Source organism: Eutrema salsugineum, unplaced genomic scaffold (genome assembly GCF_000478725.1).
Source record: "Eutrema salsugineum unplaced genomic scaffold, Eutsalg1_0 scaffold_12, whole genome shotgun sequence".
NCBI lineage: Eukaryota > Viridiplantae > Streptophyta > Magnoliopsida > Brassicales > Brassicaceae > Eutrema > Eutrema salsugineum.
In genome coordinates this window covers 7,513,705-7,585,793 of record NW_006256895.1, presented here as the reverse complement: position 1 = coordinate 7,585,793, position 72,089 = coordinate 7,513,705, and the positions used below count along the sequence as shown (strand labels likewise).

Sequence of the window (72,089 nt, the reverse complement as noted above, 5' to 3'; positions counted from 1 at the left end):
GTAACGAATTCCAAAACGAAATAGATCTTAATTTTGCTGGCCAACACCTGAAGGAAGAAAGAATCGGTAACTACATACAAAGATACCAAAAGAATACAGAATAATATATTATATATATACAAAAATTAAGTTTTAGATTCTAAACATGCAAGCAACGAGTAAAAGGAAGAAGACTTTCTCATAAATTTCTCTTTATCAATGACTTTAAGGAAAAGAGGAGACGAAGATGAGAAGAGAGAGACCAGAGAGGAACAACAGAGAGAGCGGCATCAGACGGTGAGAGATGAAAAACATTAGATCTGGTGGAGCTAACAGTTTCCGGATAGTTTGACCAGAGCAGGAGTTCGCCGGTGGTTGAAATAAGGAAGAATTTTGGTGGTTGGTCGGAAGTCACCGGCGGCTGAAGGTCATTCTCACGTTAGATCGCGGCTGCCTCGTAAACTGTGTCTGGGAGAAAATTATGTTAGGGCGAACTCCCAAACTTTGTTATGGAAAAAATTAGGGTTATTAACTTTATATATGAATCTAAAATTTTGGTTTAATTTGGGTTAAAATCTTGGTTTAGATAATTTATTCGGTTTAGTAGACCTTAAATACAAATCTACTAAATATAAACCCTAAATCAAATATTATATTGTTCTTAATTTGAAACCATAAATTTAAGCTTATGAATATGAAACAATAATTTATATACATTAGGATTACCAATATCTAATTTATGATTGCAAATTTGAAACCAAAATTATTTTTTATTAATTTTAAATTTAAAATTTATGATATAATTACATAGTAGACTTCTAACAGTCTTTAATAGACTTCTTCAGGGTTTAAATCGTAATAAAGACATCCGTTTTTTGTTTGGTCATATAGGATTATATTGTCTTTTCACTATCCATTTGAGTTATTTTTGTCAAATATTTCATCAGGGGTCTATTTTTGTATTCAAAATCAATTTTTAGGTCATTTTTAGCAAAAAACCCTAATTACAAATTAATAAATAAATCTACATTAGAATAGTTATCTAATTTATGGGTAATAGTATTCGAATATTCGTTTGTTTTTAAAATTTCCTAATATAACATGCATTGGTCTATCAACCGATAGAATATTTCGAAACCACGCAGTTCTTCAATGCAGAATAAATCAAATCAAATTGTAAGAATATCTGCTTGAAATAACTTTGACAGAAGAATCTAATTATTTATAATCTTTGGCAAATTCAACTCGCATAATTATAGCGTCTGAAAAGTAACACTATGATATAAAACTTTAAGAATTAAACATTATTCTGGTATATGCACTATTTATAATTATATAATTATTCGTTCATACACTAATAATTTGATTTATCTGTATGTAGTTTTTCTTTCTACGTAGTTTGTAACCACATAATTACAACGTTGGTATCAACGTATCTGGTGATTTCTTTTTTACAGTTAAGCACAAAACTTATTAATGTCATAGCCAATACTGAACTATTATCTATGTTTTATTAATAACTAAACACCGGAAAATGAGAAAAATTTATAAAAACAATAGTCCATAATACGAAAACCAAATTAAAAAAAACAATACTTTTATATCTATCACATTACACATATGTCTATATTTTTTTCCTCTCATCAATAAGACGCCTTAGCTCGTGCACTTCAGGATATAATGGATCCAGCTGAAGCTTACTGCATTTTGAATATGTCACAATTGTCCAAACATCATTCACTTGAATAACCCTCACAAACTGCAAAACACATATGATTACGTCCGGAGAACAACTGCTCAAAGAGTTCGGAGTAGTCACCAATTAAATGAACGGGCACTCGAACACCTCTATAAAGTTCATGAAGAGCATAAATAACATGTGTTGGACACTTCTACAATTAACTAAAATTATATAAACTTAGTGAAAAGATTAAGCTTTGATTAGCCATCTCCAAATAGACCTGACCACAACGCCTACTACGTTTTAAGCGACCACTCTCCATCATAGTTCCGACATTAACCACTTGTCCAATTACATCTACAAAATTGCACTTTATAAGAATAGTAATATTTGCTTTAGTTATAAAAAAATAACAAAAGATACAAATATGAATCAACATACCAATACAAACCGTCGAATCCACTAAACCACTTTGAATTAATTCAAAATCAACAAAAGAAAAAAACTGGCTGCAATTGATGGGGACAAACTCCTTGAATGTGGTAGTTGATTTCCACAGAATTTTGAATGGATGATGGGTAAACTTGAATGAATCAAACACAGGTATAAGATTAAAATCAGATAAAATCACCCATTCACCCTCGGAAACTTGGGAACAGAAGTCGTCAACAGCTCATCGCTTACAGAAGCATGAATCTTATCACCCTTCGTTAAAATACGTCATTCAGAAATTATTATTCAGAATTCGAAAGGAATAAAATTAATTAAAAAACTCTTTACCTTATGATCTACCAGAATTAGGTCGAGTGTCTCATCAAACCCATTTGAATGAAAAAAAAATGCGTAAGACCTTCAAACGTACTACCCACTTTTGTTTAGTAGGATCAAGATCTGAAACCGTGGCCAAAAAAGGATTGTAAGAATTATGAATTAACTTTGAAAGATGCGAAGACATGTCTTTTTCTAAAGCTTGCTTGACCGCAGAGTATGGACAAAAAATTATAATTGTATTAGCCGATATATATATATATACATATTGTTTACTAACTTAAATTTTATTATACATAAATTATGACATTTGGAAGATATTACCAAACCGTTCATAAATTACCATTTTAATAATGAGAATTTTATATATTCAAATCTAATAATTATCAGTAAGAAGGTAACCACGTATTTTTTCAAAAATAGCCTTTTTAAACAATGGCAATCTTCCTCTATTTTTATTAATATGATTTTATTAACATATACTATATATGTTTGTAAAGCATATTTTCAAAAAATATATTATAACTATATTAACAGTCTTTAAAATATACATAATAATATTTTTTATAATTTTAATATATATATTTTTGAATGTATAGATATAATTATCAATAGTCTAAATACATGATGATTTATCTAACGATAATCTGAATTAGATATTCTCTATGAACCATGTTTTAGTAAATAATGTTGGTACTTTAGAATAAGAATATAGATAACTCAATAAACGGTAAGATTATGTTCACAAAGATTATTGATTATAGAAGAAGCTATACTGTATAAGTGAAATAAATCGACGATTTTAATATTAGATAATAAATAACAAAAAATATATTTTTCTGATTAACTAATGGGAATATCTCGTATTCTAATCAAACATAACCAAAAACCTTCGAAAACATAGTAATAATTTAAACCAAACAGCAGACTTGTTTTAAGACATAGATAAACATAAGAACTCGTGATTCGGAAGACTTGCAGCTGGGTAATCCTGAACAATTTCGCCACGATCCAAGGAGCATGCCCCATCATAAGGTAGCCTACAGGGAAAAATCATAATAAACTAATAAATATCTATATATTTATAAATAATGTTAATAATAGTATAACTAAATAAGTTATATACCTTTTTCTGAGAAAAACAACAGAAGAGAAACCCTGATTAAAATAGAACTTAGATGCAGGAGTAACTGACAATGTAACAACACCATCAATAACGTTGCCCAGCACACTTGTAGTGACCAATACAAAATTAGTATTATTGCAGATCTTATACTTTTCTTCAAAATTTTCTGCTTCTTCTCCCACAACACCATTTAAGTCTCTATTCCAGCACCATTTAGATAACTAAACCACAAAAACAAATAGAGGGTCGTGTTTGTATTAGAAAATACCTCTATGTAATTTAATATAAATGATTCAATTTGAAAAAAAAACATACCATTCCATTAACAGTGCTAGTACAAGCCTCCTAACAACAACTTGACCTTCGATTCGAGCATCTGTTTTGCTCACATGCTTAATGTAAGCAATGTTATCTAATTAAACCAAATAATAATTAGATTCTTACTATTATTACGTAAAGCAAGTGGTAATTAATTTAATAAAACATACGTACCATATAGTCTACACACCAAATTGTCCGACCTTGACAAATAACCATAATCTACAAAGAGAAATTTCTCTCGAGGTATTTTTTAAACTCCATGTGCTAAAGGTGAAACCCTTGTCCGCTCAGTTAACACAATTATGAATTTGTTATTAGTAATCCGGTAACTCATATCATTTTCACGTACATTGAAATTAAACATCTCAATGAGGTTGTCTTCAAATAAGTGATCACCATAAACACGTAGAATAGAGGAATGAACTGAAGCTTGAATCGTATTTTCCTATTCATAATACAATCACAAGAAAGTAACATCAATTATGATAGTTAAATCGGCACATAAGAACACGATAAATATAACAACGTTAACCTGAGTATCGATTAATAGGAAATTATTTCCCCAGAAACTATTTTAATCACCGTATATGGATTTCCACTTTCTAATAACGCGTGATATAGTATAACGAGACGAGCGTTTTGTAGTGAGCATGTCGAAAGTCATGTAGTTCATGGTGATAGCAATCTAGAAAGAATGGTTTTTCACTTTGGAAATGATTAAAAATATAACAGAATAAATAACAAAGACTTAATTCGGAATTAACGTGATAAAAAATATATCTTACATTAAGATATGGGTGACTGCGAAGAGAACCTAACGACAAAAGTAGATGACGAATAAAATCTAGGGATATAAATAGGTAGTTGAAGAAGTTAGGGTTTTTATTTTTTATTTTTTTTGTTTTGAGTATAAAGTAAGTAAATATAACAAATTTCTAGAACCAATATCCAGTAAATATAATATTATTAGATATCCCGGAGGTAAGATATCAGAAAGTACTTCAAGAATATGAGATATTTACATATTATAATTCCTTATGTTAATGTCTAAAATAATATAATAATACGGCATATGTAATTACTTTTATTTAATTTTGTTGACAAATATATAAAAGATAAACATATACTTTAAAATTACCATTTCATTATGCTGAATAAAATAAGTTCATAATGATATAGTAGAAAATGAAAGGAAATACTACAAAGTCCGTAATCATATAGTAGAAAGACACAACTTTAACAGAACATGAGTTCTAATTTTCCTTTATCTTGGACATAACATATTTTATCGCTTTCCTTTCTTTGCCGAGGACGAACCTGCTTCATCATCATCAGTTCCCAGATTAATAACCACTTTTGGTTTCTCTTCTTTGTTCCAAAACCTGTAAACAGTTATCGATCATTACTGGTATTTGTTATATATACAATATCAATAATAATTGTTGACATCATTGTAATTACCTTCGAGCAAAGGTTTTAGCTTGTGGGAATTTAGGATTAAGTTCAATCCTAGATATTCCTCCCTTAGACATTAGATAGATACCAGCTAAAAAGAAAATTTTGACATGTATGGTTAAAACATATTTATAAGTACTATTATTATAAACTTTAAGATTATATTAGAATATAAGCAAACCTCGTTCATTTTTAACAGCCCAGTCTGTTAGAAAACAAGTAACTGGTAGCTGTTCATCAGTCCAAATTTTATCATTGAATTCGATAGCAAGCTGTCCTAATGCCGTACAGTTCAGAAACAAACCCCTACACAACAAAAACAGATCATTGTTGTTTTTTATTGTTTCTATATACGGGTTATAAAGAGAACAAACTTACTTGTGGTCTTTAATAGTAAATGTAAGACTTGCTGTTTTTTTTCCTTCCATTTGATGTAAGCACTATTGTCTCTCACAGTTACCAGCTCGCCAATGGAAACAACAACTCCCAAAATATCTTCAAATTTTATGAATAAAAATAATACATAAATTTTTAGCCGTGAAATATATAAAACACACTTAATATATACTAAGTGAAGGATAAAATCTACCAACAGGTTGACTGGGTTCTGTTTTCTCTCCAAGTACGTCAGCAAAAGTGTAAGACCCTACTGAATCATCATTAGGTATTGGATTCGTGTTGACGATAATAGTGTTCATACTTTTTTTGATAGAAACGCCAATTAGCGTGTTTGGTTCTTCGAATGAGTCATCAAAGATGATAACTTCTGATATGCTTTTGTAGTCACCTTCTTCAATTGTCTTCTCATAATGTTTACACAAATCTTCATTATACACATAGGCTTGAATACGTTCACCCTACATATGAAAAATTATTACAGCGAAAGTAAATGACAATTTTTACTGAACTATATGTAGAATATGTAATAGTTAGATAGTATGAAACACAAACCTCTTCATCCATCAACAGAAATTGTAAAGAATCGACTCCTGATCCAGATTTTTCAACCCATTTTTTCAAAACCTTGACTCTAATATTCCAGTTTGTCTTGTCATCATGTAGGTCAGAAATGAGATTGTATGAATCCATATTGTTAAACAGAGTATGAGAATTATATACTCAAGAACGGCTTCCCTGAAAATCAACAAAAAGATACAATATTGTTAGACAATAAGTCACAATAGAAGATTCAATTGATAATCATAACTAATATCCAACTCATAAGAACGAATGCAGATTATAGAATTCCCAAAATCATGTGTACTTTCGAATGTGGAAACCAATTTAAGATACTCTTGGAAGATTTATCTAACCAAAATTAGCCCGAGCGTAGACAAAGGTTCAGAATCGGAAAGAAACCCTAATAAATGAATTGAACCTCAGAAACGAAAGTTACAATAACACAGGAAAAAAAACAACATATGTACAATCATAGTATAAGGGAGGCGCATACCTTGAACACAAAGTGACGCAAAATACAAAATAGACAGATCTGGTAATCGTGTACGTTTTTTTTTTGAAAAAAAAATTGTAATCTTGAACAAACTTAGGAAATGACGGAGGAACAGTATTGAGTAAAAGATATTATATGAAACCACAAATTAGTGCTGTTAATAGGTTATCCATTGGCCCATATATTTGGGCCTAACCCATTTACCAAAATATATAAGAAGATTTCCGAAAGAGGGTGGGTAGTACATTATTTATTTACCCATAACCTAGAGATGCACACATTTATCAAAATGCTTATATTGCATAGCCTGTTTTAAATGAAGTTTCTAATCACAAAATGATCATTACCAGACTTAAACTCATCTGTTGATTTTGCTTTTCTAAAATTATCGAAGCTCTGACATGAGAACGTATAAGATCTAACTTATTATTTTATTAAAAGTAATAGATTTTCAACCATAAAGAGCATAAAAATTCCAAATTGTGTTAATTTGTTATATTAACTATTACTTGAGTAATTCAAACCTACTTCATAAAGATTGTCACGTTCTGACTTACCAATATCATACAAGGAAAACAATAAAATTCATATGATGTTATGTTAAATAATCAAATATTTTTGGTTAAACCTATATATTTTTAAAAGTCGAAATATTATGACCCCCACATAAACTAACGTATTGTCTTACACGTCATACATAAAATTTTTAAAAATAGAAAAATACATAACAACGAAGATAGTCATCTTAAAAGGAACTAAAATAACAGATGATAACATAATAGGATGTAAAGCAACTCGATAACTAACAAACCAAAACAGTTCACATGTACTTTTTTCTGTTTGAACTGTTTGCTTCATCATCATTCTTCATTTTGTTTTCACTGGCCAAGAATCTGTAAATAAATTCTAATATTAACTGGGAATATATAACATAATCTATAAATTAAATGAGAATTCGAAATACCTCGCAGCAAAGGTTGTGGCTTTATGAAAATTAGGACTAATCTCTATCCTTGAAATACCTCATCTCGTATCCATATGCTTGCTTCCTTATTTGGATTTAATGAGAGAGAGATAATTTATTTGTTCATTGTTTGTTTTTTTAACATAAACAGTAAAGTGACACTCTTCATAATTTATTTTTATATAATGTAGGAGGAAACGAACCTTCTTCATCAATAACCGACCAATCTGATAGAAAGCAAAGAAATGGGATCTGGTCGTCAGTTTTAATTTGCTTATTGAAATTGATAGCTTCTTGCCCTAGAGCCATGCATTTTAGTTTTGAGCCACTTTATAGGCAAAAAAGTATAAGTTAGAGATAGTTGAACGATAAAGCGAATCACGAGTCAATCAAACGTCATACAACTTTTCACATTTTAAACTTTGTTCCTACATATCGTAAATAAGTCTCCGAATGTATTCATGATATGGACATGCATTGGCTATATTTTTTAGTTTTTTAGAAATAAGTCAGAACTAACATTTAAGAAACTTAACAAAACAGTCTACATGCATTGAATGTGCAACTGGTGTTCTTTCTTTCAATATAAGTTTATTTTTTGATTCATTAGTGTTTTTATAGCCTTGATCATGCCACATTTACGTGCTCCTTTTGTTTCTGACACTCTAAATATTGCAATTCATAAAACACCTTTTCAAAAAAAGATTTTATTTAATATAAAACGTAGTAATAAACAAACATACATTAAAAACAAGCTAAATAAACATAGTCCGATACAAGTTAACAATACAACACAGCAGGAGATGTCCTCTAAACAGTAAAAAAGAAACATAAGTAGATAGACTAATTCTTGATAATATCCGGCAAGTAAAACTTGGCGATTTGATGATCTGTGAGAAGACCCTTTTAGCGACGATCACCATGTTGTAGCCTATTTATTTGAAATTATCCATCACTAATCAGCAACACAAATAAAACTAATATGTTAAAAGAAAATCAAACGGCAATCATACTTACAGGAATTTGAAGTATTCCAACTCTTTGTCAACCGGATTGAGAAAAAGCTCAGAGCACGAAAGATAAGAACGAAGCACTACACAACCTTCGTCATCACCTAACACAACAAAACTCATAATTATTCGAAATCCTTATAAGAAACCGATTAATGTAAAAGAAGGGTAAGATGAACAATACCATGACCAGTCGATAATTGCCAAAACCTAAGAGCACATATAACTGGTTCTTCTACGATGGTCATATATTCATCGTTAAACTTTTTTGCGAGTTGACCACGTTTAATACACGGAAGGAAACCATCACGACTACATTAATCGGAAACAAACTAAGTATACTAAAGTAAGTTTAGAAATATCCATTATCCATGGTCCAAAATACTTTGCATGAAACTCCAAGGTATGTTTTAAAAAGATCCATTTCAAAACCTAAATTACTTTGCATGCACAAAACACTTAAAATTCACCTTGCATTCACCAATACAAAAGGATATAGAACATATCTTCATCATATGCCTTGCTGCTAACAACACTTAACTCTCCAGCACTTTGTATAACACCCCTTGCATCTGATTTCAAAATACACCAATAGTTAGACGAAATTACAAACAGATTTTTATAAAGTTGTAATAGTTACCAATCAAGTATTCAGGTTCCAAGGATCGGGTAATTATATCAAAGAAATTGGATGGCTGGAGAAAAAGGCTATGCGATCTCGGTCTTGTAGAAGTCAGAATAGTATAGCTGAGAAACTCGATCCTATATGGATGCGAAGTTGGACGAAGAGGTCCTGTTGCCTCTTTAACATTAAAACCCCATAGTATGAACCAACACCCCTGGACCAAGTCTTTTCCAAACTTCTTGGTCTCATTTGGCATAACTGTTGCAGCAATTCGAAATCCCTGCTAAGAAGTTAAATTGTGTATCATAATTCACAAACCAAATATATTGTAATGAGCAAATATAAAATATTAGAATATATGACCAATTAGTACAAATAAATAAATAATTACTTGTTCATCGCACAAAACCATCTCTACTGTTTCACCGAAGAAGCAAGTCTGCTCCCAACGTCGAAGTATTTTCACACAGATTCTCCATCCGGATACAGAAGGTTCAAGTTGACATAAACGATGCAAAGTAGGCATTTTTTAGTTTAATCGAAGTTGATCTCTATGTGAAATGGAAGTAGTAGTATGCATTGATATATATACACAAATCAATGAGATAATATTTTATTTGTATTAAATATAACTTGTATTATTTATAAAACATAACTTATATCGTGGAATAAGTAAAACATGCAACAAATACAAGTAAACCAAAAAGAAAAAAACTGATGATCTACTGAATCAAATAATGTCATATCGTATGTTTTAAAAAGTGTGTAAAAACTTCAAACACCCAAAGCATCTTTGCAGACGAAAGGTTATGTAAATGAGACAACTCGTATTCCTTTTTAAATAAAGTTGTGGCCTATATTAATATGGGTAATAATGATATGAACATGTAGTCCAAACCATGATGAATACAAAAAGTGAACATGGTGAACGTCTAAAAGATTTAAATCAATTTCATATCATAGATAGATGAACTAAAGCAATCATTACAACTAAAGAAGAAAAATCCAGAGACATAAATAACTAATAAAACCATAATACCGAATAAAAAATTTGATGAATGAATATCATAAAAAAACAACTAAAACATAATTATCAATATAACATACAATAGATAATCAACAATCGGCAAAGGAGAAGATCAAGTGCTTGATGCAGTTCCAAACATGCACAGGATTCACAAATGCCTTTGCACTGAGAAGAAACCTATACAAATCACGCAAAACATGCGAAGAGGTCCACTCACTCGCTGCATGAATTTCAGCAATAAACTGATCATCATTTTCGGAAACAATTCCTATAGTGTAGCAAACACCTTTAAATGTTGAATATCGAACATTGCTCACAGTCCTTAGATCCGCAAAACAACATACTCCTTTTCTCACCTTCAACAAAAGTCTTAAATAGTAAAGTTCACCAGATGTTAAGGGACAACTCTGCAACAGAAAGACTCGTGAATTCCGAGTTAAACGCCATCTCCAACGTGTTCGCTCGATATCCCAAACCCATTCCTTAGGAAATTGAGGATACGTCAACTCCCGTGCTTCAGGATGAAAATGATTACATACCATCCAAGCTTCCAATTTGCTCTTCTTATCAGAGCTATACGTTCCATCATCTTCTGATGATACACACGGCGAAGATGAGAGGTGCACAAGTAGGAATCCAACACCTATAGAGATTAAGCATAAATGATTCAATAATCTGGTTAATCAAAACACATAAACTTATGCTAAACACATAAACGTATGCTTGTTAAAGGTAAATCACTAATACCTCTTAGAGACATATCTCAGTAGGTGTATATAACATAACACCAAAAAAGTGAGGCCTGAAAATATTTAGAAAAATATTTATGCAATCAATATGAGGAAAAACATCATAGATATATTATACTGAAACATATAATACTAAAGTATATAATACTAAAGTATATAATACTAAAGTATATAATACTAAAGTATATAATACTAAAGTATATAATACAAAAGCACTTTAAAAGAGACAACTACCAAAAATAAAAATACAGTCAAAGAAATACTAATACTGAAAAATACTGAAACCCCCAAAGTCATAGAATTATGATACAAAGCAAGATAATGACACGATGATAATCTTCTTAACTCAACATGGATTTAGTTTAAACCAAACGACAGTAAATAAAAAAAGGGTAAATAAACAACATATAGAATGCGTCTAAAAACTAATTACACGAAACCTATAAGCTGGATATAAGGAAAAATGCGTTTACAACTATAGTATCCTCTTCAAAAGAACATAATACAATATAAAAGCAACAACAACATAAAAACACACAAAAATAATAGAGAATGAAAATGACGCAAAGAAAGCAGGAATAAAACAATATAGATCACAAAGAGAACAAAGAAAATATTGCATATTCGAAAGTTTAACCTAATTTTTTTTCCTCGATCAATATGAAATAATGAATATAGGGGACATATTTATATAGTTTTTCAATAATAGGGTTTCCACTGCTAGGGTTTCAGTTAGGTTGGATAAATTTATTCCCATTTGGGTTGAAGTCCACGTGTTTTTTTTTATATAAAATCTTGTTTAATGATTTCCGGAATGATCTAATTACCTAAAAACAATGAGAACAGTCCATTGCTTATTCGTCATAAACCCTCGATACTTACAAAGATCATCTTGAATATCAGTTGTATTAAAAATATCAATTATTTACAAACCAACAATTAGATCGTAGACTAAGTAAAACATACAATCAATAAAAATAAATCAAATAATGTCATATCGACTGTTTCAAAAAAATATGTTAAAATTGTAAACACACAAAGCATCTTTGCAGACCTATTGCAATGTGGATGAGACAACTCGTTTTTACCTTTAAAAAAATAAAATTGTGAATAACACTCGTATGGATAATGGTGTGAACATGTACACCAAATCATGAATATATAGAATGAACATGATGAGCACGTGATCCGCATTACATATAAAAGATACGATAGTACACAATAACACATCTATAAAAGATCCAAAATATGCTAATAATCTAATTCATAGTATATAGCCAAAACGGAGGAGAAAATTCAAAAGAAAATTAAAAGCAATCATTACAAATCTTGAAGAAAATCGAGAAATATAAATAATTTATAAATCAATAATAGCGAGCATAAGGTTTTGATGAATAACATGAAAGGCAAATCTAAACACATAAACAACTGACCAATCCATAACACCGAATAGAAGGTTCTGATGAATATATTAAAAAGGTATCTAAAACATAATCAGAAATAGAACATATAATGGATATTCAAGAATCGGGAGAGGGAAAGATCAAGTGTTTGATGCAGTTCCAAACATGCGCAGGATTCACCAATGCCTTTGCCCTGAGAAGAATCCTAAACAACACACGCAAAGCATGCGAAGAGGACCATTTACTCGCTTCATAAACCCCAGCAATAAACTCATCATCGTCTTCAGATACCAATCCTATAGCGTAACATGCATCTTTGAATGTTGAATATGGAACACCGTTGACGGTCCTAAGATCAGAAAAACAAAACGCCCCTCTTCTCACCTTCAACAAAAGTCTCAGGTAATAAAGCTCGCCAGATGATAATGGACAACATTGTAAGAGAAAGACTTGTGAAGTTTGAGATAAACGGCGTCTCCATTGTGCTTGCTCACGATCCCAAACCCACTCCATAGGGAATTGAGGATACGTCAACTCCCTTGCTTCAGGATGAAGATGATTACATTCCATCCAAGCTTCCAGTTTACTCTTCCTGATAAGTAATCAATACCAGTCGAAGACATATTCCAGCACGAATATATGATGAAACACTGACTAAGAGTGTCCTGAAAAACATACGGAGTCACGGGATAAGCAAGAACAATATAGCACATAATACAAAAGTGTATATTTAAAAGAATTAAGTAGATGAAAGCACATTATAAGAGTCAACTAACAAAGAATTACAAGAAACATTAAAAGTACATATAAAGAAAGAACTTTAAAATTACAGTAAAAGGATCATAATAGAAACGATTAGCTTAAGAGAGAAGTAAGAATACTTACAAGAGTTCAGAATTCGTATCAGCAGGCCAACCTAAAATACAAAAAAAAACAGTAGACAGACCAAAAGCGCTAAGCAAGTGCTTAAAGTAGTTACCAAATCGATACGTTATACAAAGCAAAACTAAATATCGTGATTATCTTCTGATTTCAACATAGTTTTAGTTTAAACCTAGCGACTGTAAATCAAAAAGGGTTACGAAACAACATAAAAAGTTTGTATAAATACACTTACACGAAACCGAGACGATGAATGAAAAGGAAGGATGTGTAGTTGTGTACACAACTTCAATATCCTTTCCAGCAGATCAACCTACAATAGGAAACCAACAACACCAAAAGAAAAACGAAAAGCAAACATAGAAAAAGTAAGAATCATAACGGAGTAGACTTTAACCAAAACCAAAAGATTTTGGCGCATGTCTGATTCCTACCTAGGTTTAGGTTAAATAAAAAGTTTGGAAATCAAAAAGCTAAACGAAATAATCTAAAACATGCGGCTAACAAAACTTACACGAGACCGATAAGCTGATTGAAGAGGAAGAATAAAATTGCACTTCAATATCCTTCTCGAAAGATCAGCCTGCGTTCACAGCTTCAGTATCATTCTTAAAAGATCAGCCTACAATAGAAAGCAACAACAACATCAAAATAAATCCAAAGTAAAAAGAAAGCAATCTATAAACAGAAATCAAAACGGCGTAGAACATAAACAAAACAAAGAAAATATTGCATATGCGAAGTTTAATCTAGGGTTTTTCAAAAATGATATGGAAGAATGAACTTATGAGACGTATTTATATAGGTGTTTAAGCATCGGGTTTAGATCGCTAGGGTTTCATTTAGGTGACGTAAAGTAGTTAATATGGGCTGACAATATTTATATGGGCCGATGTAATTGATCTCATCGAGTTTAATTAAAAAATTTTGGTTAATATTTTCGAAATTAATTATTCTCATTAAGAGGTAAGAGGTAGTTAACCAGCTGAAACTCAATGAGAGGCCTCCATTGCTTATTTTGAACTCGCTTTTAATATATATGATATGTTTCCAAAATCAAGAACATAGACTTCATTGGCATTACACAACATAAATACATTAAAAAAAACAATATTTACTTGATGCATAACAGTTGATGATGAAAAAAGGAAAATGAATTCAGGAAACCAATTTCAGAACCAATCCATCGCTGTGATACTGGGAAATTTAACAACTTCAAGCTTGCAGCACATTTCTAACATTTAATCAATTATATTTTCACACACAAAGCTAATTCAACTACTAAACCATTGATTATATAAATTAAGACAACCAAAATGATGATAAGTAAAAAGGGAAAATCCAGAATAAATTCCAAACAAAAGGTCTCGAGTCTCTTGACCACACAAAACATGATCCACATTTATTCTAGAACTATAAGAAAAAAACTAGACTATAAAATCGATAATAAAACATAGACACTTAATCAACGGAAATAACAATGTGAAGGCAATTAAAAAAATATACTCTTTTTCTTCCATTGTTGAGAATTGCATATTTCTGCCTCGCCTCGACCTCTCTTTTTCCCAACTGAACCATGTTTCTTACCAAGAATAATGTTAACTTGCTCAAGTTGATGAACAATTGTAGCACCTGTCAACTTCAATGGTGGAGATCGGGTTTCTATTTTTCCATCAAAACTTGTTTTATTTTGACGAAAATCATGATCTGGAGGAAGAAAATGACGATGACCCATAAAACAATTTTTCTTTCCATGGCGTAAACGTTGTCCACATGAATCAAAATTACAGTTTGGACAAGCTAATGCTGTATACGTATTCCAACCAAATAAATTTCCAAGACCAGGAAAATCACTAATTGTCCACATGATGGCTGCTCGCATGTCAAATGTTTGTTTTGTAGAAACATCTAGCGTTTTGACACCTTCAGACCATAATTCCTTTAATTCTTTGATAAGAGGCTGCAAATAGACATCAATATCATTACCAGGCATGTGCTTTCCAGGGATAACTATAAAGAGAATTATCGATGTCTGATTCATTGACATCCACGGTGGAGAATTATAAGGAAATAAAACCACTGGCCAAATGCTGTACTAGAAATCATCGTACCGAATGGATTAAAACCATCAGTAGCCAAACCGATTCTAACATTTCTTGGATTAACTGCAAACTTAGGATATTTTTGATCAAATGCCTTTCAAGCACCTCCGTCTCTTGGATGTCGAAGTTAATCATCATTACTACTAGCAGTTGCATGCCATCTCATGTGGCTAGCAGTTTTTGGTGACATAAATAAACGTTTTTTCCTAGTCTCTGATCCAGGCATCAAATTTTTTGTTGTATTTATTTTCCATTGAGAAGCTTCACAAACTTTGCAAGTTTGTCTTTCTGCATCATCCTCCCAATTTAACATGCAATCATTAGGACATGCATGAATTGACTCATATGGTAAACCCAGCTTACGAATAACTTTTTTCATTTCATTGAATGAATCCGGCAATTTAGCTTGAGTAAATGCTTCTTTTAGCAAACTGAGCACCATGGATATTCATTTTTCACTAATCTCACACATGCATTTGATATGATATAACTTCAACAGAAATGACAGTTTTGTAAACTTAGTGCATCCTGTATATAATTTCTGATTAAAGACAACTCATCAAAACCTTCTCCTTTTCCATAATTTCCACTCGAAGTTGATGGTCCATCTGTGTCCATAGGTTGTTCCGATCCATTTCCATCAGATGTATTAATATTAGGAAAAAGATCATCCAAAAGATTCATAGTTTATTCTAATTCACTCTGAGCAATATTAATACCAGGAGATGTTTCTATTGTATTTCATACAACACCAACATCCTCTTCATGAAGTATCCAACTTGTGTAGGAATTTAAAAAGCCAAAACACATTAAATCACCTTCGACATCTTCTCTGGATCTAGATTTGGATAGAGAACAACGGTTACACGGACATTTTATCATGTTTGCATCTGATTTGGCGAAAGAAAAATCCAAGAATTTTTTCACCCCGGTTATATAGTTTTGAGATAAACGTGGTTTGTTTATCCATGAATTATCCATTATAACCTAAATAAAAAAATACACATAATCATACAGTAACATTAAGTGAAAAGCAAATTATCTTTCTGTAGCCGTATATGGATTCAACGTTTTTAACATAATGCAATGAACAATTCTTCAGAGTAAACAAGCTGATAGCGATTGGTAAATTTGGTTTATTATCTACAATCCAAGCCTTTGACTAACTCAATTTAACAGTCCCCACCTTAAAAACACCACAAAGACGCGTCTGAAGAATAAGAGTTGGTATCCAAGCCTGGTAATACACATAACACAAAACTAGGGTTTCAGATTTGCAAGTCCAGGTTGTTTCTTGGCCGAGAAGATACAGCGATAAATTTTACGATTTACCTCTGAAACTGAATCTTAAAATTGATCTGGAAAGAGGGATCCGAGATCTACAGATCGGTATGTTGATCGCTATCTGAGTCCTTCTGGATCGATGGCAAAGCCTCTTACAATTTGACTCTGCAAAACTGGAAAAGTCAGATTTTGTAGAAAAAATGATTTTTTGGCCAACTTCCAGCTCACATATTAAATGAAGCGTACCTTGGAATTATGATATGTAAACTGCTATGGATTCCTTGCAGCGAGATCTTTCCTTAGGTATGAAGATCGACACTTAGCTCGATATGGGTTGGTGGCAAACGCGACAGCAAAACCCTCACTCAGACAAATAGTAACTGATGTTGCAGAGGTTTTTCTAGAGTTTCACTGCGTTAACTCTTTGTTTCTCTCAGAAGAATGAGTCTGCCCTTTATATAGAGAGGGGGGGATGAGCTTGCTAGGTATAAGGAATAGAAGAATTGACAAAAATACCTTTATTCATATTTAAAGCTTTTTTTTACTCTTGGGCTTTAAGGAAATAATACACTATATTATCAGCATCAGTTTTTTTTTTGTGATGTAAGTTTTGAATCATTTTTGTAAGTGATATCAACAAAAATAATAGTTACATCGATTATTTTAAATGTAACATATATTTTATATCATTTGTATGAAAGTGATGCAAATTATTAGAGATTTGTATCAGTCTTATTTGAACTGATGTCAAAATAATTCTAAATAAAATCAATTATCGTAACTGATGTTAATTAACATATTTTCTATCATTTGTTAATAAGTAACTCAAAATAGAATCGTTTAATTTTGTGATGCAATTTAAATGATGTAAAATACACCTTTTAAGTGATGTAAAAGTGAATCATTTTTTAAAGTGATGCCAGAAAAAATTATAAACATATCGATTATATTAACTGATGTGAATATGTTTTTTTTAATCACTTTTATTCAAATGATGTAAAATGAAAGAGATTGTATCAATTGTGATGATATGATGTCCAATTAAATCAAATAAAATAACTAATGTATTATTATATCATTTGCTATAAATAATTCAAAACAAAATCATTTGATTTATGTGATACAAACGAAATGATGTAAAACACACAATTTTTTGTAGTGGTAATTTAATTAAATAATAATATAAAATGATAAATTAAATGGGAACTAATAAAATAATATAAATATTTTTGAATTTAGAAATTATAATTTAAATTTAAATTAAATTCTAAATAATTACAACAATATAGATTAGAAAATCTAATCGTTTTGGGAATTCCCGAGGTTAATATCGAAATTCTCAAAAAGCTCTGCGTCCATAGCGTTAACCAAATCCGTCCGCTCCTCACCGGTAGCATCCTGCGGAGCCAAAGTGGATGTGTTTCCTTGATCCTTTTGTCTCTGTCTCATTGTAGGCTCCAGTGTCGGTTTACTCGCCTCTATGATATCGAAAAGGGTGTTAAACCCTTGGATCTCTTTTTGTTGAGCAGATTCCTCTACCCGCAAGTTGGTGATCTTTAAGTTCGTGACATCTTGCTTCTTCCGCAGAATAACCGGAACCTCGTACGTCCGGTATCCAGAATCTGAGCCAATCATGCAATCTCAAATAGAGCGCATCCCAAAAATCCGGCCCTTTTTTTGAGGCAACCTACACATTTAAAAAAAAAATTTTAATAACTAAAAAACATTTAAATTATATAAATATCTATAAAATGTTTAAAGAAAAAATATTACCTCTTCAAATGTCTTATCTTGATAGATGATGGTCAAAGGATGGATTGAGTCGTACCGCCAGGTGATACCTGTTGGGAGAGCTGACTTTGACGTTCAGTGATCTTCTCGATCACATCATTGTAGACCTTCTCAGCTCGAGCATCCACAAAAGCTCTATTCTTCTTCTTCTGAGTATCTTCAAATACCGCATAGTCATTGAAGGAAGTTCTCCTCCGTTTTCCTAAAAAACTAATATTATTAATTAATTACAAAAATACATGTACCATCATAAAGCGTCTTCCCGCAAGAGATGTCTGGCCAGAAGTATGCGGTTTAACTGACTTCTGACCATCTGGACCGACTGAGTTACGAATGGCCTCACACTTTGCTGCTATGCCCTGTGCATGTAGATTGAGCCAGTATGCCTTCAACCCGTTCCAACATTCTGTAGACTTGGAACTGGGCTTCACATCGTCGCCATCAACCTTCCACTTTCTCTTCCAATCAGAAACGGTGTTGAAGAGCTGTTTCATCGCCTTATTTCTAAACTTTGCTTCACGATTTAATTAATTGCGATGTCCCAATTCTGATGCGGTTGTCGAGTATCCGTAACTGGAGACGGTAGAGGTGGTGGAGTGGTGGAGGTGGTGCAGATAGGTTCCCACAGATTCTGGAACCGTTTGCGTGTCACTAGAAGATGATGTTATCTGATCATTAGCGATGGCACGTCCTTGATCCAGATGTAGCACCATCACTCATGAAATGGATATAATGGGATTTGCATGACGATTCGTCTCAAAGCTATTGTAATTTTGCAACGGTATTAGGATGATTATTGTATTTTAACTTTTTTAATCTTAGTTATTAATTTATTTTCTTACTATAACATGTATTCAACTCATACACAAATGTATATGTATACTTAAGAACATTGATAACATGCATTATACATACTTTATTTTTTTGTTTTTAAATCAGAAATTGATATATACCTTAAGAGAAGTTATGTCATACAAGTTTAATGAAGGAAAACCACTCCTACACCACTAAAAATCATGTTTTTAAAAATCATGTTTTGTAGATACCATCTATTTTTTGATGATTGAGACCATTTGGTCGTAATATAAATGGAAATGTACGTCGATATTACAACGAATGATAACACCTGATTTTGACCACTTTCTGGATCAATTTCAGTATCTTATGCAGGTGTTTTCACTCAGTTTTAAAGGTTTTATAAGTGTTTTCCATGGTTTAGAGTTTTAAAAGGATTTTCAGGAAAATTGGGACTTTGGAATGCATTTTGGAGTAAACGTACATTTTTGGATAACCTCAGGCCTTCAGAAGTTTGGCAACCAATGAAGATCTTCTCACTGTCCGATCATCCCCAAATTTGGAGACATTATAGAGGAGACAACCAGCTTTCTAACACACTTGGAATCAAAGCAAACCAACGGTTAGATCTCACGATATCATCAATGCACTGAAGGCTGATCAACACAAACCCAGTCAAGCACAAGTGCTTTCACCCGCGGCCAACCTTCTTCCCACCGCGGCTCAGGATGTTTCACCCTCGGTAGACCTATGTCCGAACCTCAGGAGCCCAACTAAGGCCCAAGACACTTCCTGCACCCATTTTACAAGCCCTAGATGCCCAAGACTTGGAGAAACACTATAAATACTCATTTTTAGGTCTTTTGTAAGAGAGTCTCTTTCTTCTCTTTGAAAGAGAACTCATTGGTAGTTTTAGGTTTTATTTTTATGCATTTGTAGAAGCTCTCCATCGCCACTCTGTATTCAATAAGAGAAGTTTTTCTGCAACTTTGTTTCTTTTACTTTTCCTCTTCTTAATTCTAGACCGATGATGATGTCTACCTCAGCCATGTCTGAGTAGTCACCTAGTTGGGTGAAAGGGTAATCCAAAGGGACCCCATGTTCAAATGACATCTAGGTTTTTAGGAAAAAGGATTTCAATTTTTAACATGATTCTCCCATTCATCCAAATCTCAAAGCGGTGATTCTGGATTGATCACCCAGAATCCGATCCTAGATTTAATCCGAGCCATGAGAGTGTTGTATCTGGGTTGCCTGAAATGGATCTAATGGACGTCACCGTCGTAGGAGACGAAAGCTACATACGGAGGATACGTAAGACGAGATGGATTCCGATCTACAAAACATGATCTTGTTCTGGCAAGAGAGCGAGAGTTAATTGCCATGAACAAGTGATTAGATGATTAGGGTGACAAGAGTTGGCTAAGCTTACATGTGTCTATCCTAGTTTCAGAGTCATAGAAAATCCTTACTTAAATTCCTTGTGTTTTAGAAAATGAACCCTATAGATGAACCTTGAACCTAGCGCCGTTTTTCAAATAGTTTTTAACCGATTTTTATTTCCAGCTTTTTAATTCTCTGCATAATTAGATTTAGTGATAAACCAAAACCCTTTTTTATTAGATTAGGTTTACGATTGTTTTTAGCATCAGTTAGGAGTCCTCAACACACAGATCTTTGTGGATTCGATCCCTAAGTACTACTGCGTTTGCTGTGCACTTGCAGCTTGTCTAGGGTAAAACTTGTGTTGCCCACTGCACTCACATCAAGTTTTTGGCGCCGTTGCCGGGGATCTGTCGCTGTTGACTTGACTTCTTAATCTAATTTCAATCCTAAACCTCAAGATTTTTGAGTTCTGCTGGAGATTTTCTAACTCCACTTTTTATCTTTGCTTTCTTTTCTCACAGGTGCATGAAAACTAGGAGAAATCCTGACGAAATCGTATTGCCCTTAGACGAGATTGACAAACACGAAAGAGCACTTAGGAAACTCAGACGAAGAACGCTCAAGATGACTAATCCTAATGCCCATCGGGAAGATCTTTTAAACCGTGATCAGGAGGATCACATTGGAGATGATGACCGTGATTCAGTTCATGGTGATGACATAAATGCTGCCCATGAAGAAGATGGACAGCCACAACTCGATGAAGAGAGATACCGAGTCCCTCTAAATCCTGCTTAAGCCGCTGATAATCAAAGGAGACAAGACCAGGCCGATGCTGAAGGATGAAGGAATGATGAAAAAATTGTTCCACCAGTTGTTAGAGAAGCCAATTGACCAATACAGCTTGCTAATCCTGCGAGAAGACAGCCTCGGAATAGACTCATTGCCGATTTCGATGCACCTCACCAACACTTTCAAAATCGATCAGCTATTCAAATTCCTGTTCCAAGAGAAAATCATGAGATAAAACCTCAGATTGTCTCTTTGTTGAAGCAGATCCAATTCCATGGAATCTCTACTGAGCATCCAATGGACCACATTGATCTTTTTGAAGAAATCTCTGGAATGGTGAGAACAACTCCAGAAACTGTGAACTATGTGAAGTGTAAGCTCTTTCCTTTCTCTCTAAGTGATAAAGCTTTTAGATGGTTAAAATCTATGTCATCTGTTTCTATTACTTCATGGGAAGAATGCAAGTCAGCTTTCGTGAACCATTTCTACACCAAGTGAAGATCGAACCAGCTGAGAAATAAGATACAAAGTTTCCAACAAGGCCCAATAGAGTCCTTCTATAAAGCCTGGGAGCGATTCAAAGAGTATGAGAGAGACTGCCCTCATCATGGTTTCTCTGGAGCAAACCAGCTAAGCACCTTCTACAGAGGACTTCAGCAGAAGTATCAACTTTCTCTTGACACTGCCAGCAATGGAGATTTCAGTTCAAAAACTATACCACAAGGGAGAGCACTCAACGAAAATCCAGCTGTAGCTAACAGCAACAACAACCCTGAGTATGACAGATCAAAGAAGACTATTACTAGTCATGAATCAAGGGAGATTGCTGAGCTAAAAAGCATGGTAAGTCAACTTCTTAAGAATATACATGTTTGTGATAAGAATATAAGAATATACATGCTTGTGATACTGCTGTAGGAAATGAAGAAGATGGAAGATATGAAGAAGATGGCATGTACCAAGAGGAAGAAATCAATTTTATGGGAGCCCGGGCATATCATAATCGATTTAGTCCAGCTTTCAACAATAACTTCAGGAACTTTGGTGCCAACTTCAACAATCTCTCATACAGAAATCAAGGAGCCGAGAATCAGCCCTATCGGCAGCAGCAAAAGAGTTTTCAAAACAAGTTTCAAAGTGGAAACTATGGAGGAGGAAACTTCCAACAAAGACCAGCTTTTAATCCTCAACAAGCACAGACGAGCTCATTAGAAGCGACCCTTTCCCAGCTAAGTAACCAGGTAAAATCGCTTGAACAAACTATGATGCAGATACTGAAGGCAATGAGAAGTCATTCAGGGAAATGGGGGTGAAGATCGATTGTATTTACAATAACTTGAATGGGAAGTTTGAATCTCTTGCGACCCATGTCAAGAAGTTGGAACATCAGATAGGTCAAACTGCAGATTCAATGAAGAGACAACCAGGAGTTTTACCAAGAAGAGTGGAAGATAACCCAAAGAAGTTCTGCAATGCTATGACAGCAGTTTTGGAAGAAGAACCTGTCGCAGACTCTAAGGAAAGATCGACGCCTGAACCTCTCATAAAGGACTCGGAAACCGAGCATGAGAGAAGCCAAGTCATTTCGGTTAAGGTACCCAAACCCTTGCCTGACTAAAGACTCAAAAAGTCTAAGGATCCAGGGCGTTTTTCCTTCACTTGTTCAATCTTTGGAATTGAATTTTCAGATTGTTTATGTGATTCTGGTGCTAATGTGAATGTCATGTCAAAATCTGTTGCTGAGAAACTTGGTATAGGTACATTTGTCCCATCTCCAGTGAGGATAATCTTTGGTGATTCATCTCAAAAGAGAACAGAAGGAATGATCCAGGACTTGCCACTGATCATTGGAAACAAAACGATCCCAGCCGATTTTCAAGTTTTGGAGATGGACAAGGACAAAGACAGACCTTTGATATTTGGTCGCCCATTCTTAGCCACTGTAGGTGCTGTTATTGACCATGCAAATCACTGTTTAGTTTTCTTAAATGAGGACAAGAAAAAGTTCTACAAGACCACACCAGACCCAGCTCCAAATCAAAAAGACAAGAACAAGGAAAAGGTGTTGGAGGACAAAAAGAACTGAAAGCACTTGCATCTAGGCAATTTGAGAAGATCAAGATAGTGGTGCCACCAGATATCAGCAAGGAGAAGGAGAAAAATCTTGAAGGAATTGTTGAGAAGATAAAACATGTCCTCAAGGATGCAAAAATCTTTAAGAAAGGAAAAGAGATTGTGATTCAAGATGAAGGAAATCCAAAGTTCAGGCTAAGAAGGATCCCAAGAACTCTTAATTCAAGGGATCATGTCTCATCTTCTAAAGCCTAATCCTGCCAAGAGTCTAACTAAAAGATTTTAAACAAAAGCACTTAATGGGAGGCAACCCATTTGGTATGATTTTCTTTTATTTTTATTTTCTCTTTTCTTTTTATGCATTTCAGACTTTCATAAAACCTAGAAAAACCAAAAACATTAAAAAAACCAGAAAACACAAAAAGATAGGAGGAGGAAACTGGAAAACGGGAGTACCCGGAGCACTGTTCACCGCGGCCGCGATCAATCCAGCTGCGGCCAAGCCCTTCTCAGCCGAGGTCTACGTTCCTCGCCCGTGGCCAAGACCATCGCTTCTGCGGCCGCGCGCATCTCACCCGCGGCCGACCCCCGTTTGGTTCCCAGGCGAGTTTTCCCCGTTTCTCGTAGACCGGAATTTTAATTTCCCGTTTTATTCCGGGATAAAACTGGGAAGTTCCCGAAACATAATTTCCGTGTTAAACACGCCAGGTAAGTCTTCTAAACTTTTAAAAATAAAGTTTTCTTAGGAAAAACACTTTTTTCAAAGAAAAAGAGGATTTAAAAGATCAAAAAGGTATTTCTCTTCATATTTTCCAACAAGCTTGGAGATCTTGAGAAAAATACAGATTTCAAACTTGACAAATCCTTTCCAAATTTTCGAACATATCTCACTCTTTTTCCAAGGAGATTTCAAATCTATCATTACATAACACTTTCATTAAGGTATGAGCTCAAATTTCTCACTTTTTCTTAAGAACTCAGATTTAGGGTTTCCTTAGAATGAGTAGAAATTCACCTTAGGATGATTGGAGATTGTCTTTGGACTTAAGACTAGACTACTGGGTAGTTTAATTGCATGATTAAACACTTAGACCATAGAGATTTGAAATTTCGAAAATCTGAGATTTGAGACTTTGAGCAAATCAAAATTTGGAGATCTGTTTGGTTCAGCTTTGCAAATCTGGATTGTTTGTTTCTTGTTGATAGAAAACTAGATTAGATTACATGTGAGTGAGCATAAACAACATCCTGATTCAGAAATCTCATGTGTTGAACATCAAACTTGACCAGAAATTCTCAGATTTTGTAATGTTTGATGCATTTACAGCTTGTTTGTCATGATAATGTGTTTGTGATATCTCTATAAACACCTTGTTCATAAAAATCGATACCAAAGCAGCTTGATTTATCCTTTGTCTTGAGAATCTCGTTTTTCCAGGTCATGGATCTCTCTTAAGTTCGATTGATTCGAACCAAGACGAGCCCTCATGCGAAAAAGCCTCATTCGCTGGAGACATGATGCATTGAACGAGACACAACTTAGTGAAGATGAAGCTCTATCCACCTTCATTGCCGCGGAAAGAAGAATCTTTTCAGGAGAGATTGAGCGAACCTCCACTCAGCTATCTTTCCCTCGAAGAGTCAAGTCTTCCTCTAGGCCGAAAGTGAAGTTTGTTGGTAAAGCCATTGACCCATACATCAAATACTTGGCGCAGCTTGAGAAGCTGAAGATCAAGCCAACTCCAGCAATTGACTACTCAACTCTTGAGATGCTTGGAATCAGAGAAGATGTGATATGGTATCTTGATAGGCTTGGAATGAAATCATTCATGGAGCAGAACTTTCAGACCTATGAGAACCACACCAAAGAGTTCCTTGCATCAGCAACTTTGAGCTACAAGAAGAGAGCTACTCCTAGAGCTCTAGATGGCACACTCTCCTTCTCTATTGGAGGTCATCCTTACTCTCTTACCATCTTAGAGATATGTGATGCTTTGAAGTTGCCTTATTGTGATGAAATTGCATTGGAGAAGGATCCAGATGAGGATCTTTGGAAAGTGATGGGTTATGGGGTTTATGAAAAAGGAAGGTCCAAGGCATCATTACTCTCTCATCCTGCTGTTAGCTATGTGCATAAGCTATTAGCACACACTGTGTTTTCGCGAGCCAACCAAGCGAATGTCCTAAAGCCAGAGTTGGTGACACTACAGCTACCATTCGTAGATCACCCCAGGTTTCCTTGCTTTGCTTGTATCATTGCAAGGAACCTAGTAAAGGTTAAGCATGAGATGCTTACGTCTGATTGTCAGGACTACTCACCAGCTTTTGGGAGCATCATTACTTTGCTTATGATAGCAGTATGAGTTGATTTTTCAGCTGCGACACCTCTTAGAGAGGATTGGTTTGATCTTTCCTAGTTCTCTAGAGACAGGACTATCACTAGGGCCAACATGGACCCAATTGGATTTGCTTATAAGTTATCCACCAGTTCCACCGAGTACAGGGTCCTTCTACCATCGGATTCAATGCCCCGTCTCCGAGATGGTTCAGACCCAGGATGGAAATCAGAGACTAGCGACTTCCTACCATCTTTGCCACTCTTACGTCTGACCATGAAGCAATTTCTAGCTGCAAAAGCCAAGAGAGAGGTAGCTGCAAACAGCAAGAGACTTCAGCCTGCACCATCTTAATCCAGAGCCAGTTCTTCTCAGATCAGAGCATCCACTAGAAGTGATGCAGACTTTATAGCTTTGAAGAAGAAGCTTGACCAGCAAGAGAAGATCAACAGGCGCATGAAGAGGCTACTGAAGAACCGCCGGTTTGATGATGACTCTTCACCTACAGAGATAGATGACAGCCATGAGACATAGGCGCCTATCCATCACCACATCATACCCACAGTTCTATCACCATTTTCTTTTCTTTTATTTTAGACTCTTTTGTTTTTATTTCACCATCTTCTCACCAACTTTTTCACACTGGGGACAGTGTGATTTAAGTCCGGGGGAGGATGTTTATCCGTACTAATATATTTTTCTTTGTTTCTTATCTTTTTCTGCAATTTTTAATTTTTTCTATGCTTATTAAAAGACCTTGCGTATTTTTCAGAAATGTTTGACACAAAACTATGATGAGTAAGACACATGTGCTTCTAGACTTTATATGCTAGTTTCTTTTGTGGTTAGTACTAGACTAGGCGGTAGCTAGAGTACTTGCACTACGAACTCCCACCAGAGGATTTATATTCATGGAGACTTTTTCTGACATGATAGACTAGCTCATTTCACTTGAACATAATCTTGACATCTAATTTTCTCATCATTGGTTTTAGCAGGCATCATGATATACATCCAGGACATCTCTACATCATTATTACCATTTTTTGTTGTCCTAGATGGCCAGTTCATCTTTAGCTGGTACCACACCCTTTACCCAAACCTTTATGTTTAAACCTCATGCATTCTCTCTTTAGTTATATTGACAGATATGTGCCAAAACGCCGGAGAGAGAAGAGCAACATAGTTTTCAGTCACTCAAGAAGAAGACTGAAAGAATTTGGGAAAGTGGAGCATCAAGAATCTATCAAAGCTCAATGGTGCCTCAAAAAGCTTGAATTTAAAGGTAAATTTCGTGCTTCCTAAGACTCTACATCCAAAGGCGGTTTCCCCTTTCAAAAATAAAAATAAAAAATAATAATAATCGAAAAAAGAGAAAAAGAATGAAAGGAAAGGAAACTAAAGACCTAAAGAGTCTAGGATAGCCAAAATTATTTGAAGCAAAGGCTGCAAGTATTCATTTGTGAGCATTGCTTTTAAAACCTGGACAAAAATCTTAGTCTGGGGGAGTTGTGAGGAGAACCTGAAGAAGGGAGATCAAGAATCTTAAAGCAAGAAGAATATGACTGGAAACTGTGGATATCAACAGCTCCACCCTGATGCGGACATCAACCCATCAAGACGTCTCATGGTGATCTCAACACTTGGAAGAACTAGGTGCAACGGACATGAGAGTTTAGCCAAGGATAAAGGAGAGACGATCTCCCTTGTTGAACAAGTTAATGGCGAAGGGGAGACAACTGTCATTAATTTGTTCTCTCTAGACTCCTATCCCATCACCAAGAAGCCATTAGATCACTTAATCTTAACCGGACCAAACCAAATAGGAGGCAACCAATCTATTGAAGATCAATCCAAAAAGAGCCATGAGTCTTGTCCAGACCAGATGGAGTCCAAGAACACGTTTTCCAGCCCAGTTACCACTTGGATTACATTTCTTAGCTCAACCAAAGCATGCCTCGAAGTGGAATCAGTCCAATAAGAGTTCAGAGGAAGGAGATATTAAGTTTATAAGTCGGGTGATCCTCAACTTACCCGATTTAGACATATCCACCTTGATTGGAGAATTCCAACTAAACCAAGAGGAGTTAAGCTGTAAACCGACTTTTTCTGGAATCTTGACTCATCAGAGAATCACAAAGAATTGGAATCAGACCGAGATCGATTATGGTTTAGGAGATATTCAATCTCTAAACCAATGGTTCCTCCACTTGCCTTATTTGGAACCTTCCGGGTTTTGGAGACGTCAAACATATCAGTGGCAGACTCTGAGTTACTTCTAGAAGCCTTTCAAAACATCCTAAGGTGCACCAACACGCATTGGATCAGACGGATCCTCCCACACCTTCACTTTCCATATCCAGCGTCGAGCTTACCTTATTTGCCTTGTTTGGAGCCAAGGGAAATCAAACAACAACAGCTCTTTTCCTCATCACTTGTGCGCCTTCTGAAGACTTATTCAATGAACCTAGACGTCCCAAGACACCACCAATTCGCACCCAAGCTTTCAAGACTCAAGGCACCTCACAACTTGCCTTATTTGGACAGATTTTCCCTTCAATGTTTCAACGGCTCTTTTCATTTGTGCGATTTATTTTACTTTTCTAGCTTATTACCGTTGTCCTTGAGCCCCTATATAAGCTCAGTTCGTTCCTTATTGTAAATCACCATTCAATCTTAAAGTAATAAAGCATTTTTGTTTTTCTTCAAAGAGAGTTCTTTGCAAGAGTTATTTCTTTTGAATATTGTGTGTGATTCACATTGTTCATTAGAATTCTTGGATTAAACTATTTGTGTGATTCAAGTAGTTTGTTCGATCACTTGATAGAGAGAGTCTATCACAACAGATTGAGTGAGTCAATCATCCTATCATCGCGCCATCTCTACCATCTATTCCACCTTCCGCCAACAAAGCTTGTTGTCTTTGACAACCTTGTGAATTATAAGACTTGGTGTGATTCCAATCTTATATCACACCCTCTCTTGCTGTTTTGCATAATGTCTTGTCTCTCCAGAAAAGGTAGCCCTAAACACTAAAAGCCTCACCTTCTAAACAGCCATTTTGAATACCTATCCTTGATTGCCTTGCTAAAATCCTTATGATGAGAACCACTGGAACCTATAAATGAATGTTAAGAGCTAGTTGACTGGAGGATAGGTTTAAGTGTATAGATTTTCGCATGATGGATCAACGGACTAGTTATGCCTATGCTTTGGTGAGAATTTTCTAGATTCTACTTGATTTGAGCATAATGACTAACTCTGGTCTAGAAGCATTGTCTCTGAAATTTTGTTAGTTCCTGCGATTTTCAAACCTCTTTTCCAGGTTCAGATCTTTGGTTTTGTTTGAGGACAAACAAAGGTTTATGTCTGGGGGAGTTGATAACACCTGATTTTGACCACTTTTATGGATCACTTTCAGTATCTTATGCAGGTGTTTTCACTCAGTTTTAAAGGTTTTATAAGTGTTTTCCATGGTTTGGAGTTTTAAAAGGCTTTTCAGGAAAGTTGGGACTTTGGAGTGCATTTTGGAGTAAACGTACATTTTTGGATAACTTCAGGCCTTCAGAAGTTTGGCAACCAATGAAGATCTTCTCACTGTCCGATCATCCCCAAATTTGGAGACATTATAGAGGAGACAACCAGCTTTCCAACACACTTGGAATCAAAAGCAATCCAACGGTTAGATCTCAAGATATCATCAATGCACTGAAGGCCGATAAACACAAGTCCAGTCAAGCACAAGTGCTTTCACTCGCGGCCAGCCTTCTTCCCACCACGGCTCAGGAGGTTTTGATAACTAAGAGTTTTCACTCTTTAAAGAGGTTATCAATACCCCTGTCCTTGTAGTACAAGGGGTTATCAAACCAAACTCGTGATGGAGACACTAATCTATGTTACTTGTAATCTTAAGTCAAGATAGAATGATAAGGGTTTTAGCTAAACTAATTAACAAGTGAACGAGCATAAAAATGAAGCAAGAGATGAGATTTAAACAAAGTAAAGATGCAAATGACAAGCAAATGGTTCGATGATGATAATATATGATAAAGGCAGAAGCTTTAGACAGGATACTTGACTCGGGTGCTTCCAACCTAAACTAATGGGTTAATGAATCATTTTATCAAGCGGTTTCATTTAACTTTGAACTCAAGGCATGTTAATCTTCTCATGAAAGTATTAAACATCTAAACTGATCCTCTTTCATACCAAAATCCCTTTTGAGAAGCATGAATCAGTCAGCAATAAGATTCAGTTCAATATGCCATTTAAGAGAACAAACTATCACTCTCGCGATGAAAGACTCTTAAACCTTTAACCGAGTGGTTCAGACATTTCTACAAACACTTTTGATGCGAGATATGTCTCAGATCTGAACCTCATGTGATGTGCTTGGATCCAGCTTAGAGATCTCGTCGGTTAAAGAATGAAACATGCAAGACTAGACACCTAAACCCACTAATCTATCTTGAAAGCACCCTAATCTACCTATCTAAAGCCGCTTAAACGACTACTCACTGATCATAACGAGCTCACTAAGTCCTTTGCATGACGTGTAGCTAGTCATGATTAGGAGTTTGATGCTGGATGATAAAAGAAATAAAGAAAGAACAAGATTCTGATGCAAAAACGAGATATCGGATTAGATTAATCAAGTTTCACAAAAGAGGCAAGTTCTTAAAGCTAAAAGATGATAAGAGATAAGATGATTAGGTTTTTGGTCCTAAAATGTATTTATAGTAAAGGGAAAGTGTCGCGGGTCAGCCCGGAACAAACCGGGTACTGAGCCGCCTTCTCGGGTTGATGGGTGAGTGCCACGGTGTGTCGGAGAGTGAAGCCGAGGCCTTGATGTCGAGGAGTGCACGTGAGCAAAGATCCAAATAGAGATCTCGTGAAGAACACGTCAAGAACATGCATGAACCCTAGTCTTTGATCCATCTTCACGTGTGTGTTCTTGAGCCGTCTTGTTCTTGATTCTGGGGTTGTGACAAGGTACCTCGCCATAGAATGTCGCGGGGCTTGGTAGTCGAGGGGTTCGGGAGAACGGAGTCCGGCATGCACGCTGAGGTGCACTACACCGAGGTGCACGTTCAACACTTAGTCGTTTCCAGCTTCATTTCTTACGTGTGCATGCCTTGATCTCAACATGCCGAGGTATCAGCACGAGGTCTAGTCCAAAATACTCCCCAAGATATGAGCCCTGACTTGAGCAATGTCGAGGTAATGATGCCGAGGCCTGAGAAAAAACTTAGCGCGTATCGCAACTCATTTAGGCTCGTATCGACCAACTTGCCTTCCGGAAGCAGTAATTTTCAACACACGACTCCAATCGCTTTGATACCAGTTCCATAGTCAAGATGACTCAATAAGCTCGAACTTTGGTGAAGAAACCGTCGGAGCTTGGGAAGTGGAAGGTTTCCTGGATTTCACATCTTTGCACCGCATGGGAATCACCGGGAAATAAGCTTTTAGACCCATGTGAACTCCGGAGACTTTATCTTTCAAACCCTCGCTCCAAATTGAGCGATTCCAAGCGTTCTGAGAAGGTCTCTCACAGTTCTCAAACTTTGATGAAGGCCGGGCAGGCTGGTTCGGACCGGAAAGGCTCCGTCGCTTGTGATCTTTGAAGTCTGCTGTTCGGTTCTCGGGTGCGCGCAATACTGGTGCATACTCCGGAATCCATATCGTTCTCCGCGCGGGTCCGAATTGGGTGATTCCAACTATTCTGGGATCTTTGCTTGATTATCTCTAACTTTGATGAAGACCCCGACAACTGATTCGGACTGGAAGGTTCCCCGGATTGCTGGTCTTTGAAATGCGCGGGCAAGGACAAGTTTTAACCGAGAAAAGCTTCCCGCGGTAAGGAAAATGGCCGAGGGCTGTATACTGCGGTAAGCTTTTTAGCCGTAAAATCCTTCTCGCCTCGGGCTAAAATTTCACCCGAGGGAATTTTCACCCGATACTCGATTTTAACCGATTTTGGCCGTTCGGTAAGGATTTTGACCGAGGTTCCAGTCCAGCCGGTACGAGTTTTTGCCGAGAAATTTCTCCAAGCGGTTTTCACCATTTTTGACCCTTTTCTTCACGGTTTTCTTTCCTGCTCCTCTTCCTGAGCTCCATATGTCCTCCAAAGCACCTGATAAAGACTTCAAAACATGCAAAACTCTTTGGGACCTAATGCAAGCCCTAGATCCTATTTTTGATGCCTAAGGACTCAATTTACATGGGAAAACACATGATGAGGACTCTACAATGCAACTTAAATGATGCAAAATATAGACATATCAACTCCCCCACACTTGTCCTTTGCTTGTCCTCAAGCGAAAAGAACAAATGAGAGAAAGAGGTTGTAGTGCAAAATGGAACTCATATTTCCTTTTTAGAGAGAAGTGATCGCAATGAGAACTCGGATTCATGCTCAAATATGCAATGCAAAGCTATACTCAGATATTTACCAACTAAAACACGGAATCTCCACAAGTTCTCATCAAACTCAACTCTTTCACATTCATTAAGTTCGTAACCGGTGAATCAAATGATGCAATGTTCAAACAGGCTGGCCTGGCTAGGGTAAGGTCATGAGATAAAAATGATCTCATCAATATTCAAGCGGGTGTAATGCAGCAAGAGATCTCTCTATGAGCGACCAAACTTTGGCAGAATGTTAAAGGTAAAAAGCAACCTATGCATACAAGGGCAAGACTCATCACACCCCACACTCCACTCAAAGCTTTCTCACTTGCTCACCCTCTCAAGATCCTCACCCTCCTCAATCGTTTTCTTTTCAATGGGGGACTCACTCCTCGTTTTCATTCTCGGGTCTTGAAGTTCACTTATTCATACAGCTCTTTTCTTTCACAGCTTCTAGCCTCTTTTCTTTTCTTTTTAGAACACTTGAGCCTTTTGGCTTCTTTTCATTTCAGAGACTAAAATTTTTTTCTTTTAAAAACATCAGAGCTTGCTTCTTCAAATTCAAAATTCCAAGACTAAATTCTTTTTCTTTCTATCCCCTAGCTATTTCCACTTTCTCATGTCCACTCAACTCACCCTTTTCCACTCACCAACAAGTCTTTTCCCCCACACTTATTCCTCGCCAATACTCTAAGTTCCTTGATGTTGGAACATAGCACTCAATGAGACATGCCCTTGTCGCTCTAAACCTAACACTTTCTGCTAAGTTCGGTCCAAGGTGGCCTATCAATTCACATACAAACTTTGGCTCGAAAGAAGGATGGGTTCAAGGCGAGGGAACTGATCCATGATGCGGACTCAGCTACTTGAGCTAAGGAAAGAGAGTGGTAAAAGCAACGATTCTAGCTCAAGTATGTATGTCGGTATCCACAAGCCTATTCAAGCAATGCATCAAAAGATATTTTCAATTCAAGTTCAGGGTTATCACTTATTTAGAGTTGAGTGTAATTAAACTTGCTTCTCAGATTCAAATCGTTTCAAGCTTTACAAGCACAAAATGAGTTTCAAAAGCATATTTAGTTCAAGTTCTCAAGTGATTTACTCTCTAGGAAAAAATCTTTCATTGCTCCTTGCACTGATGCAATCCTACATGATGCAACTAGACTCGATCTTAAAATGCAAAATGCAACTAGAATGATGCTTTTTTTTTGTGAAATTTTTCAAGTTTATCATATGCACTAAAGCTAAATGAGACTCAAGAATGCAAAAGTCAAATAAGAACAAAGAAGACAAGATCAGAAAACACAAAGCTCCTCCCCCACACTTAAATAACAAAGTCCCTTGTGTTATAAAAGCGTGTGAGAGAAGGAAAAAGATAAACTAAATGCAATATGGTATATACAAGATGCATATTTACAAGGGTTTGAAGTCGATACCTCAGTCTGAGAGGTCTGATCCCAAGTAGTACGAGGGATTTGATGTTGAGCAGGAGGGCGTGGGCTAACGTGGTGGGCTGCTTTCCGAGGGTTCTGGTAAGAAAGCCGTGGCAGGATCGATCCAATCCTCTTTGCCTGGTGGAAACTCCAGGTTCCTCGCATTTGAGCTTTCTCCAACCTCTTCTTGTGTAACCGGTGCGGTTGAGGTCGCCGAGTTCTTATCTGGTGAGGGTGGCCTGGTGAGTTGCTTGACTTTCTTTTTCAAATGCCTGACACAGTCCACCAACGCGTGAATGGTCTTGTCTTGCCACTTACACCACTTTTGGAGGGTGTTCACTCGCGAATACAGCTTCTTGGTGTGGTATTCAGGCTCACTTCACACGTATGGATCAAAATGGTATCGGCCTGCCCCTATCCTTCTCTCAGAATATCTCTGTTCTTCGTTCTCACATCCGGCCGGGCCATTTTCGTTCTGAGGCTTGCTAGACGCGGCTTTGGTGCACTTGCGCATCGGTGGGTCGAGAGATGGGTAATACAACTGTTCTTTGAGGACATAGAAGGAGAAGTTACACTGTTTATCAAGCATGGTGAGGCCTCGGTTAGGCAATAGAACCTTTGTCCCGTCTCTGTGCATCAGCGTGAAGGTGTAAACCCATTTGTCCCCTGACTTGCCTCCAAAGAAACCACTTTTACTTAGGTATTGCTCATCAGTGAGATTCGGCTTTGACGGTGAATCAGAGAATATAAACCCTTGAGCTCTCAAAATCTTAGTGACAATCCAACCGTTCTGAAGCCTCCTTGCTCCTTTCTTCTTTCGGTCGCACCATACATTGTGCCGGTAAGTGAGCATTTGACTCGCAAAGAACGCGCCTAAAGAGGGCACATGCATTGGCCCTTGGAACTCTTTCTTGTTCTTCATTTGAGTGATGAGCGGCTTCAGTCCAAGTCCCAACAGTTCAAGCTCGGCCGTATGAATAACACCAGGGTTATAGGTCGAGAAGAATGTAGAGGCTAGGACTCGGTTTGTATATCTGACCGCAGGGTTTCTGATGCAACTTGTCTTGCTCTTGCCTCCCAAGTAAGGTCCAAAAGCAATAGTTTCCCACAGGGCAGCCAACTCTTCTTTTGGGTACACAAACTTGTCAAGCGAGCTTCCATTCCTCTCAAAACCAAATATCTCGTCAAGCTCTTTGAAACTGACCTTGTAGTGCACGCCATCCATATCAAACTCTATGTGGCCGAACCCTTTCCCATGTAAGCGTTTGGGGTCTCTCTTGGGGTAGATGACAACCTCCAGAGTGGCAAGAAACTGTTGTGTGATCCCCTCATAAAGCAACATCGCTCATCTCAAAGAACTCGGCCAAGCCCATGTTTTGAAATATGAGGGTAACATCATCGAGTATCTCAAGCTTTCTCAACAACTCTATATCAGGAAACCGAACTTGAGCCACTCTTATCGAGTTAAAATGGTCCAAGTACTCCTCAGTAGTCGGGAAATGCTCTTCCTCGGGTTCGGCCTTTGGTTCCTTCTTTGGCCTCCTGCCACAATCGGTTTTATGAGGAACCAGGGCTCTCAGCTCATCTTCATCGTTTCCAGTAGCTCCCTGCTTCCCATTCCTTCTTGATTCAAGGGTAGGTAACGGAGTGGCCTCGGCGTTCCTAGCTCGTTTAGCGGCTGGCTCGCCATCGGGTTTGGCGAGGGTTTCTTGCTTGTTCAACCAGTACGTGCCAAGGCAACGGCTTTTCCTTTCGTACCCCTCCTCTGGACCTCGCTTTTCTTCGTCTCATGAGCAGGAACAGTTCGTTCGCCGGTCATCTGCAAGGGAGATTCTCAAGGGAACCGTTAGAATCAAGTGTATCGCTAAGCACATGTATCTAAAGATAGCAAGAACAGAGCTTTTTCTCTAACAAGACCGGTTTTATAGCTCCTTCAAACATCAAAGAGATTAACAACAAGCTAGAACAACCGGTGAGAGACAAGATATCTAGACAGTTCAGCTCAATAGCTCAGTTCACCATTTAAGCCGATTCCAAGCGCATTTTCTCAAGAATTTAAAAACTCAAGAACAAATGATTTTCAGTGCAAAGACCAGTTTTTCATGTGTTGTCTATCCTGATGGAATTTTTAAAATTGTTCCCAAAGGCCGATATGTTCTAAAAGAATCGATTCCACATTTTACAAACATTAAAGCTCGCAAAGAATGAAGGAAAAAGATGAGTTCTTTAAGATGCAAATACCTTTGAGAATCCAAGATTTAAGCTTAGTGAGATGCTTATGCAGAATAGACAACACCCTAACGACTCTAGAGCACTTGGAATCACATGAAATGAATGAGAAACGAGAGAGTTGTGTTCGCGAAATGCAGAGAAAAGGATGAAGAAGGCAAACTCTGCGTTTTAGCTCGGTATGGAGGCTGGTATGGGCTGGAGCGCGCTTTCCAGCTGGCATTTGGACTGATGTGGGACTGGTCCCCCCCTCTGCTCTAACTCCAGCCGTTGACCGCGCCAAAAACCTTCTTGACCGAGCGTTTGAATTCAAAATGCCGCGCAAAGCCTTCAAATGGACGCGGTATGGGGATGACGTGGGCCGTACGGTCTAAACTGGTATTTCTCGTGTTAACATGAGCGGCCTCGACTTGTTCCACCCCGAGGGCACCAAGCCGAGTGGTTTGAGCTTATGCTAACGAGTAAATCTCCGTGGCCTCCAAGTCTTTTCCGTAGACCGCACAAAGCCTCTTTTTCGATCTAAGTGCTCCAAGTGTTCTTGTTTTTGATCGTTCTTGAAACCGGGCACCTCGGCACGCTCCACCACGAGGGTATCATGCCGAGGTTACTTGGTTAAACAAAGAACACTTGGTTCTTGGAGATTTAAACGGGCTGGCCTTGGTGTAAACTGGTCGCGGCCTCGGATCGAGGTTTTTAACCGTTTTAAGTAAACATCGCTCCTTGGTATAATTATACCGAGGTGTTTACACCGTGAGCCTCCCCCACACTTAGTCATTTCACCACTTCACTTTACACACATGGCCATGATGGAAATAAGTCGAGGAGTTTAGCTGAGGTTCTCAAGCTTGAACTCGGTAAAAGGTGACCGCTGTATGAATATACCGAGGGTCGATACCGAGGCTATGAATACTCTCGGACTTAAATCATCAGGCCGTGTCTTTTTCAAGATTTTCTCTCAAAGCTCACTGTCTAACTCCTGAAACACTTAACAAACCCTTCAAAAAGCTTCAAATAAAAAGAAAAAGAAAATGAAAAACGAAATATGTACAAGGATAAGCTTGGGGTGTCTCCCAAGAGCACTTTGTTTAACGTCTCTAAGTTTGACTTTTCATACCTTTTCAGGCTGTTTCTGGTTCAAGAAGAGGAACCGAGGTAGCTCCCTCTCTTGTTTCTGATGCCAAGTAGTGTTTTACCCTCTGACCGTTTACCACAAAGCCTTGTCCATCTTTTCCTTTTAGAACCACGGCTCCATAGGGCCTTACTTCAAGAATTGTGAACGGACCGGACCACCTAGACCTTAGCTTCCCAGGGAATAGCTTAAGCCTCGAGTTAAACAACAGAACTTCGTCCCCTTCTTTGAACTCTCTCTTGTGTATCTTCTTGTCATGGAGCGCCTTGGTTCTTTACTTGTAGATTTTAGAGCTCTCAAAAGCATCTAAATGGATTTCCTCAAGCTCGTGAAGCTGTAAAACTCTATTTTCCTGAGCTGTCTTGATGTCAAAGTTCAGAAGTTTCACTGCCCACAAGGCTTTGTACTCCAACTCAACCGATAAATGGCAACTTTTCCCATAAAGCAAGTTAAACGGTGAGGTTCCAATGGGGGTATTGTACGCGGTTCTATAGGCCCACAAAGCATCATCAAGTTTCTTGCTCCAATCCTTCCTAGATGAGCTCACGGTTCTCTCCAAAATAGCCTTTATCTGACGGTTAGAGACCTCCACTTGGCCGCTGGTTTGCGGGTGATAAGGGGTGGCCACCTTGTGCTTTACTCCATGCTTCTTCAAAAGACTCTCAAGAGTCTTGTTGATGAAGTGGCTTCCCCCATCACTGATAACTACTCTTGGGACCCGAAACCGTGGGAAAATGATGCTCTTAAAGAGCTTTACCACCACTTTTGAATTGTTGGTTGGAGATGCGACCGCTTCAACCCATTTACTCACATAGTCCACCACGACAAGGATATACTGATTCCCGTATGAGCTTACAAAGGGACCCATGAAGTCAATGCCCCAACAGTCGAAGACTTCTACTTCAAAGATCGGGTTATGAGGCATTTCATTCCTCTTGGATATGTTACCGTGCCTTTGACAAGCTTCACACCTCGAGATTACATCTTGAGCGTCCTTGAACATAGTCGGCCACCAGAAACCGCTTTGTAAAACCTTGGCAACCGTCTTAAATGCACCTAAGTGACCACCATACGATGAACTGTGGCATTCTTGTAGCGCCGGATGGATCTCTTCTTCGGCCAAGCATCGCCTATAGAGATGGTCCTTGTTAGGCACGTAAAGATACGGCTCATCCCAATGATATCTCATCACATCTCTAAAGAACTTCTTCCTCTGATAAGTATCAAGGTCTGGTGGCTCTAAACCGCAAGACAAGTAGTTTACTAGATCTGCGAACCATGGGAGGCTTCTTTCCTTGATCGTGTTGGCCTCCTCCACTTCTAAGTAGGACCTGACTAGCATGAGGGTTTCCTCTGGTAAAGCATCGTCTATGGGGACCTGTTCTTCAATCCTCAGCCTTGAGAGGTAATCTGCGGCTCCGTTCTCAATGCCCTTCTTATCAAGTATTTCCATGTCAAATTCTTGGAGCAACAAAACCCATCTTAGAAGCCTCGGCTTAGCGTCCTTCTTACACATCAGATACCTCAAACCCGCGTGATCTGTGTAGACCGTGACCTTTGATCCCACAAGATAACTCCTGAATTTATCAAATGCAAACACAATGGCAAGCATTTCTTTTTCGGTGGTCGCATACTTTTCTTGAGCCGAGTCTAAGGTGCGGCTTGCGTAATAGATTACATGAAGCTTCTTATCTTTCTTCTGCCCCAAGACAGCTCCCACGGCATAGTCAGATGCATCAGTAATCAGTTCGAATGGTAAAGACCAATCGGGAGCTTGTACTATCGGTGCACTGATCAAAGCCTCCTTGATTCTCTTAAACACTTCCTCACATTCTTCGTCAAAAATAAACTCCGCTTCTTTGCACAATAGCCTAGTCAAAGGTCTAGCTATTTTGGAGAAATCTTTGATAAACCGCCTATAGAACCCTGCGTGGCCAAGGAAGCTTCTTATTCCTTTTACAGAATTTGGAGCTTGTAAGTTCACCATCACTTTGATCTTAGCCTTGTCTACCTCAATGCCCTTCTCTGATACCTTGTGTCCCAAGACAATGCCTTCTTGGATGTAATGGCACTTCTCCCAGTTCAAGACAAGCCTATGCTCCTCGCACCACTTTAGAACCTGAGATAGATTAGCAAGACATTCAGAGAAAGAGGAGCCGTGTACGGAGAAATCATCCATAAACACCTCAACTTTCTCTTCAATTAGATCAGAGAAAATGTGCATCATACATCTTTGAAAAGTGTCCGGTGCATTACATAAACCGAAAGGCATTCTCCTATAGGCATAAGTGCCATAAGGGCAAGTGAATGTCGTTTTCTCTTGATCTCGGGGGTCTATGGGTATTTGAAAGAACCCCAAGTACCCATCAAGAAAACAAAAATAAGGATGATTAGCTAGCCGTTCAAGCATTTGATCAATGAATGGTAAAGGAAAATGATCTTTTCTTGATGCAGAATTCAATTTCCTATAGTCAATGCACATGCGATGGCCGGTTATAGTTCTTTGGGCTATGAGTTCATCCTTATCGTTTTTCACCACCGTGATCCCACCTTTCTTGGGCACAACGTGTACAGGAGATACCCACCGTGAGTCAGAGATTGGATAAATTATCCCCGCCTCAAGGAGCTTTAGTATCTCCTTCTTAACCACCTCTTTAAGGTTCGGGTTAAGGCGACGGTGGTGCTCAATAGAGGACATGGCTTGGTCCTCTAGGTGGATCCTGTGGGTGCATATGTCAGGAGAGATCCCTCTAATATCGGCCAAAGAATACCCTATGGCTCTCCTGAACTTTCTTATTTCACTAAGCAATGCACGTTCTTCATGCTCAAGCAAGCTATCGTTTATGATCACAGGAAAAGTGGAGTTTAGACCCAAGAAAGCATACCTGAGCCCTGTTGGTAGAGGCTTGAGCTCAACAGGGGGTGCATCGGCCTCATTCCAATCAGCATCAAAGCTGCATTGGCTCGGAACAGCTTCCTCGGCCTTTTCATTGTTCTCGCGCGGTTTACCACCGGCCTCGGCACAAGCTGTCACGGCCATGATATCCCGAGGTGTCTCCTCTATACCCTTGGATCCCTCGCTGTCTAAAATGTCGAGGCCACTCTTCTTGAGCTCTAGAAACCTCGTCTCAGCTCCAAGTTCCTTCAGTTGGTCCAAAAGAAGCTTGTACACCTCGCTTTCATCGTTCAAGTACCCGGGCTCGCTTTGTTCCCGTGTCAAGACCACTTGTAATGGGTCTTCTGCGTTTAACTCCTCTAGAAGCTAATCAGCTAGCTCCTCCATAACCTCCACATAGAAAACATGACCTCCAATGGTCGGTTTCTTCATCATATCCTTCACATTGAACTTCATAGTCTCGGAACCGATATGTAATTCAATCATATTGCCTCTTACATCGATTATGGCTCCTGCGGTTGCTAAGAACGGTCGGCCCAAGATAATGGGGTCTAGTGGTTCCTCGTCCATCTCAAGAACTATGAAGTCCGTGGGGATTTCTATCTCACCGATTCTCAAAGGTAAATCCTCAAGCAACCCCACCGGTAATCTAACCGATCTGTCAGCTAATACAAGAGAGATCTTGGCCGGCTTATAACTTTTGCATCCCAGTCTCTTGGCCACCGTGTAAGGCATTAAGCTCACAGAAGCTCCAAGATCACATAAGCAGTTTGAGAACTTCAAATGACCTAAGGCACACGGCAAAGTAAAGCTGCCCGGATCGGATAGCTTTCTTGGTATAGATCTTCTTTGTATTATAGCGCTGCACTCATGGCTCAGTATTATCATACCCTGGAGCTCCTTTGTCTTGTTGAGGATCGCGTCCTTTAGAAACTTTCCAAGCTGTGGTATAGCCAAGAAAGCGTCTATGATGGGCAAGGTAAGTTGCGTGTTCTCCAAGTGTTTCTCAAAGACCGCTTTGGCTTTGTCTAGGATTTTCTTTTTGAAAGGCCCTGGGAATGGTATCTTGGGTTGGTAAGGTGGTGGTGGAACGTACGGCTTTTCAAGCTCAGTTGTCTTTTCCACCTCTTTTCCTTTGTCTTTAACCGGTTCCTTCTCAAAAACTTCTTCTTTAAGCGCATCATCTGAGGCTGCCTCCCCCTCTAGTTGCTCATTGGCCTCAATGAGCTTTGTCTTAGGCGTTGGAGTTTGTAGTTCTTTACCACTCCTCAATGTGATGGCGTTCACATACTCCTTGGGGTTTGGCTCCGGCTTACCTGGTAAAGCCGGGCCTCTTGATGATGTAGAGGCTTGATTTTGCTTAAGCTCTCTGATATCTTGCTGCATTGTTGCGTGCTGACTCTCAACCCTCTGCTGACCCTGTAACAGTTGTTGTAAAATCCCACAGACATCGGTTCCCATTTGATTCTGACCCGTTCCTTGAATCTGTTGCTGATTACCCATCGGCTGCGGATTGAACCCTGGTGGAAACTTGTGTTGCTGCGGTTGGCTGTGAAGTTGTTACCCTGAGCCGCTTGATTCTGCTGAGTGTAGCCGTGCTGTTGCCCACTGAACTGTTGCTTGGGCTGGAAGTTATTCGGAAATGGAGCTTTTTGAGCATAGTTTTGTTGTTGTTGTTGAGCAGGGTATACCTGGTCCTGAGGGCTAGCTACATTTGGGTTTCTGTAAGAGAGGTTGGGGTTATTGGTGTAGTTGTTAAACCGCTGATAGCTCTGTTGATTCCCTATGTAGTTCAGCTCCTCTTGAGTTAGACCATCTTCATTAACATTGTCAAAACTAGGCCCTTGCTCATCAAACTCGCCTACAAAGTGTATTGGCTTTTGAGTCGCCATTAAAACCTTGTCAAGCTTGCTCTGTAGCTCTCTTATATCTTTCTTCATTCGCTGTTCATCACTAGATCCCTCTGAACGGTTCGCTCTATCAAATTCTTCACCATACGTGTCATTGGACATGGCGAGGTTTTCCACTAGTTCCATTGCCGCGTTGATCTCTTTCCCAAGAAAGTTTCCGTTTGAAGCTGTATCGAGTTTGTTTCTGATCTTGGGGAGTGCACCTCGGTATAAAGTACTCAAGAGGAATGCCTCTGAGAAGCCGTGGTGTGGGCATTGGTTAGTATAGCTTTGAAACCGTTCCCAGGCTTCACTAAAGCTCTCGTTGTTGTGCTGCGTGAAACTTGAGATCTGATTCCTGAGCTTAGCCGTGCGTGATATGGAAAAGAACTTTGATAAGAACGCCAGTTTACACTGCTCCCAGAACCCCTCAGGAGGTTCTTTTCCCACTAGTGAGCTTTATCACCGAGGCTGAAAGGGAACAAGCGTAGCTTGAAGCTATCTTCTGAGATGCCATTGATATTGGTTAAGTCGCAAACCCGATCAAACTGATCTAGATGCTCAAGAGGGTCTTCTCCGGCTAGACCGTGAAATTTGGAGTTCTGCACCATATTGAGCAGGGAAGCCTAAACTTCAAAGTTGTTATTTTGAACCGGTGGTGCTTGAATCCCGGCTCTATATTGGTGCGCATTAGCTCGGTCGTTTTCTCCAACAAAGACCGGAGGAGGTTGTCTCTGAGCTTGTGGCGGTGGCGGATGAACATGATGGGCTTGTTGCTCGTTTCTATTCGCTTGTTGTTGGTTTTGCTGAGCAAGCCGTTCGTTTCTTTGAGCCTGCTGTTGGTTAACATAGGCTTGTTGTTCATTTCTTCCTGCCTGCGCCTGATTATCCTGAGCCTGGTGCTCGGCATCCTGAGCCTGTTCCTCGATCCTTTGCTGTTCTGCCATTCCAAGTCTTTCAAAATGCCGTTCTCTCTCGCGAGCTCGCCTCTCAATTCTGTTGATGTTATTGTCGTATGGTAAAGGCGGTTCTGTGCTGCGAGACCTGGTTTTCATGCACCTGAAATCAAAACAAGAACTTGCAAAAGAGTCAGTAAAACAAAAGAAAGTAAAGTGTTGATCTTAAGCACAAAAAGAGATTAATGCTCCCACAAGTTGGCAACGGCGCCAATTGATAACTAAGAGTTTTCACTCTTTAAAGAGGTTATCAATACCCCTGTCCTTGTAGTACAAGGGGTTATAAAACCAAACTCGTGATGGAGACACTAATCTATGTTACTTGTAATCTTAAGTCAAGATAGAATGATAAGGGTTTTAGCTAAACTAATTAACAAGTGAACGAGCATAAAAATGAAGCAAGAGATGAGATTTAAACAAAGTAAAGATGTAAATGACAAGCAAATGGTTCGATGATGATAATATATGATAAAGGTAGAAGCATTAGACAGGATACTTGACTCGGGTGCTTCCAAGCTAAACTAATGGGTTAATGAATCATTTTATCAAGCGGTTTCATTTAACTTTGAACTCAAGGCATGTTAATCTTCTCATGAAAGTATTAAACATCTAAACTGATCCTCTTTCATACCAAAATCCCTTTTGAGAAGCATGAATCAGTCAGCAATAAGATTCAGTTCAATATGCCATTTAAGAGAACAAACTATCACTCTCGCGATGAAAGACTCTTAAACCTTTAACCGAGTGGTTCAGACATTTCTACAAACACTTTTGATGCGAGATATGTCTCAGATCTGAACCTCAAGTGATGTGCTTGGATCCAGCTTAGAGATCTCGTCGGTTAAAGAATGAAACATGCAAGACTAGACACCTAAACCCACTAATCTATCTTGAAAGCACCCTAATCTACCTATCTAAAGCCGCTTAAACGACTACTCACTGATCATAACGAGCTCACTAAGTCCTTTGCAAGACGTGTAGCTAGTCATGATAAGGAGTTTGATGCTGGATGATAAAAGAAATAAAGAAAGAACAAGATTATGATGCAAAAACGAGATATCGGATTAGATTAATCAAGTTTCACAAAAGAGGCAAGTTCTTAAAGCTAAAAGATGATAAGAGATAAGATGATTAGGTTTTTGGTCCTAAAATGTATTTATAGTAAAGGGAAAGTGTCGCGGGTCAGCCCGGAACAAACCGGGTACTGAGCCGTCTTCTCGGGTTGATGGGTGAGTGCCACGGTGTGTCGGAGAGTGAAGCCGAGGCCTTGATGTTGAGGAGTGCACGTGAGCAAAGATCCAAATGGAGATCTCGTGAAGAACACGTCAAGAACATGCATGAACCCTAGTCTTTGATCCATCTTCACGTGTGTGTTCTTGAGCCATCTTGTTCTTGATTCTGGGGTTGTGACAAGGTACCTCGCTATAGAATGTCGCGGGGCTTGGTAGTCGAGGGGTTCGGGAGAACGGAGTCCGGCATGCACGCCGAGGTGCACTACACCGAGGTGCACGTTCAACACTTAGTCGTTTCCAGCTTCATTTCTTACGTGTGCATGCCTTGATCTCAACATGCCGAGGTATCAGCACGAGGTCTAGTCCAAAATACTCCCCAAGATATGAGCCCTGACTTGAGCAATGTCGAGGTAATGATGCCGAGGCCTGAGAAAAAACTTAGCGCGTATCGCAACTCATTTAGGCTCGTATCGACCAACTTGCCTTCCAGAAGCAGTAATTTTCAATACACGACTCCAATTGCTTTGAGACCAGTTCCATAGTCAAGATGACTCAATAAGCTCGAACTTTGGTGAAGAAACCGTCGGAGCTTGGGAAGTGGAAGGTTTCCTGGATTTCACATCTTTGCACCGCATGGGAATCACCGGAAAATAAGCTTTTAGACCCATGTGAACTCCGGAGGATTTATCTTTCAAACCCTCGCTCCAAATTGAGCGATTCCAAGCGTTCTGAGAAGGTCTCTCACAGTTCTCAAGCTTTGATGAAGGCCGGGCAGGCTGGTTCGGACCGGAAGGGCTCCGTCGCTTGTGATCTTTGAAGTCTGCTGTTCGGTTCTCGGGTGCGCGCAATACTGGTGCATACTCCGGAAGCCATATCGTTCTCCGCGCGGGTCCGAATTGGGTGATTCCAACTGTTCTGGGATCTTTGCTTGATTATCTCTAACTTTGATGAAGACCCCGACAACTGATTCGGACTGGAAGGTTCCCCGGATTGCTTATCTTTGAAATGCGCGGGCAAGGACAAGTTTTAACCGAGAAAAGCTTCTCGCAGTAAGGAAAATGGCCGAGGGCTGTATACCGCGGTAAGCTTTTTAGCCGTAAAATCTTTCTCGCCTCGGGCTAAAATTTCACCCGAGGGAATTTTCACCCGATACTCGATTTTAACCGATTTTGGTCGTTCGGTAAGGATTTTGACCGAGGTTCCAGTCCAGCTGGTACGAGTTTTGGCCGAGAAATTTCTCCAAGCGGTTTTCACCATTTTTGACCCTTTTCTTCACGGTTTTCTTTCCTGCTCCTCTTCCTGAGCTCCAAATGTCCTCCAAAGCATCTGATAAAGACTTCAAAACATGCAAAACTCTTTGGGACCTAATGCAAGCCCTAGATTCTATTTTTGATGCCTAAGGACTCAATTTACATGGGAAAACACATGATGAGGACTCTAAAATGCAACTTAAATGATGCAAAATATAGACATATCAGGTTTTACCCCTGGTGAACCTATGTCCGAACTTCCAGAGCCCAACTAAGCCCCAAGACACGTCTACCCCAGCCATGTCTGAGTAGTCACCTAGTTGGGTGAAAGGGTAATCCAAAGGGACCCCATGTTCGAATGACATCTAGGTTTTTAGGAAAAAGGATTTCAATTTTTAACATGATTCTCCCATTCATCCAAATCTCAAAACGGTAATTCTGGATTGATCACCCAGAATCTGATCCTAGGTTTAATCCGAGCCCCGAGAGTGTTGTATCTAGGTTGCCTGAACTGGATCTTATAGACGTCACCATCGTAGGAGACGAAAGCTACCTACGGAGGATACGTAAGCCGAGATAGATTCCGATCTACAAAGCATGATCTTGTTCTGGCATGAGAGCGAGAGATAATTTCCACGAACAAGTGATTAGATTATTAGGGTGATGAGAGTTGGCTACTCTTACATGTGTCTATCCTAGTTTCAGAGTCATAGAAAATCCTTACCTAAATTCCTTGTGTATTAGAACATGAACCCTAAAGATGAACCTTGAACTCAGCACCGTTTTTCATATAGTTTTTAACAGATTTTTATTTCCATCTTTTTAATTCTCTGCATAATTAGATTTAGTGATAAACCAAAACCCCTTTTTATTAGATTAGGTTTACGATTGTTTTTAGCATCAGTTAGGAGTCTTCAACACAAAGATCTTTGTGGATTCGGTCCGTAAGTACTACTGCGTTTTCTGTGCACTTGCAGCTTGTCAAGGGTAAAACTTATATTGCCCACTGCACTTACATCAACGAACCCTAGCAGACGTCATAAGATCGATGGAAATGGCTAACATTGATAACACCGTATTTTGACAACTTTTATGAATCGTTTTGAAATACTTTTTCTATGATTTTAATTGCTTTTAAGTACTTTCATTACGTTTTTCTAGTATTTGTAGTTCCAAGACTCTTTTCAGGTAACTTTGGGAAAAGCTTAACAAAATGGATAGAAAACCAGATTTCAGCTCAGAGTCAAACCATCAGAAGTTCACCTCCGATTGAAGGCCTTCTCACCGTCCGATCCAGCTCAAATTTGGAGATCTTAAAGATGGAAGTATCAGCTTTCCAGCACACTTTACAGCTTGGCAATCCAACGGTTCAATCAAAAGGTACGCGAAGAGCAAGATGTCCCGTAAACCAGCCGGCAAATGTTTCCACCCGCGGCCAACAGACCAATCCCCGCGGTCACGCACATCCTGACCGTGGCCAGCGACCCATTACCCGCGGTCACGCACATCCCAACTGAGGCCAGCTAATTCCGCCGAAGGCCCATTTCTGAAGCCCATATCATTTTCCCAGCCTTGATTCCGGAACCATAGACCCTAGAGATGTCTTGAGCACTATAAATACATGTTTTAGGAACCCTAATTCGTATGACCTCATATGTTCTTATTATTTTAGAATACTTTTTAAGTTTTAGGTTTTAGGGAGAGAGTGATTTATCTCTTGAACCCTTGTTCTTTCTTTTTCAATTTCGGTTTCTATTCTACTTTTTAATATTATGTTTTTGATTTCGTTTATCATGTCTGAGTAGTTTTATTGTTGGGTCTAAGGGATTTTCGATGGGGATTTATATGTTCGGTGGGGATTTATAAGATCGATGGAAATGGCTAACATTGATAACACCGTATTTTGACAACTTTTATGAATCGTTTTGAAATACTTTTTCTATGTTTTTAATTGCTTTTAAGTACTTTCATTACGTTTTTCTAGTATTTGTAGTTCCAAGACTCTTTTCAGGTAACTTTGGGAAAAGCTTAACAAAATGGATAGAAAACCAGATTTCAGCTCAGAGTCAAACCATCAGAAGTTCACCTCCGATTGAAGGCCTTCTTACCGTCCGATCCAGGTCAAATTAGGAGATCTTAAAGATGGAAGTATCAGCTTTCCAGCACACTTTACAGCTTGGCAATCCAACGGTTCAATCAAAAGGTACGCGGAGAGCAAGATGTCCCGTAAACCAGCCGGCAAACGTTTCCACCCGCGGCCAACAGACCAATCCTCGCGGTCACGCACATCCTGACCGTGGCCAGCCACCCATTACCCGCGGTCACGCACATCCCAACCGAGGCAAGCTAATTCCGCCGAAGGCCCATTTCTGAAGCCCATATCATTTTCCCAGCCTTGATTCCGGAACCATAGACCCTAGAGATGTCTTGAGCACTATAAATACATGTTTTAGGAACCCTAATTCGTATGACCTCATATGTTCTTATTATTTTAGAATACTTTTTAAGTTTTCGGTTTTAGGGAGAGAGTGATTTATCTCTTGAACCCTTGTTCTTTCTTTTTCTATTTCGGTTTCTATTCTACTTTTTAATATTATGTTTTTGATTTCGTTTATCATGTCTGAGTAGTTTTATTGTTGGGTCTAAGGGATTTTCGATGGGGATTTATATGTTCGGTGGGGATTTATAAGATCGATGGAAATGGCTAACATTGATAACACCGTATTTTGCAACACGAGGACTTCCCGGGAGGTCACCCATCCTAGTACTACTCCCGCCCAAGCACGCTTAACTGCGGAGTTCTGATGGGAACCCAAGACTCTTTTCAGGTAACTTTGGGAAAAGTGATATGTCTATATTTTACATCATTTAGAGTGCATTTTAGAGTCCTCATCATGTGTTTTCCCATGTAAATTGAGTCTTTAGGCATGAAAATAGGATTTAGGGCTTGCATTAGGTCCCAAAGAGTTTTGCATGTTTTGAAGTCCTTATCAGGTGCTTTGGGAGTCATTTGGAGCCTAAGAAGAGGAGCAGAGAAGAAGACGGTGAAGAAAAAGGTCAAAAATGGTGAAAACCGCTTGGAGGAATTTCTCGGCCAAATCGCGTACCGGACGGACAGAAACCTCGGCCAAAATCCTTACCGATCGTTCAACCTCGACCAAAAAGCTTACCGATCGCTCAGCACCGACCAAAGTCCGTACCGATCGACCAAAGTCAGCCTGGGTCGAAGATCAGGTGTAAATACCGCGGGTTGAGTTTTTGGCCGAGGCAAAGGAATTTTTACGACCAAAAAAAGCTTACCGCGGTACACAGCCCTCGGCCATTTTCCTTACCGCGGGAAGCTTTTCTCGACCAAAATTTGTCCTTGTCCGCGCGTTTCAAAGATCAGCAATCCGGGGAACCTTCCGGTCCGAACCAGTTGGCGGGGTCTTCAGCAAAGTTGGAGATAATCAAACAAAGATCCCAGAACAGTTGGAATCATCCAATTCGGACCAGTGGGGAGAAAGATACAGCTTCCGGAAGATGCACCAACATTACGCGCATCCGAGAACCGAACGGTGGAGTACAAAGATCACGGCGGACGGAGCCTTTCCGGACCAAATCAGCTTGCCCGGTCTTCATCAAAGTTTGAGATCTGTGAAATACCTTTTCAGAACAGTTGGGATCGCTCAATTCGGAGCAGTGGTTTGAGAGATAAAGTCTCCGGAGTTCACATCAGTCTAAAAAGCTTATTTTCTGGTGATTCCAATGCGGTTCAAAGATGTGAAATCCAGGAAACCCTCCGCTTCCCAAGCTCCGACGGTTTCTTCACCAAAGTTCGAGCTTATTGAGTCATCTTGACTATAAAACTGGTCTCAGAGCATTTGGAGTCGTGGGTTGAAAGTTACTGTTTCCGGGAGGTGACATGGTCGATACGAACCCAAATATGTTGCGATACGCGCTAAGTGTTTTCTCAGGGCTCGGCATCGTTACCTCGACATCGGCCAAGTCAAGGCTCATATTTTGGGAGTATTCTGAACTAGGCCTCGTGCTGACGCCTCGGCACGTTGGAATCAAGGCATGCACACGTAAAAAATGAAGCTGGAAACGACTAAGTGTTGAACGTGCACCTCGGCGCAATGACCTCGGCGTGCATGCCGGCCCCTGTTCGCTCAAAACCCTCGACTACCAAGCGCCTCGGCATTTCATGCCGAGGTCCATTGTCACGAACCCAGAATCAAGAACAAAGCTGCCCAAGAACACACACGTGAAGATGGATCGAAGACTAGGGTTCATGCATGTTCTTGACGTGTTCTTCACGAGATCTTCATTTGGATCTGGACTCACGTGCACTCCTCGACATGAAGACCCCGGCTTCACTCTCCGACACACCGTGGCACTCACCCATCAACCCAAGAACGCGGTTCAGTACCCGGTTTGTTCCGGGCTGACCCGCGATACTTTACCTTTGCTATATATACATTTTGAGACTAAAAACCTAATCATCTTATCTCTTATCTGTTTTTGGCTTTAAGAACTTACCTCTTTTGTGAAACTTGATCAGTCTAATCCGATATCTCGTTTTTGCATCAGAAATCTTGTTCTTTCTTTATTTTCTTTTGTCATCTATCATTAAACTCCTCATCATGACTAGCTACACGTCTTGCAAAAGACTTAGTGAGCTCGTTATGATTAGTGAGTAGTCGTTTAAGCGGCTTTAGACGAGTAGATTAGGGTGCTTTCAAGGTAGATTAGTGGGTTTAGGTGTCTAGTCTTGCATGTTTCATTCTTTAACCGACGAGATCTCTAGGCTGGATCCAAGCACATCACTTGAGGTTCAGATCTGAGACATATCTCGCATCAAAAGTGTTTGTAGAAATGTCTGAACCACTCGGTTATGGGTTTAAGAGTCTTTCATCGTGAGAGTGATAGTTTGTTCTCTTAAATGACATTTTTGAACTGATTCTTATTGCTGATTGATTCGACGCTTCTCAAAAGACATTTTTGGTATGAAGGAGGATCAATTTAGATGCTTAATACTTTCATGAGAAGATTAACATGCCTTGAGTTCAAAGTTAAATGAAACCGCTTGATGTTTTGATTCATTAACCCACTAGTTGAACTTGGAAGCACCCGAGTCAAGTATCTCGTCTAAAGTCTCTTGCTTTATTGCATATTATCATCATCTGAATCGTTTAGTTATTATTTGCATCCTGTCTCTGTCTAGATCTAATCATTTGCTTTACCTTTCATGCTTAGTCGTTTGTTACGTAGCTTAGTTCAAAACCTTCACCTTTTGTCTTGACTTAAATGAACAAACATCATAGTCTAGTGTCTCGTTGCCTTGTCTGGATTGATACCTCTTTGTACTACTTCGACAAAGGGGATTGATAGCCCTGAGACCTAAAAAGTCTTATCTATCAATTGGCGCCGTTGCCAACTTGTCGGAGCATTAGTCTTTTGTTTGTTCTTGAGTTCAAGATTTTACCTTTCTTTGTTTTACTAACTTCCTTGCAAGTTCTTGTGTTGCTTTCAGGTGCATGAAAACCAGGTCTCGGAGCACAGAACCGCCTCTACCGTACGACGACAACATCAACCGGATTGAGAGGCGAGCTCGCGAGAGGGAACGGCATTTTGAAAGGCTTGGAATGGCAGAACAGCAAAGGATCGAGCAACAGGCTCAAGAAACCGAGCACCAGGCTCATGCTAATCAGGCGCAGGCAGGCAGGAATGAACAACAAGCTTATGTTAACCAACAACAGGCTCAGAGGAACGAAAGGCTTGCTCAGCAAAACCAACAACAAGCTAATAGAAACGAGCAACAAGCCCACCATGTTCATCCGCCACCGCCACAAGCTCAGAGACAACCTCATCCGGTCTTTGTTGGAGAGAACGACCGAGCTAATGCGCACCAATACCGAGCTGGGATTCAAGCTCCACCAGTTCAAAATAACAACTTTGAAGTTAAAGCTTCCCTCCTCAACATGGTGCAGAACTCAAAGTTCCACGGTCTAGCCGGAGAAGACCCTCTTGAGCATCTAGATCAGTTTGATCGGGTTTGCGACCTAACCAAGATCAATGGTGTCTCGGAAGATAGCTTCAAGCTACGCTTGTTCCCATTCAGCCTCGGTGATAAAGCTCACCAGTGGGAAAAGAACCTCCCGAGGGGTTCTATACAAACCTGGGAGCAGTGTAAACTGGCGTTCTTATCAAAGTTCTTTTCCACATCACGCACGGCTAAGCTCAGAAACCAGATCTCAAGCTTCACGCAGCACAATAGCGAGAGCTTTAGCGAGGCTTGGGAACGGTTTAGAAGTTACACTAACCAATGCCCACACCACGGCTTCTCAGAGGCATCCCTCTTGAGTACTTTATACCGAGGTGCACTCCCCAAGATCAGAAACCAACTCGATACAGCTTCAAATGGAAATTTTCTTGGGAAGGAGATCAATGCGGCAATGGAACTAGTCGAAAACCTAGCCATGTCTAATGATACTTATGGCGACGACTTTGATAGAGTAAACCGAACAGAGGGCTCCAATGAAGAACAGCGTATGAAAAAGGATATCAGAGAGCTTCAGAGCAAGCTTGACAAAGTTCTGATGGCGACTCAAAAGCCAATACACTTTGTAGGCGAGTTTGATGAGCAAGAGCCAAGTTTTAACAATGTTAATGAAGATGGTCTAACTCAAGAGGAGCTGAACTACATAGGGAATCAGCAGAGGTATCAGCGGTTCAACAACTACAACAGTAACCCAAACCTCTCATACAGAAACCCGAATGTAGCTAACCCTCAAGACCAAGTGTACCCTGCTCAAACAACAACAAAGCTACGCTCAAAAGGCTCCTTATCAGAATACCTTCCAGCCCAAGCAACAGTTTAGTGGGCAACAGCACGGCTACACTCAGCAGAATCAAGCGGCTCAGGGTAACAACTTCACCAACCAACCGCAGCATCACAAGTTTCCACCAGGGTTCAATCCGCAGCCGATGGGTAATCAGCAACAGAATCAGAGAACGGGTCAGAACCAGCTGGGGAACGATGTCTGTGGGATCTTACAGCAACTGTTACAGGGTCAGCAGAGAGTTGAGAGCCAGCACGCGACAATGCAGCAAGACATTAGAGAGCTTAAGCAAAATCAAGCCTCTACATCATCCCGAGGCCCGGCTTTACCAGGTAAACCGGAGCCAAACCCCAAGGAGTATGTGAACGCCATTACATTGAGGAGTGGTAAAGAACTACAAGCCCCAACGCCTAAGACTACGCTCATTGAGGCCAATGAGCAGTTAGAGGGGGAGGCAGCCTCAGGTGATGCGTGTAAAGAAGCGGATTTTGAGAAAGAACCGATCAAGGACAAAGGAAAAGAGGTGGAAAAGACAACTGAGCTCGAAAAGCCATACGTTCCACCACCACCTTACCAACCCAAGATACCGTTCCCAGGGCGTTTCAAGAAGAAAATCTTAGACAAAGCCAAAGCGGTCTTTGAGAAACACTTGGAGAACACGCAACTCACCTTACCCATTATAGATGCTTTCTTAGCTATACCACAGCTTGGGAAGTTTCTAAAAGATGCGATCCTCAACAAGACAAAGGAGCTCCAGGGTATGGTAATACTGAGCCATGAATGCAGCGCCATAATACAAAGGAGGTCTATACCAAGGAAGCTATCCGATCCGGGCAGCTTTACCCTACCGTGTGCTTTAGGTCACTTGAAGTTCTCAAACTGCTTGTGTGATCTAGGAGCTTCTGTGAGCCTAATGCCATACACGGTGGCGAAGAGATTGGGATACAAGAGTTACAAGCCGGCCAAGATCTCTCTCATACTAGCTGATAGATTGGTTCGCTTACCGGTGGGTTTGCTTGAGGATTTACCTTTAAGGATCGGTGAGATAGAAATCCCCACGGACTTCATAGTTCTTGAGATGGACGAGGAACCATTGGACCCTATCATCTTGGGTCGACCGTTCCTAGCGACCGCAGGAGCCATTATAGATGTGAGAGGAGGAATGATTGAACTACACATCGGTTCCGAGCATATGAAGTTCAATGTGAAAGAGATGATGAAGAAACCGACTATTGGAGGTCAGGTTTTCTATGTGGAAGTGATGGAGGAGCTAGCTGATGAGCTCCTGGCAGAGTTGAACGCAGAGGATCCGTTACAAGTGGTCCTTACACGTGAACAAAGCGAGCACGGGTACTTGAACGAGGAAAGCGAGGTATACAAGCAACTATTGGACCAACCGAAGGAACTTGGAGCTGAGGCTAGGTTTTTGGCACTCAGGAAGAGTGGCCTTGACATCTTAGACAGCGAGGGGTCCATGGGAACAGAGGAGACACCTCGGGATATCATGGCCGTGGCAACTCATATCGAGGCCGATGATAATCCGGTCTTTGTTGGAGAGAACGACCGAGCTAATGCGCACCAATACCGAGCTGGGATTCAAGCTCCACCGGTTCAAAATAACAACTTTGAAGTTAAAGCTTCCCTCCTCAACATGGTGCGTTCTTAGGCTTGAACTCCACTTTCCCTGTGATCATAAACGATAGTTTGCTTGAACATGAAGAACGTGCATTGCTTAATGAAATCAAGAAATTCAGGAGAGCAATAGGGTATTCCTTGGCTGACATAAGAGGAATCTCTCCTGATATATGCACTCACAGGATCCACCTGGAGGACCAAGCCATGTCCTCTATTGAGCACCAACGTCGCCTTAACCCGAACCTCAAAGAGGTGGTTAAGAAGGAGATACTAAAGCTCCTTGAGGCAGGGATCATATATCCAATCTCTGACTCTCGGTGGGTATCTCCTGTGCACGTTGTGCCCAAGAAAGGTGGTATCACGGTGGTAAAAAATGATAAGGATGAACTCATAGCCCAAAGAACTATAACCGGCCATCGCATGTGCATTGACTATAGGAAATTGAATTCTGCATCAAGAAAAGATCATTTCCCTTTACCATTCATTGATCAAATGCTTGAACGGTTAGCCAATCATCCTTATTTCTGTTTTCTCGATGGATACTCTGGATTCTTCCAAATACCAATAGATCCAAGAGACCAAGAGAAAACGACATTCACTTGCCCTTATGGCACTTATGCTTATAGGAGAATGCCTTTCGGTTTGTGTAATGCACCGGCCACTTTTCAAAGATGTATGATGCACATTTTCTCTGATCTAATTGAAGAGAAAGTTGAGGTGTTTATGGATGATTTCTCCGTATACGGCTCCTCTTTCTCCGAATGTCTTGCTAATCTTTCTCAGGTTCTAAAGAGATGTGAGGAGCATAGGCTTGTTTTGAACTGGGAGAAGTGTCATTTCATGGTACAAGAAGGTATTGTCTTGGGGCACAAGGTATCAGAGAAGGGAATTGAGGTGGACAAGGCCAAAATCGAGGTAATGGTGAACCTACAAGCTCCGAATTCTGTAAAAGGGATAAGAAGCTTTCTTGGGCACGCTGGGTTCTATAGGCGGTTCATTAAGGATTTCTCCAAGATAGCTAGGCCTTTAACTAGGCTATTGTGCAAAGAGGTGGAGTTTATCTTTGATGAAGAGTGTGAGGAAGCGTTTAAGAGGATCAAGGAGGCTTTGATCAGTGCACCAATTGTACAAGCTTCCGATTGGTCTTTACCATTCGAAGTGATGACTGATGCATCTGACTATGCCGTGGGAGCTGTCTTGGGGCAGAAGAAAGATAAGAAACTCCATGTGATTTACTATGCCAGCCGCACCTTGGACTCAGCTCAAGAAAAGTATGCAACCACCGAGAAGGAAATGCTTGCCATTGTGTTTGCATTTGACAAATTCAGGAGTTATCTAGTGGGATCTAAAGTCACGGTTTACACAGATCACGCGGCCTTGAGGTACTTGATGTCTAAGAAGGACGCTAAGCCGAGACTTTTGAGATGGGTCCTATTGCTCCAAGAATTCGACATGGAAATACTTGACAAGAAGGGCATTGAAAACGGGGCCGCAGATCATCTCTCAAGGCTGAGGATTGAAGAAAAGGTCCCCATAGACGATGCTTTACCTGAGGAACATCTCATGCTGGTACGGTCTTACTTAGAGGTGGAAGAGGCCAACACGATCAAGGAAAGAAGCCTCCCATGGTTCGCGGATCTTGTGAACTACCTGTCTTGCGGTTTAGAGCCACCGGATCTTGATGCCTATCAGAGGAAAAAGTTCTTTAGAGATGTGATGAGATATCATTGGGATGAGCCGTATCTTTACGTGCTTAACAAGGACCATCTCTATAGGCGATGCTTGGCCGAAGAAGAGATTCATCCGGTGCTACAAGAATGCCACGGTTCAGCGTACGGTGGTCACTTAGGTGCATTAAGACGGTTGCCAAAGTTTTGCAGAGCGGCTTCTGGTGGCCGACTATGTTCAAGGACGCTCAAGATGTGGTATCGAGATGCGAGGCTTGTCAAAGGCACGGTAACATATCCAAGAGGAATGAGATGCCCCAAAACCCAATCTTTGAAGTCGAGGTCTTCGACTGTTGGGGCATTGACTTCATGGGTCCCTTTGTGAGTTCATACGGAAATCAGTACATCCTTGTCGCGGTGGACTATGTGAGTAAGTGGGTCGAGGCTGTTGCATCCCCAACCAACGATTCAAAAATGGTGGTAAAGCTTTTCAAAAGTATCATTTTCCCACGGTTTGGAGTTCCAAGAGTAGTAATCAGTGATGGGGGAAGCCACTTTATCAATAAGACTCTTGAGAGTCTTTTGAAGAAGTATGGGGTAAAGCACAAGGTGGCCACACCTTATCATCCGCAGACTAGTGGTCAAGTGGAGGTCTCTAACCGACAGATAAAGGCTATTTTGGAGAGGACCGTGAGCTCATCTAGAAAGGATTGGAGCAAGAAACTTGATGATGCTTTGTGGGCTTACAGAACCGCGTACAAGACCCCCATTGGAACCTCACCGTTTAACTTGCTCTATGGGAAAAGCTGTCATCTACCGGTTGAGTTGGAATACAAAGCATTGTGGGCAGTGAAACTTCTTAACTTTGACATCAAGACTGCACAAGAGAAGAGGGTTTTACAACTTCATGAGCTTGAGGAAATCCGGTTAGATGCTTTTGAGAGCTCTAAGATCTACAAAGAAAGGACTAAAGCGCTTCATGACAAGAAGATACACAAGAGAGAGTTCAAAGAAGGGGACCAAGTTCTGTTGTTTAACTCGAGGCTTAAGCTATTCCCTGGGAAGCTGAGATCCAGATGGTCCGGTCCATTCGAAATTCTTGAAGTAAGGCCTTATGGAGCGGTTGTTCTAAAAGGAAAAGATGGACAAGGCTTTGTGGTAAACGGTCAGAGGGTAAAGCACTACCTGGCATCAGAAACAAGAGAGGGAGCTACCTCAGTTCCTCTTCTTGAACCAGAATCAGCCTGAAAAGGTATGAAAAGTCAAACTTAGTGACGTTAAACAAAGTGCTCTTGGGAGACACCCCAAGCTTATCCTTGTAAATATTTCGTTTTTCATCTTCTTTTTCTTTTTACTTGAAGCTTTTTGAAGGGTTTGTTAAGTGTTTCAGGAGTTAAGAGGTGAATCTTGATGATGAGAGTAAGAAAAGGCTTGAAAAAGACACTGCCATCTTCTCCGGACAAGAACTCGGGGACCTCAACCACACCAATTACACAAGAGGAGGTTGGGGAAAGCTCAAACGCAAGGAACCCGGAGTTTCCACCAGGCAAAGAGGATTGGATCGACCCTGCCTTGGCATTCTTACCTGAACCCTCGGATAGCAGCCCACCACGTCAGTCCACACCTTCCTGCTCAACATCAAATCCCTCGTACTACTTGGGATCAGACCTCTCCGACTAAGGTATCGACTTCAAACTCTTGTACATATGCATCTTGTATATATCATATCGCATTCGTTTAGTTTGTCTTTTTACTTCTCTCACACGCTTTTATAACACACGGGAGTGTGTTATTTAAGTGTGGGGGAGGAGCTTTGTGTTTTCTGATCTTGTTTCCTTTGTTCTTATTTGACTTTTGCATTCTTGAGTCTCATTTAGCTTTGTACATATGATAAAACCGCATCATTAACATTCTAGTTGCATCTCGCATTCTAAGATCGAGTCTAGTTGCATCATTTAGGACTGCATCAGTGCAAGGAGCAATGATAGATTTTTTTCCTAGAGAGTAAATCACTTGAGAACTTGAACTAAATATGCTTGTGAAACTCATTCTGTGCTTGTAAAGCTTGAAACGATTTGAAGCTGAGAAGCAAGTCTAAATTACACTCAACTCTAACTAAGTGATAACCCTGAACTTGAATTATAAATATCTTTTGATGCATTGCTTGAATTGGCTTGTGGATACCGATATACATACTTGAGCTAGAATCATTGTTTTTACCACCCTCTTTCCTTAGCTCAAGTAGCTGAATCCACATCATGGATCAGTTCCCTCACCTTGGACCCAACTTTCTTTTCGAGCCAATGTTTGTGTGTGAATTGTAAGACCACCTTGGACCAAACTTAGCAGAAGTGTTAGGTTTAGAGCGACAAGGGCATGTCTCATTGAGTGCTATGTTCCAACATCAAGGAACTAAGAGTATTGGCGAGAAATAAGTGTGGGGGAAAAGATCTATTGGTGAGTGGAAAAAGGTGAGCTGAGAGAAAAAGAGAGAGCGGAAATAGCTAGGGGAAAGAAAGAAAAAGAATCGAGTCTTGAATTTGAAAAGAAGAGCTCTGTTGTTCTAAAAAGAAAAGTATAGTCTCTGAAATGAAAAGAAGCCAAAAAGGCTCAAGTGTTCTAAAGAGAAAAGAAAAGAGGCTAATCGCTGTAAAAGAAAAGAGCTGTTTGAATAGGTAAACACCAAAGGCTTGAAAATCGAAACAAAAGTGAGTCCCCTAGTGAAAAAGAAAGCGATTGAGAAAGTGAGGATCTTGAGAGGGTAAGCAAGTGAGAAAAGCTTTGAGTGGAGTGTGGGGTGTGATGAGTCTTGCCCTTGTATGCATCGGTTGCTTTTTACCTTTAGCATTCTGCCAAAGTTTGGTCGTTCATTGAGTGATCCCATTGTTGCATTACACCCGCTTGAATATTGATGAGATCATTTTTGTCTCATGACCTTACCCTAGCCAAGCCAGCCTATTTGAACATTGCATCATTTGATTCACCGGTTACGAGCTTAATGAATGTGAAAGAGTTGAATGTGATAATGACTTGTGGAGATTCTGTGCTTTAATTGTAAAATATCTGAGTATAGCTTTGCATTGCATATTTGAGCATGAATCCAAGTTCTCTTTGTGATCACTTCTCTCTAAAAAGGAAATATGAGCTCCATCTGCATTACAACCTCTTTCTCTCATTTGTTCTCTTCGCTTGAGGACAAGCAAAGGACAAGTGTGGGGGAGTTGATATGTCTATATTTTACATCATTTAGAGTGCATTTTAGAGTCCTCATCATGTGTTTTCCCATGTAAATTGAGTCTTTAGGCATGAAAATAGGATTTAGGGCTTGCATTAGGTCCCAAAGAGTTTTGCATGTTTTGAAGTCCTTATCAGGTGCTTTGGGAGTCATTTGGAGCCTAAGAAGAGGAGCAGAGAAGAAGACGGTGAAGAAAAAGGTCAAAAATGGTGAAAACCGCTTGGAGGAATTTCTCGGCCAAATCGCGTACCGGACGGACAGAAACCTCGGCCAAAATCCTTACCGATCGTTCAACCTCGACCAAAAAGCTTACCGATCGCTCAGCACCGACCAAAGTCCGTACCGATCGACCAAAGTCAGCCTGGGTCGAAGATCAGGTGTAAATACCGCGGGTTGAGTTTTTGGCCGAGGCGAAGGAATTTTTACGACCAAAAAAAGCTTACCGCGGTACACAGGCCTCGGCCATTTTCCTTACCGCGGGAAGCTTTTCTCGACCAAAATTTGTCCTTGTCCGCGCGTTTCAAAGATCAGCAATCCGGGGAACCTTCCGGTCCGAACCAGTTGGCGGGGTCTTCAGAAAAGTTGGAGATAATCAAACAAAGATCCCAGAACAGTTGGAATCATCCAATTCGGACCAGTGGGGAGAAAGATACAGCTTCCGGAAGATGCACCAACATTACGCGCATCCGAGAACCGAACGGTGGAGTACAAAGATCACGGCGGACGGAGCCTTTCCGGACCAAATCAGCTTGCCCGGTCTTCATCAAAGTTTGAGATCTGTGAAAGACCTTTTCAGAACAGTTGGGATCGCTCAATTCGGAGCAGTGGTTTGAGAGATAAAGTCTCCGGAGTTCACATCGGTCTAAAAAGCTTATTTTCTGGTGATTCCAATGCGGTTCAAAGATGTGAAATCCAGGAAACCCTCCGCTTCCCAAGCTCCGACGGTTTCTTCACCAAAGTTCGAGCTTATTGAGTCATCTTGACTATGGAACTGGTCTCAGAGCATTTGGAGTCGTGGGTTGAAAGTTACTGTTTCCGGGAGGTGACATGGTCGATACGAACCCAAATATGTTGCGATACGCGCTAAGTGTTTTCTCAGGGCTCGGCATCGTTACCTCGACATCGGCCAAGTCAAGGCTCATATTTTGGGAGTATTCTGAACTAGGCCTCGTGCTGACGCCTCGGCACGTTGGAATCAAGGCATGCACACGTAAAAAATGAAGCTGGAAACGACTAAGTGTTGAACGTGCACCTCGGCGCAATGACCTCGGCGTGCATGCCGGCCCCTGTTCGCTCAAAACCCTCGACTACCAAGCGCCTCGGCATTTCATGCCGAAGTCCATTGTCACGAACCCAGAATCAAGAACAAAGCTGCCCAAGAACACACACGTGAAGATGGATCGAAGACTAGGGTTCATGCATGTTCTTGACGTGTTCTTCACGAGATCTTCATTTGGATCTGGACTCACGTGCACTCCTCGACATGAAGACCCCGGCTTCACTCTCCGACACACCGTGGCACTCACCCATCAACCCAAGAACGAGGTTCAGTACCCGGTTTGTTCCGGGCTGACCCGCGACACTTTACCTTTGCTATATATACATTTTGAGACTAAAAACCTAATCATCTTATCTCTTATCTGTTTTTGGCTTTAAGAACTTACCTCTTTTGTGAAACTTGATCAGTCTAATCCGATATCTCGTTTTTGCATCAGAAATCTTGTTCTTTCTTTATTTTCTTTTGTCATCTATCATTAAACTCCTCATCATGACTAGCTACACGTCTTGCAAAAGACTTAGTGAGCTCGTTATGATTAGTGAGTAGTCGTTTAAGCGGCTTTAGACGAGTAGATTAGGGTGCTTTCAAGGTAGATTAGTGGGTTTAGGTGTCTAGTCTTGCATGTTTCATTCTTTAACCGACGAGATCTCTAGGCTGGATCCAAGCACATCACTTGAGGTTCAGATCTGAGACATATCTCGCATCAAAAGTGTTTGTAGAAATGTCTGAACCACTCGGTTATGGGTTTAAGAGTCTTTCATCGCGAGAGTGATAGTTTGTTCTCTTAAATGACATTTTTGAACTGATTCTTATTGCTGATTGATTCGACGCTTCTCAAAAGACATTTTTGGTATGAAGGAGGATCAATTTAGATGCTTAATACTTTCATGAGAAGATTAACATGGCTTGAGTTCAAAGTTAAATGAAACCGCTTGATGTTTTGATTCATTAACCCACTAGTTGAACTTGGAAGAACCCGAGTCAAGTATCTCGTCTAAAGTCTTTTGCTTTATTGCATATTATCATCATCTGAATCGTTTAGTTATTATTTGCATCCTGTCTCTGTCTAGATCTAATCATTTGCTTTACCTTTCATGCTTAGTCGTTTGTTACGTAGCTTAGTTCAAAACCTTCACCTTTTGTCTTGACTTAAATGAACAAACATCATAGTCTAGTGTCTCGTTGACTTGTCTGGATTGATACCTCTTTGTGCTACTTCGACAAAGGGGATTGATAGCCCTGAGACCTAAAAAGTCTTATCTATCAAAAAGCTTAACAAAATGGATAGAAAACCAGATTTCAGCTCAGAGTCAAACCATCAGAAGTTCACCTCCGATTGAAGGCCTTCTTACCGTCCGATCCAGCTCAAATTTGGAGATCTTAAAGATGGAAGTATCAGCTTTCCAGCACACTTTACAGCTTGGCAATCCAACGGTTCAATCAAAAGGTACGCGAAGAGCAAGATGTCCCGTAAACCAGCCGGCAAACGTTTCCACCCGCGGCCAACTGACCAATCCCTGCGGTCACGCACATCCTGACCGTGGCCAGCCACCCATTACCCGCGGTCACGCACATCCCAACCGAGGCCAGCTAATTCCACCGAAGGCCCATTTCTGAAGCCCATATCATTTTCCCAGCCTTGATTCCGGAACCATAGACCCTAGAGATGTCTTGAGCACTATAAATACATGTTTTAGGAACCCTAATTCGTATGACCTCATATGTTCTTATTGTTTTAGAATACTTTTTAAGTTTTAGGTTTTAGGGAGAGAGTGATTTATCTCTTGAACCCTTGTTCTTTCTTTTTCAATTTCGGTTTCTATTCTACTTTTTAATATTATGTTTTTGATTTCGTTTATCATGTCTGAGTAGTTTTATTGTTGGGTCTAAGGGATTTTCGATGGGGATTTATATGTTCGGTGAGGATTCCATGAACTTTTGAGCCGAATCTTAGAACTTTTTCTTCTGAATTCGTTTTTACTGCATGAGAGTAGCGTCATGAACTACAATCTGATCCAGATGCTTGGTGACACGAAAATGTTCATCCGGTGTCAGATCTAGTTTGGGAGAGCAAAACAAACATAGGAGTGGAAACCTACCTATGGGCGATTTGTGAATGCTGACGAGTCTTAAACATAATGCATCTCTTCTTTTCCAGGGCCAGAGTGGAAACCTACTGGTCAGGGTTGAGAGAGATAGTTGTCTATGATCACGACAGTGGCGTATTCATACGTCCGTGTCTCCAGTTCGAAAAGTTTAAGCTAAGATCTTATCAAACTTACTTTCTAGCAATGTTTTGAATCGTTCATACCCCTGAGAAAACTTTCCTGAACCTCAGCGCTTTCTTTCTTATAGATTTACACTGATTTTCATTCAAGCTTTAATCTAGTTTATTTACTCTCTCAATCGATTTTCATTTAAGCAATTAGGTTAGCCGTTTTTCCCGTTTTTACCCGTTTTCATTAAGTTTAGTTATTAGGTCATTTTAATTTCCGTAGTTTCTTTTTAAATTTCGTTTTTACATTTTAAACACACCACAAAAACCCTCACAAAAATCGTTTGGTTCTAGACTTCCTTACTTCATATTTCTTTCGAAGGCTTTTGCAGGAAAGATCCTCCTTCCCTGTGGATTCAATCCCTAAGTACTACAATCGATCAGCTGTGCACTTGCGGCTATTGATTTCATTTAGGGTAAAACTTGACACCCTCACCACACGAAGCACATCAAACATATACATATAGTTTTTCTATTTCGTGGTTTATGGTTTAGGCAATGATAAACCCTTGCGAAAAATTTTAACAAAAAAAAAAAACATAAGATTTAAGGTGTAAAAGATCAAACCCTATATTAGGGATGAAATTTTGCATTGAATTTACATCGACCAGGACATAATCGTCGTAAATCTGATGCAAAACATAAATTCTTTACACTTATAGATTTTAGTGTATATGCCAAACCTATTTTATAAAGTAAGTAAATAAAATTAGAGATTACAAAACTCAAACCCTATATCTTGAAATTTAAATGTGAAGGGTTTGAAGTTTACGTCGATTTAATGACGATCTATCTTAATCTTCATAAAATCGACATAAAGTTAAATATTCTTAAAAAAAGAAGAAATCATACATAAACAATAATCAGAACTTAAACAAAAACAGTCTTTATAAACTCAACTTTGAAAAAAGTTATAAGCAAATAGATTCTTAAGCTTGTATATGCAGGTATTATTTATTCTACTTAAGATAGTACTTGGGTCTCACCTGTCCATATGGTACCTAAAAAGGGTGGAATCACTGTAATTAAGAATGAAAAAGATGTGCTAATCCCCACTAAAGTTATTATAGGGCATAGAATGCGTATTGACTATCGGAAATTGAATGTTGCATCTAGAAAATACCATTTTCCTTTGCCATTCATTGCTCAAATGCTTGAGAGATTAGCAAATCATCCTTTTTATTGTTTCCTTAATGGGTATAGTGGGTTCTTTTAAATACCCATTCATCTCAATGATCAAGAAAGGACTACTTTCACATGCTGATAAGTATACTTTTAGGCTAAGATCAATCTCTTAACATGGTCATGTCATTGCAGTAGTAAGGTTGTCTATCCAAATGGGATAAGTCTCATAAACTAATAAAGAATACATAAGACTTCCTAATCCAAGTAAGAAAATTGTTTTGAATTCAACTAACAACCTAATTGATTCACATTAAGAAACCAAACTGAGCAAAGCAATTAATTAAGCAAGAGATAAAAAGATGAATCCTTGGGTGAGATCATTGATTTGAGTGACCCCAGATATGATTTATGATGCTAAAACAATCTATCTCTTGCATAATCTTTAGTCTAGATCATTAATTTACACTAATTTATTTTCATGGCACTAATTCTTTTGCTAATTTCTTAATCAAGAACAAATTTTCTTTTGTGAAGAAGCTATTATCAAACATTAATAACAAGATCAAATGACTAAATAAACACTAGAGACAATCATTCTCATGACTTAAGCATGCAAACCCTTTATCTAAATTCTTTGGGGAATTTCATCAAACACCTTCTAGGTGTGAAATTTCATAAAACCCAAATTTTACTTTCTCAAGAAGTTCTGGCATTAAGATCACTTAGATAAAAAACAAAACAAGAATCTAAAGTGTAGCTAATAAAGATCAACCCAGAAATCAGCCTAATCTATCTCACTCATGGATTCAAAAGGTAAACTACTCACTAATCATATTAAACCCAACAAACCTCATGAAAGAGATATTAAGTACCATGATTAATGATTAAGTAAAGATAAAAAGAAGATAGATTAAGGTAAAAAGATTCAAACTTACTTTAACTTACAGAAATATCTGTTTACAACGCTTTAGAACCAGAAAAAGAAAGGGTTTTACAGAAAAGAGATCCTCTGTTCTAGAATTAGGTCAGGGCTATTTATAGGTATGGTCCACGTCCCATGTCTTGAGCTCAATACTGGTCACAAACTGACCGGTATGAGTGTCTGGTGTAGAGAACTTTGGTCACCATGTTTTTAATATCGATAACTCCAAGCCCGATGTAAGTGAGCAGCATCTTCTCAGCTTTGCATGGGCTTCAGTAGCAATAACATGTACCTGTTGCAGCATGGGCGGTGTGGAGAATGAGGAGAAATCGTCCTGAAGTTTGGAGTTAAATGCCAGTAGCAGAGTGGCCGGTATGAGTGAGGGAGGTAAACTCTCAGCTTCAATCTTCTTCAATACCGGGTGAGCTTCTAGAGAGGGATTTGGCCAGCATAGTGACTGGTATGGGTTTGGTCTTCATAATTTAAGCTCTAACACCGGTCATAAAGGGAGGGGTATGGATGAATGTGTACTCTCGGCCTTGGTGCTTCACGGTTCCAGCTCCAATACTGGACACTTCCTGTCCGGTATGAGTGTGGGGTATTCCCTCAGCTTGTGATAATCTCTATACCAGTCACTTCTAGAGAGGACGAGTGAGTTGTATACGGGATGGGGAATGGGTCTTCTATTTTTATTCCATCCTCTAGCAAGCCAAGTGCAAGCCTGAGCTCCTCCAAGGTCACCAAAGCTCCAAAAACACCTAAAAAGACTCCAAAACATGCAAGACACTCTTGGACATCATCTAAAACACTCTTCACTGTATATGAATGCAAAACAAAAGAAAACGTACAAGATCATAAGGAAAAGATATGAAAACTAAGTTAAATTCATGGTACTATGAGATAAATTATAAGTATATCACATATCCTTTTGGTACTTTTGCTTATAAAAGAATACCATTGGGTTATGTAATGCTCAGCAACCTTTTAAAGGTGCATTATGTCTATTTTCTCTGATATCATTGAAGACTTGGTTCAACTGTTCATGTATGATTTCTCTTTATATGGATTTTGTTTGGTGTGTATTTTTCTAACTTTTGCAGGGTGCTTAAGAGCTGTGAGGAGACAAATTTCGTGCTAAACTGAGAGAAATACCATTTCATGGTGAGAGAAGGCATTGTGCTTGGACACAAGATTTTAGCAAAGGGTATTAAAGTGTACAAGGCCAAGATAGAGGTTATGGTTAGTTTGGAGCCACCAAACTCAGTCAACGGTATAAAAAGCTTATTGGGTCATGTTGGGTTCAATAGAAGATTCATCAAGGACTTCTCAAGGATAGCAAAACCTTTTACAAGACTTGTTTGCAGCAATGTTGAGGGTTTTTGGGTGAGGAGTGCCTTGAAGCATTTTTGGAGATCAAGAGAGCACTTGTTAGTGCACCTATTGTTCAGGCACCAGACTGGGATCTACCACTTGACATCCTGTGTGATGTAAGTGACTTTGTCTTTATGAGCTGTGTTTGGTCAAAGATAGACAAAAGCTACATTAGACCTATTATGCAAGTAGAATTCTTGATGATACCCAAGTGAATTCTTGATCATCCCATTGTATTTTCTTTTGAGAAGTTTAAAACATATTTGGTGGGCTCTAAGGTTGTTGTTCACACAAATTATGCAGCTTTAAGACATTAGCTTTAAGACATTTGATGGCAAATAAATATTCTTGTTTTTTTGTTCAAAGCAAAGAAATATTATAGAAAAAAAGAATACTAAGGTGGATTCTACTTCTAACAAGAGTTTGATATGGAGGTCAGAGACGAGAATGGAGTGACCGATCACTTACGGATCATAATTACGTAAGTTATCACATTCAAAATTGAAATTATTTTTTTTCCATATCACAAAGTCTAATATAGTATATAAACATAATATAAATATCAAATTATACAAAGGAGAATGATTCAAAGTTAGTATCTTGCCAGATCATGACATGTGTCAAGTTAATTGAGCAGATTTTGATATGTGTTTAATTAATATTTTAATTATATTTTAACTAATTTTATTCGAAAAAAGTTATTGATTTCTAATCTTGAAAAGTAAAGCGAAAAAATTAATTTTAGATTTAAAAAAAATAAAAAGAAAATAAAAATAAAATCACAGTTCATTAAAAAAATTATATATTTTAGTTTAACACAAGAAAATTAAACTTATAGAAAAAATTCACTAGAATAACCTTCAAAAGTGAGGGTTTTACTAGAATAATCTTGTTCCAACTTCCCAACCTTCAAAAGCTGGTAAAAAGACATTCAAGGACATCTTTTCATTTTAATAACGCATATACCATTTTGATTTATTTATTTTAATAAAAAATAAATAATTATAAAAAAGAAAAATTCATCCAAAAAAAAACCCTAAAAAAAACGAAAAAATATTTTTTTTTTCTCTCTCACTTACAACATCTCTCTTTCTCTCTCTAATTCTTCTTCATCTTCTCTCTCTTTCTTCTTCGTCTTCATCTTCTTCTTCCTCTTCTCTCTGTCTCTCTTATCCGCCAACAACGATACTAGTGATTCTAAAAGCAGCTTCAACGTCGATTCTGTTTTTTTAGTGTACGACCATAGATTTAATTGAAGCATAGAAGTATTTTTTCAGATCTGAAATTTTGAATCTGGTTTTTCAGATTTTTTTTTTTAGATATATCAGATTCTTCATCCAAATCTGATCTAATTAAAACAAAAAAAAGAGGAAATTTTCATTAGCATCATAAATCTAACGTTTTTTAGATGGTGTTTTAGCAAAATTTTAGAGAAGTTTCACGAAATCGCGGCGAAGCCACCACAAAACCACCGTGAAGCCGGTAGATTTATTCAATGCATAATGGTAGAGTTATTTTTGCTGGTTTGGTAGATTTATTTTTAATGGTTTGGTAGATTTATTTGGATGGTAGTAGGTTTATTCTCTTTTGAAAGTCGTTGGTCGCGTGGTTTATTTTGCAAATATTAAGTATTGTTATGGGCAAATTAGTCATTTTACAGTAATCTACCATCACTAACAAACAATCATGATAAGTCTACCCATTTCACCTAAATCTACCAACTAATCACAAATCTACCAATGTATTGTTTATAAAAACTTCATATAAATCTACCACTACTAATGATAAATCTACCATCAGCAAACTAAATCTACCTATAACATATAGATCTACTATATTGTTACGAAAGTCTACCGTCACTTCAAATTGGAAAAAACATGTTTATTGTGTTTTAAACTCTGCCATAACGAACCAAAAATCTACCAAATACATAATAACTCTACCATCAAAAAATTACTCTAACTCATTATACTAAATCTGCTGTCACTAAAATTGTTCACATCCGATAATAAATCTTCTATCATTAAAACAAAATCTACCAAAGAAAAACTTAATCTACTGTCATATGACATAAATCTATCATCCTCGTCAAATATCTACCAAAAAGTCAACTCATCTCTCATAAAATCTACCAATTTCTACTAAATCTGCCATGAAAACAAATAAATCTACCAATATTATAATATATCTACCGTGCAAAAATAAATCTACCCATTCGTAAGAATATGTTTACCAGTACAAGTCTACCAAAATTTTGTAAAGTCTACCGTCCCAGAAACAAATCTACTGACCAAAATTAAATCTACCAACATATTTAAATCTAACGTAATTGGATGGTAAACTTATATTTTGAAACGCGCTGATATGGATTTTTAATAGTAATGGCAGTTTTGTAATAACGTTTTTTGCCAACAAAGCCAATTAGGGTAAAATCGGTACGCGAGGTTATTCTAGTAATTTTGAAAGATTAGTATTATTTCAGTATTTTGTAATTTTTATAAGGTTAGTTTAGTTATTCTCCCTAAACTTATATTACAATCTTCAAAAACTAAAGTTTAAAATAAAATATTATTATTTCTGTTTAGATTAAGGAAATTAAAAAACTAGAATAGAAACCTAAAATGAAAAGATTTCTAATTTCCTATATCTATAATATAAAATCTTAAATATAAATTACATCTGCATATATGCCCCAGAAACATTATGGAAAGAAGACTCAAATGTCTCTGATTCTCATGAAGGCCCCAGAAACTGAATCGGCCTGGAAGTACACCGTCCTTCGCATTCTTCAGAGCTTATCGGCTTGGTCCAAGACGGAGACCTGCGATTTCATTGGAATGATTCAACAAAAGGAGAAAATTCAGTTTGCGTTGGAAAAACTTCAAAATCTTGGTCCAGAGAGTCGGCCTGAAAGTACACCCGGAGATTTTGGCCGAGAGATTCAATAGCCGGTACGCGTTTTGGCCGATAAAGTCTACCCGCGGTACGTGAAAATGGCCGATAAAATCCTTCCTGGTACGCGAGAATGGCCGAGAAAAAACCTTCCTGGTCAGTGAGAATGGCCGAGAACCTCCTTAAACCCAATTTTACCACTTTTCAAGCTTTGATCACCATTCCACCTCCTGGATTCATCTTTTCAGCTCCAAATACACCTGATAAAAACTCAAAACATGCAAAGACTCATTGGGACCTAATGCATCTCCTAAGTTCTAAAACAAACCCTAAGGACATAAAATGCATGGAATAAAACATGGTTTAGAATGAATTATGCAACCTAAATGATGCAAATTATGAACATATCAACTCCCCCACACTTGTCCTTTGCTTGTCCTCAAGCAAACAAGAAAAAATGAGAGAAAGAGGTTGAATGCATGGGAGTTCACAATTCCCTTTTGAGAGAAGTGATCACAATGAGAATTCAAGTTCATGCTCAATTATGCAATGCAAAGCCATACTCAGATATATATCAACTCAACAAGGAATCTCCACAAGTTCTTCTCTCTCTCAACTCTTTCACATTCATTAAGCTTTTTACCAAGTGGATCAAATGATGCATTGTTTAAACAAACATAGTTTGGCTAGGGTGAGGTTATGAGACTAAAATGATCTCATCAATGCTTGAGTGGGTTCAATGCAGCAAAAGGATCTCTCTATGAATGACCAAACTTTGGCAGAATGCTAAAGGTAAAAGGCAACCTATGCATACAAGGGCAAAGACTCATCCCACCCCACACTCTACTCAAAGTTTTCTCACTTGCTTACTTTTCACACTCATTCTTCTCTCACTAGGGGACTCTCTTTTCTTTTTCATACACAAGTCTTGGAGTTCAAACTTTCCATAGCTCTTTTTCACCTTTCTTTTGTAACCTCTAACCTCTTTTTCTTTCTTTTTAAAACATTTGAGCTCTTTGGCTTCTTTTCTCTTTACTTAGAGGCTAGACTCTTTCTTTTCAAAACACTAGAGCTCACTTCTTTTGACTCAAAACTCCAAGACTGATTTCTTTTCTTTTTCTATCCCCTAGTTCTCACCATTCTCCTTTTATTTCCACTCATCTCTCCTTTTTCCACTCACCAACATGTATTCCCCCACACTTAGTTCTTGCCAAATCTCTCAGCTCCTTGATGATGGAACTTAGCACTCAATGAGACTTGCCCTTGTCGCCCTAAACCTAACACTTTCTGGTAAGTTTGGTCCAAGGTGGCCTCTTAGTCACACACAAACAATTGGCTTGAAAGAAGGATGGGTTCAGGGTGAGGAAAAACTGATCTATTATGCAGATTCAGCTATTTGAGCTAAGCAAGAGGATGGTAAAAACAGGATTCTAGCTCAAATATGTATATTGGTATCCACCAGCTTATTCAAACAATGCACCAAATGATAATTTCAAGTCAAGTTCAGGGTTTTCACTTATTAGAGTTGAGTTCAATTCAAACTTGCTTCTCAGATTCAAATCGTTTCAGACTTTGCAAGCACAGAAAAAGATTCACAAGCATATTCAGTTCAAGTTCTCAAAGTGATGTACTCTCTAGAAAACCTATCATTACTCCCTGCAAAATGCAACCTACATTCATATGCAATCTAGACTCAATCCTAAAAATGAGAATGCAACTACATGATCATTTTTTTGTGTAAATTTTTCAGATTTTTCCATTTTTTTGGTTTTTATATGCATTTAGATGAGACTACATGTATATGCAACTAGAATGTGACTCAAGACTCAAAGTGCAAAATAAGAAAAGATAAAACATGATTAGTAAAGGATGAAACTCCTCCCCCACATTTAAATAACACAGTCCCTTGTGTTATAAAAGCATGAGAAAGGAGTTAAAACAAAGTAAAGAAGTAAAATGCAAAAGAAAAAGAAAATCTACATGCTATTTACAAGGTTTTGAGTGTTACCTAGGGGCTGTGGAAGTCAGACCCCAATGAGTAGGAGGGGTTTGAAGTGTGGCCGGATGGTGTCTCCCATGAATGATGGCTTGCCTCATCAGACCCGTCGTCAAGATCCACCCAAGTGGTTCCATATGTGACCAGGGCTGTGCAGTTCATGGAACTATCTCCGACTTCCTCTCTGTTCCTTGGTGAAACCGGTGCTGGAGACCCACCTTTGCAAGGGTTTTCAAGCTTCTTGATCCTCTTCTTCATCTCCTTGATGCATTTGGCCATCTTGTGGATGGTTTTGTCTTGGTACTTGCACCATTGTTGGAGAATACCGATCTTTTGTTGAGATCTGAACCCTGAAGTGCCTGGTTCCTCCCAGTTGTAATCATCAAAGTGGTATCTGTTTCCACCAAAACGTTTTTGAGGTGGAGGCAGATCAGCATCATGAGCACCAGCTGCACTTGTGGTAGCATCTTCAGCGGTTGCTTTCTTTCCCTTGGAGGCTTCTTCTCTACAAGCTTGCTTGTATGTGAGGATTGGTGGGTCAGTTTGGACATTGTACAGCTCTTCCTTCAGCAAGAAGAAGTGAATGTTCCTTTTAACTTGGACTGTGGTGATGGAGGGATTGGGTAGGAGAACTTGGGCTGGCTCACTGATGAGAGTCTTGAACTTGTATACTGCCTTGGTACCCACTCTTCCTTGGAGGAAGCCAATCTTACACAAATGTGCTTCATTAATCAGATCAAACTTTTCCTTGTTCTCCTTGAATCTGTACCCCTTGGCTTTCAAGATCTTTGTTACCACCCATCCATGGGCCAGCTTTGCATCTTGCTTTGTAGAACCCCACATGCACTTTTTGTAGAACATCAAAGACCTTGCTAATTGAGAGGCAAGGCAAAGTGGGTATTCAAACCCTTCATAGGGTTCCCCATCTTCATGAGTTGGCATCAGTGGTCTCAGCCCCACACCAAGAAGCATTAGATCTCCTTTGTGAACTCTTCCAACATCAATCTTGAAGTAGAAGCTGTGAGAGAGAATCTTGTGTACATATCTCAGCACTGGATTCCTTATCCAAGAGGACTTAGATGTTCCAGCTGTGTACTTCCCAGAAGCAATTGATCTCCATAGAAGTTGGATCTCATCTTTTCTGAGATTGACCTGGTTGGAGAGAAGCTCATTTCTAGGTGCTGAAAACCCAAAAATCTCATTCAATTCTCTGAATGACACTGAATATTCCTTCCCTCTCACAGTAAACTCCACATGTCCAAGCCCATCTCCTTGAATAATTCTTGAATCCCTTGGGTAGTAAATGAAAGCTTCAAAGGAAGCCAAGAACTCTTGAGACTCCTGCTCTTAAGCGATCTCTCTCATCTCCAAAAGTGACTCAACACCCATGTTCCCAAGCAAAGTCTTGACATCTTCATAGATGCCAATCTTCTTCAGAAAG

The 72,089-nt window shown here is 39.0% G+C and overlaps 3 non-coding genes and 1 pseudogene across 3 annotated transcripts; 1 reads left to right on the top strand and 3 right to left on the bottom strand.

The window, feature by feature from the left end:
- Positions 1-22,101: 22,101 nt before the first annotated feature.
- On the bottom strand, positions 22,102-22,207 carry LOC112089549. The gene has a single exon (XR_002901187.1). It is a non-coding gene; the product is annotated as a small nucleolar RNA R71 (small nucleolar RNA).
- Positions 22,208-42,248: 20,041 nt separating this feature from the next.
- Positions 42,249-42,355, top strand: LOC112089347. The gene has a single exon (XR_002900984.1). It is a non-coding gene; the product is annotated as a small nucleolar RNA R71 (small nucleolar RNA).
- A 5,795-nt stretch (positions 42,356-48,150) lies between these two features.
- On the bottom strand, positions 48,151-48,269 carry LOC112089318 (annotated as a pseudogene).
- A 3,376-nt stretch (positions 48,270-51,645) lies between these two features.
- Positions 51,646-51,752, bottom strand: LOC112089345. Its single transcript, XR_002900981.1, has one exon. It is a non-coding gene; the product is annotated as a small nucleolar RNA R71 (small nucleolar RNA).
- Positions 51,753-72,089: the final 20,337 nt, after the last annotated feature.